Below are 71,829 nucleotides of genomic sequence, written 5' to 3'. Positions count from 1 at the left end.
AGGTGATGAGTGAGGTATCCGTATCCCGGAGGCGTAGGAGTCCCTCGGCTCGGTCGGCCTTGCCTGCTTACGTGTACTCCGTCGTTTTCAGGTTCCCACTTTCGAAGTAGTCGAAAAGCACTAAAGATGTTCTGGCAGAAAGATTTTTTCCGAGGAAAATTTTGACGCAGAGGGGGTGTCCCCCTTCTAGCCCCCGAGGGCGGGTCGGGCTTTGCCGAGGCAAGGCTGAACCTTCGTTGATGGTTAGACTTTATTTGCGTATGTAAATGAGGCGTATGAACGACTTGAAAACATCTTAAGGGTAGAAGCGACATAGATGTCGGATGTTTCAAGCGTTGTTGTAGACCTTGCCATGACCGTTGGCCAGCTTGTACGTTCCGGGCTTCAAAATCTTGGCGATGATGAATGGCCCTTCCCAGGGAGGCGTGAGCTTGTGACGCCCTCGGGCGTCTTGTCGTAGCCGAAGCACCAAGTCGCCCACCTGGAGGTCTCGGGACCGAACCCCTCGGGCGTGGTAGCGTCGCAGGGACTACTGATACCGCGCCGAGTGTAGTAAGGCCATGTCCCGAGCCTCTTCCAGCTGGTCCAGTGAGTCTTCTCGATTGGTTCGATTGCTTCGGTCGTCGTACGCCCTCGTCCTCGGGGAACCATATTCTAAGTCTGTGGGCAGGATAGCCTCGACCCCATAGACTAGAAAGAACGGCGTGAAGCCCGTGGCTCGGCTTGGCGTCGTTCTCAGACTCCAGACCACCGAGGGGAGTTCTTTCATCCATCGCCTGCCGAACTTGTTGAGGTCATTGTAGACCCGCGGCTTGAGTCCTTGCAAAATCATGCCGTTGGCACGCTCTACCTGCCCATTCGTCATGGGGTGAGCTACGGCGGCCCAGTCCACCCGGATGTGGTGATCCTCGCAGAAGTCCAGGAACTTTCTGCCGGTGAACTGGGTGCTGTTGTCGGTGATGATGGAGTTCGGGACCCCAAAGCGATGGATGATGTTGGTGAAGAATGCCACCGCATGTTCGGACCTGATGCTGTTTAGGGGTCTGACCTCGATCCACTTGGAGAATTTGTCAATGGCGACCAACAGGTGCGTGTAGCTCCCGGGTGCCTTCTGCATGGGACCGACGAGGTCTAGACCCCACACAGCAAACGGCCAGGTGATGGGTATTGTTTGCAGAGCCTGAGCGGGCAGGTGGGTCTGCTTTGCGTAGAATTGACACCCTTGGCAGGTGCGTACAATCCTAGTGGCATCAGCCACCGCGGTTGGCTAGTAGAAACCCTGTTGGAAGGCGTTTCCAACAAGGGCTCGAGGTGCTGCGTGGTGACCGCAAGCCCCCGAGTGTATTTCTTGTAATAACTCCTGACCTTCGGCGATGGATATGCATCGCTGGAGGATGCCTGAGGGGCTGCGGTGATAGAGCTCCCTTCCATCACCCATCAAGACGAACGACTTGGCGCGCCGCGCCAATCGTCGAGCTTCGGCTCTGTCGAGGGGTAGCTCTCCTCGGTGGAGATATTGCAGGTACGAGGTCTGCCAGTTTCGATTAGGCGTGACACCATTTCGCTCTTCCTCGACGCGCAGTGCCTCACCCTCGGGGGCCGAGGGTGCCTCGGGCTGAGCCGAGGGCGCCTCGGGCTCAGGCGTGTCGTCGGTCTTGACTGAGGGTTGATGTAGGTCTCGGGAGAAGACGTCCAGAGGGACCGTTGTCCGCCCCGAGGCTATCTTAGCCAGCTCGTCTGTAGTCTCGTTGTATCGTCGGGCGATGTGGTTGAGCTCGAGCCCGTAGAACTTATCCTCCAGGCGCCGAACCTCATCGCAGTAGGCTTCCATCTTCGGGTCGCGGCAGTGGGAGTTCTTCATGACTTGGTCGATGACAAGCTGCGAGTCGCCACGAGCGTCAAGGCGTCGGACCCCTAGCTCGATGGCGATGCGCAACCCGTTAACCAGAGCCTCGTACTCGGCCACGTTGTTGGACGCCGGGAAATGGAGGCGCAGCACGTAGTGGAGGTGCTTCCCGAGGGGTGAGATGAAGAGCAAGCTCGCGCCTGCTCCTGTTTTCATCAACGACCTGTCGAAAAACATGGTCCAGAGTTCCGGTTGGATCGGAGCTGCTGGAAGCTGGGTGTCGACCCATTCAGCCACAAAGTCCGCCAAGACTTGGGACTTGATGGCCTTCCGAGGGGCGAACGAGATTGTCTCGCCCATGATCTCCACCGCCCACTTTGCAATCCTACCCGAGGCCTCTCGGCACTAGATGATCTCCCCCAGGGGGAAGGATGACACCACAATCACCGGATGAGACTCGAAGTAGTGTCGCAACTTTCGCCGCGTCAGAATTACCGCGTACGGTAGCTTCTGAATTTGTGGGTAGCGGATTTTGGCCTCGGACAGTACTTCACTGATGAAGTAGACCGGCCTCTGACGGGCAATGCGTGCCCCTCTTCTCGTCTCTCGACCACAATCGCGGCGCTGACCACCTGAGTGGTAGCGGCGACATAGACCAAGAGGGCTTCTCCGGCAGCGGGGGGCACCAAGATGGGCGCGCTTGTGAGGAGCGCCTTCAGGTTCCCGAGGGCTTCCTCGGCCTCGGGGGTCCAAGTGAAGCGCTCGGTCTTCCTTAAGAGGCGGTACAGAGGTATGCCTCTTTCGCCGAGGCGCGAGATGAAATGGCTCAGAGCCGCAAGGCATCCCATGACCCTCTGTACTCCTTTTAAGTCCTTGATGGGGCCCATGTTGGTGATGGCCGCGATTTTCTCCGGGTTGGCCTCGATGCCCCGCTCAGAGACGATGAACCCTAGGAGCATGCCTCGGGGGACTCCGAAGACACACTTCTCAGGATTGAGTTTTACGCCTTTCGCCTTGAGACACCGGAATGTCGTTTCAAGGTCGGAGAGGAGGTCAGAGGCTTTCCTTGTCTTGACTACGATGTCATCGACGTAGGCCTCGACCGTTCGACCAATGTGTTCTCCGAACACGTGGTTCATGCACCTTTGGTATGTCGCACCCGCATTCCTCAAACCGAATGGCATGGTAACATAGCAGTACATGCCAAAGGGTGTGATGAAAGAAGTCGCGAGCTGGTCGGACTCGTTCATCCTGATTTTGTGATACCCTTAGTAGGCATCGAGGAAAGACAGGGTTTCGCACCCAGCAGTGGAATCCACGATTTGATCGATGCGAGGCAGAGGGTAGGGAACCTTCGGACATGCTTTGTTTAGACCAGTGTAGTCTACACACATCCGCCATTTCCCTCCTTTCTTTCTCACAAGTACGGGGTTGGCAAGCCATTCGGGATGGAATACCTCTTTGATGAACCCTGCAGCCATCAACTTGTGGATCTCCTCGCCTATGGCTCTGCGCTTTTCTTTGTTGAATCGGCGCAGAGGTTGCTTCACGGGTCGGGCTCCAACTCGGATGTCCAGCGAGTGCTCGGCGACATCCCTCGGTATGTCAGGCATGTCCGAGGGACTCCACGCAAAAACTTCGGTGTTCGCGCGGAGAAAGTCGACGAGCACTGCTTCCTATTTGGGGTCGAGCTCGGAGCCAATCCGGATCTGCTTGGAGGCGTCGTTGCTGGGGTCGAGAGGGACGGACTTAACCGTCTCAGCTGGCTCGAAGTTGCCGGTGTGGCGCTTCGCATCTGGCGCCTCCTTGGAGAGGCTCTCCAGGTCGGCGATGAGGGCCTCGGATTCGGCGAGGGCCTTGGCATACTCCACGCACTCCACGTCGCATTCGTACGCGTGTCGGTACGTGGAGCCGACGGTGATGACCCCGTTGGGGCCCGGCATCTTGAGCTTAAGGTAGGTGTAGTTGGGGACGGCCATGAACTTAGCGTAGCATGGTCTCCCCAGCACTGCGTGGTAGGTTCCTTGGAACCCGACCACCTCGAACGTGAGGGTTTCCTTTCGGAAGTTGGAGGGAGTTCCGAAGCAGACGGGCGGATCGAGTTGCCCGAGGGGTTGGACGCGTTTCCCGGGGATGATCCCGTGAAAGGGTGCCGCGCCGGCCCGGATCGAGGACAGATCGATCTGCAGCAGCCCGAGGGTCTTGGCGTAGATGATGTTGAGGCTGCTGCCTCCATCCATGAGGATCTTGGTAAGCCTGATGTTGCCGATGACGGGATCGACAACGAGCGGGTACTTTCCCGGGCTCGGCACGCGGTCGGGGTGGTCGCCCTGGGCGAAGGTGATGGGCTTGTCGGACCAGTCTAGGTAGACTGGCGCCGCCACCTTTACCGAGCAGACCTCCCGGTGCTCTTGCTTGCGGTGCCGAGCCGAGGCGTTCGCCACTTGCCCACCGTAGATCATGAAGCAATCGTGGACCTCGGGGAACTCCTCTGCCTTGTGATCCTCCTTCTTGTCGTTGTTGTGGGCTCTGCCACCTTCCGCCGGTGGCCCGGCCTTGTGGAAGTAGCGCCGAAGCATGACGCACTCCTCAAGGGTGTGCTTGACAGGACCCTGATGATAGGGGCACGACTCCTTGAGCATCTTGTCGAACAAGTTGGCGCCTCCAGGAGGCTTCTGAGGGTTCCTGTGCTCGGCGGCGGCGACAAGGTTTGCATCAACGGCGTCGCGTTTCGCTTGCGACTTCTTCTTGCCCTTCTTCCTCGCGCCGCGCTGAGCGGACGCCTCGGGGACGTCCTCTGGCTGGCGCCCCTGAGGCTGCTTGTCCTTTCGGAAGATGGCCTCGACCGCCTCCTGACCAGAGGCGAACTTGGTGGCGATGTCCATCAGCTCGCTCGCCCTGGTGGGAGTCTTGCGACCCAGCTTGCTCACCAGGTCGCGGCAAGTGGTGCCAGCGAGGAACGCACCGATGACATCCGAGTCGGTGATGTTGGGCAGCTCGGTGCACTGCTTCGAAAATCGCCGGATGTAGTCCCGGAGGGATTCTCCCGGCTGCTGGCGGCAGCTTCGGAGATTCCAGGAGTTCCCAGAGCGCACATATGTGCCCTGGAAGTTGCCGGCGAAAGCTTTGACCAGGTCGTCCCAGTTGGAGATCTGCGCAGGAGGCAGATGCTCCAGTCAGGCTCGGGCGGCGTCGGAGAGGAACAGGGGAAGGTTGCGGATGATGAGGTTGTTATCGTCCGTCCCACCTAGCTGGCAGGCCAGCCGGTAGTCTGTGAGCCACAATTCCGGCTTCGACTCCCCCGAGTATTTGGTGATGGTAGTCAGGGTTCGGAATCGGGTCGGGAACGGTGCCCGTCGTATGGCCCGGCAGAAAGCTTGCGGACCGGGTGGTTCGGGCGAGGGGCTCCAATCCTCCCCGCTGTCGTAGCGTCCCCCACGCCTGGGGTGGTAGCCTCGGCGCACCTTCTCGTCGAGGTGGGCTCGACGGTCGCGGCGGTGGTGCTCGTTGCCTAGGCGATCCGGGGCCGCAGGTGCCGTGTTCCACGTGCGCCCGGTGTGGACCGAGGCTTCCCGCGTGAATCAGGAAGTCGCGGCGCGATGCACCAGGGGGTACCCCTGCCTGCGGGAGGCAGAGCTCGCGGCCCGTCGGACCGCGGCATCTTCCAGGAGATTCTTGAGCTCTCCCTAGATACGCCGCCCCTCGGTGGTGGATGGTTCCGGCATCGCTCGGAGTAGTATCGCTGCTGCAGCCAGGTTCTGGCCAACCCCACTGGAAGCCGGGGGCAGCCTTGCCCTGGCATCTTCAGCGATGCGGTGCTGGACGTCCTGGGCCAGATGACGCGCTTCTCCGGCCAGTGCTCGGCCTGCCCATTCCTGTCAGATATTTTGCGGAAGCCACACAAGTTGTCCTGCTTCCTCGTCGAGTCTGGCCTGTACCTCGCGGATTTGCTCGAGCTGTGCGTCCTGACCCCCCACAGGGACTGGGACCACAGTTAACTCCCGAAGGATGTCAACGCGAGGCGCAGGCCTAGGGGGATCACCGTCCTCCGGCATACCAAGATGGTTGCCTTCGTCGTGACCCCCTAGATCGACGTGGAAACATTCGCGACTTGGGCCATAGTCCTCGTCGCCGAGGCTGTGGCGGCTTTCAGATCCATCGGAGAGGCAGTAGTCGCATGCGGTCATGAAGTCCCGCATGGCACTGGGGTTATCGAGCCCAGAGAAATCCCAACCAGAGTCGGGCTCGTCATCTTCCTCAGAACCCAGGGGCCCGTAGGTTGAGACGGTCGTCAGTTGGTCCCAGGTTGACCGCATATGATACCCCGGAGGGTTTGAATATGCCTTTATGAAAGCGTCCACCGAAGCGGGGTTGCTTGGTGGGTCGCAGCTGAATCTAAAAGGCATGGGATGGGAAACGAACGGTACCTCTTGATCGACGAGTGGTGACAAAGTCGCGTCAGGGACGGACAGCACCGTTGTCTCAGGTACGAGGCTAACGCCCAACAAGTCCTTCGCGAGCGTGCTGGCGTCGTCTGCCTGCTTGGGGTTGGCGTGTTGCGGGGAAACGACGCTCGTCTTCGTCTCAGACGCGAGGTCAACGCCCGACGTATCCCCCGTTGGGGCGCCGGTGCCGTCGACTCGCTCGACAGCCGACGAGGTGCCACCTCCTGCTTGGCCATGCCTGCCCCGTCTCCTCCTCCGTCGGCGGGGAAGGTGACGGGACAGACCCGAATGTCGCTCTTCCGCCACGTGGGGAAGACGTCATCGATTCCGCCGCCGGCGGGCGGGCTGACGGCCGCCATTGTCGTTGTCGCACGGCGGAGGAAGGAGTATCATGTCGTAGCTGCTGTCGAGGGACATGAACTCAAGACTCCCGAAACAGAGCATCGTCCCGGGTTGAAGAGGTTGCTGGAGACTACCCATCTGGAGCTTGACGGGAAGTTGTTCGTCAACACGCAGCAGGCCCCTACCTGGCGCGCCAACTGTCGGCGTTTTGACCCTGGGGGGTCCCTGGACCGACGAGTAAATTGTCGTTGCGTGTCCCAGCCCAGATGGGTCGGCGCAAGACGGAACACAAAGGGGGGAGAAACAGCAAAGGGGAACCCGCGGCCTCCGTGTTGTCCTGCGCCCATGTCGGGTGCGCTTGCAATAGGGGGTTACAAGCGTTCGCGTGGGAGAGAGAGAGCCTCGTGCGCCAGCCCGTTCTCCCGCGCGGCCAACCTTCTCGTACGAGAGCCCTGGACCTTCCTTTTATAGACGTAAGGAGAGGGCCCAGGTGTACAATGGGGGTATAGCAATGTGCTAACGTGTCTAGCAGAGAGGAGCCAGAGCCTTAAGTACATGCCATCGTGGCTGTCGGAGAGGTTTTGGCGCCCTGTTCATGTGGTGTCGTGGCCGTCGGAGGAGCGCTTGAGCCCCATGGAAGTACAGCTGTCGGGGCTGTCGGATCCTTGCTGACGTCTCCTTGCTTCCGTAAGGGGCTGAGAGCCGTCGTCGTCATGGAGCACGCGGGGTGCCATCATTACTTGTTTAGCGGGGCGAGCCAGATGGGACGTCGGTCTTGTTCCCCGTAGCCTGAGCTAGCTAGGGGTAGGGTAATGATGGCCCCCCTGTGACGTGGTCGGTCCGAGCCCGAGGTCGGGCGAGGCGGTGACTCCTCCGAGGTCGAGGTTGAGTCCGAGCCCGGGGATCGGGCGAGGCGGAGACCGCCGTCCGAGGTCGAGGCTGAGTCCGAGCCCTGGGGTCGGGCGAGGCGGAGTCCGTCTTCCGAGGTCGAGGCTGAGTCCGAGCCCTGGGGTCAGGCGAGGCGGAGTCCGTCTTCCGAGGTCGAGGCTGAGTCCGAGCCCTAGGGTCGGGCGCGGCGGAGTCCGTCTTCTGGCGTTGAGGTTGAGCCCGAGCCCTGGGGTCGGGCGAGGCGGAGCTTCCTATGGCGCTCGAGGCTGGACTTAGCTGCTGTCAGCCTCACTCTGTCGAGTGGCACAGCAGTCGGAGCGGGGCAGGCGACGCTGTTTTCCTGTCAGGTCGGTCAGTGGAGCGGCGAAGTGATTGCGATCACTTTGGCTCTGTCGACTGAGGAGCGCGCGTCAGGATCAGGTGTCAGGCGATCCTTGCATTGAATGCTCCTGCGATACGGTCGGTTGGCGTAGCGATCCGGCCAAGGTTGCTTCTCCGCGAAGCCTGCCCGAGCTGGGCCTCGGGCGAGTCGAGGGTGCGCCCACTGCTTGAGGAGACCCTCGGGCGAGGCGTAAATCTGCCTTGGTCTACTGTTCCTGCCCGAGGCTGGGCTCGGGCGTGACGAGATCGTGTCTCTCGGGTGGACGGAGCCTTGACCGGAATCGCGCCCATCAGGCCTTTGCAGCTTTGTGCTGATGGGGGTTACCGGCTGAGATTTAGGAGTCTTGGGGGTACCCCTAATTATGGTCCCCGACAGATTCGGACATGGGTCACTGTAGCAAAGATATTTCCCACGCAATAATCTACAAGTTTGATTCAGGGTTCTCAGCCATTTGCCAACTATATTAATAGATAATTAAGTCCAAAGTTGCTACTGTCAGAGGGTTAATTTCACCTAAAGAATGGATGTCAAACCTTGTCAAAATGGGTCGGATGAATGCCATCTTTTGATATGATGTGCCTCTTTTAGTTACTAACAACTTTTACATTTGGTGAAACTCAAGTTGTTTAACAAATTTTAGGGAACACGAGACGTCGACCCGAATGACACTGATTCCAGACTTAGAATTCGAATCCTGAAATCGGATTTTTATTCTGTCTTGATGGCACTGTTTAAGATACTTAGAGATTGAATCAAGGCTTGGTTTAAATATAAGATTTGTTGTATAACACAGGTTCTACAATTTTTATGAAAGGTCAAACCTCATATCTTGAATATAAATAAAAGTTTCACTTTGGTCAAGGTAGTATCATTATAAAGCTCTCAATTATATTTTTAAGGCAATCCGACTATTTTCTTGACTTTTTCTTGGCATGGACCCTCAATAACTTTTGTTGTAAAGTTTATATAGAGTGTTTTGGGAAGGTTGGCATAACTTGTTTGAATTTCTAAATTTGCTTCTACTTAATCGAGCAGTTTCAAGCAAGCGTATGATTTATCTTTTCATGTGAGTATTTACCTTAAACTTCTAGAAGTCTTTAGAATACACTTGATAGATAGAGAAGAATTATGATATAGAGATAACAAGTCGATTTGCATAATAACTAGAGGTTGACACAATAGAGATTTCACTGGAGTGCGGACTCAGACTACGTATTTGGACATAGACCAACTGTCGAGAAAGCGGATTCGGACATAGATCGGATAACAACCATTGAGAGTTCGAATAATGAGTTTGGACGAGATTTGCGAGATGAGATTGACTTCTGAGTTCACATCTGTTTCGAGAAATAAAAGTTTCAACATGCTCCAATTTTAGCATTTCTGCGAGACTGATAACTCCGAATTCGGCGAAATGTGTACAAATAGTCTGGATAGTCAGAGACATACACGAGCGAGAAATAGAAATTTTTACTGAGCATCCGAGATTAGGATAAATCTTCTGACATAACGCGAAACTAACACATGGGGTGTCACAGCCTTCCCCCCTTAAAAGAATCTCGTCCCGAGATTCGAATGAGGATCTTTAAGGGTGGAGAAGCATGTAACTCCCAGGCTGGAGATAGATGCAAATTCATGAGATGGGATCTGACAAGATACTGAAGATAGATTTGGATCGGATATCATGACATATTGAGATGAAATGCCACGATCACTTTGAGATAATGTTCCAAAAGATAACATATCAGTATAGTCTCGTAATGGATCACGACTATTAACCGCGATACCAGCGCGTGCCGAGCAGCTCAACCATGTGTGTGCGCCCACAGGAGGCTCTCGGTTTCGTCGCGGCACAATCAGTCGTTAGTCATAACACCATTACCAAACACAACAAATGAGAAATCCACATAGCACATATAGATGGATCCCATGAGAGTATGGCTCAGAAAATAAGAATGTGATCGGAGTTGAAGCAGAGATTGTTGGCAAAAAGAGCATCACATGAGAACTCTTCAACTCCACGAATTTGCCCTGATCACCACAAGGATTATCAAATCAAACATTGATACGATATTTTGATATGAGGAGGAACCAACAATGATATCAAGATTGATAAGCTTTTAGAGACATGAGAGAACCAGGGACAACAATGGAATCCATTGGACCCAATGGATACACCATTTAGAGATAAAAATGATAAAATAGTGTCATGATCCTCGAAGAAGGGGGTATGAGAATGACCAGAAATGAGAGATTTAAGCAAATCAATCATCCGATACTTGAGAACGGGTTATAGCAGATAACCAGATAACGGGGCAGATTCATTAAAGGATCCAGGGATTTGGATGATAAGGCCACAACACAATTCACAAAGGTAAAGATTTACTAGATCTAGGTGAAAAGAGAGGTCATCAACCTAGATGGCTTCTAGGTTGAGCAGAGGAGAATGTAATGAGGATTTTGGACAAGGTTTCCAAAAGAATTTGAGGCTAGATATGGTTTGCAGGAACATATAGTAAACCATTTTTTGACATAAACAAGTGCACAAGGAAGCTTTAGGTCGAACTAGCGGTCCAGCTACGGGGTTCTACAAACTGTTCAGGTGTAAATTCAAGGGTAAAACGCACAAGGGTTAGAAAACACCAACACAAGCATGAAATTTTTTTAAGAGGTTTCACTTGCTAACTCAAAGTTGTTTGGAGGGGTCTTTTTATGAACAGAACAAGCAACAAAATGTTTTGCAAAAAGGGTTGAACAATTACAATACTACCTACATGGCAAGGAAAGAGAAACACATAACACAACCTAGCCAAGACTATCATGACATACATGATAAGACATTTTTTGTAGTTCATAGCAATACAACACATTATTCACAATTTCTTTTTATTGGAATAAAGGTGAGAGAAGCATGTTGGTGCACAAGAGACAATGATGCGACAATCATGATGCATGCTCATTCTAGTCGTCTTCTCAGACCTAACTAATTTTCGGGTGCTTCTACAACATCCTTATTAATAGTATTAGTAGCCTTTATAGCCTATATAAATAGCCATCTAGCTACCCATCTAATTCTTAAGGCTTCACGTCCTAGGTCTATCCTTATTGTCCTGATATCTATCCAACTTTGGTTTATAAGCAAGTTTTACTTTAGAAAAGGTTAGTAATCATGACTTATTGACTTCTCTGTAATGGTATTCGCTCTGATACCAGCTGTGGCGGAACCGCCCGAATTATTCCACCTTAAGTGCCCAAGTCGCACCCTTGAAGGCAGCAACACACTTAAACCGGAATAACCCGTTAGTCCCTCGGATCTAGTCCGATAAGGCCACTTATCCAGGATCGAATACCACTAGCTCACTCGAAGGTGAGGCACAGAGAAATACAATAAAGCATAATACCACAAATTTATTAAGTATCATTAGTGATTACATTATCGGAGTTTCAGAAATAATAACCATAAATTTTAATGTAGCGGAAATAACTAACGGAGAAAACCGAGTAACATGGCGAAGCCTGGCCACGCTACTCCTCCTGGTCCTCTCCTCCGGAAGCAGTAACCCACTCGACCGTCTATCCCGGTGGCAGGGACGGAGGCCAAGTCACACCAGCAACCAATCATCCTAAGGAGTACCTGCAAAAATTATGCCACAAGCAAGACTGAGTATACTAATACTCAGCTAGACTTATCTGGTGTGAGGAGTCTACTCCTCTACCTCTAGACATGCAGTTGTTTGGCTGAGGGGTTTGGTTTGCCAAAAGCACTAGCTGAGTCTAAAACCAAGTTTTAGCTTTTCAAGTTTTAGTGTGATCCTTTTAAACTAGATGAGTACCTAGCTATTCATACATCGTATCAAACATTTTATCAATCAACATCTTTTGCCAGTCACCTCATTTCCACTTATTAATCAATGTAGGATCAAGCAGTCTCATTAGCTGCGAGAAGCAAACGATTCGAATCGAGTTTTTAAACCTTGCAAGGTAAACCTAAACACACGACGCGACAGGGCACTCCGTCCCCACACACATCAACCGTCCCCATCGATTCCCTGGCAACAGAACAGGGCTCACCGCCTTGGCGTACAATGCCTCACTGACCCCGACTGCCGTCGTGCAGTGACCGCACTTGTACCCACCATAACCGGAATGGGAGACCACTTCTTAGGTCGCGTGAGGAGTAAAGTCTGCGGGCAGGTTCACTCAAGTACTAGGCTTACCGATTTACCATATTTTTCGGCATGTGTTTAGTATGTTCAAACGCTTGACACACGGTACCACACCTTAATTCTTATTCCAATTTCCGTCTCGTAGACAACGCATCCCCATGGATCGTTGTCCACAGACCATCATCATTACGATATAAAATGGATACAACCAATTCCTGACCTCGAGCGAGTGCTATAAAAATCACTCGACTTCTACCGAGATCCCTAATTAGTAAAGCAGCTACTCGACCTAGCATACTAGTATCCATCTCAAAAGGAATCATAAGTTCATGCAACTAGGGTTTTCAGACAACTCCTACACTTAAGTGCATAGTACAAGCCTACAAATATTAAGTGCAGTAAAATAGCATATATAACAGTTATGCAAAAAACTGGGGCTTGCCTTTAATTTAACACTTAGATAGTGTTTGCAGGGGTGGGTACTCGCTTGGCGAGCATCCACTGGTTAAGTCCATTCTTCAGGTCATCCACCAACTGCATCTTGTGGTTGGCACCACATCACTTGCATGATCATCATCTCTCGGTCCTAAATGAGATGCAAGATGCATATGTATGAATATAATGAAAAGTTATCACAAGATATACAAATACACGGTAGCGACCCAACACTAAATTGTAAGACACCGTAAACAACCACATGTTAGAATTAGATATCTACACTTCATCGAGCGCACAACATCAACACCACTGGAAGGACGACGATTAATACCTATAATTAACCAACGCAACACGACATCACAAGTACAAGCATTTGTTTAATTATTACGGCTTTTCATTAGTTCTTCTATTAATCACACAAAAGCATCCCAAACACAAGTTTAACAGAGGACCTATGCATCAATGTCTATGGAACTCCTATATCACAATCAACTACAGCAAGCGAGCACATTAATCATGGAACACATGTTAATCTAAGTTTAGCCATTACAAGTCTATGTCCGTTAAGTGCTAACTACGCATTTTTTTAGCCACAAGGGTGAACTAAACATTCATTTGAGCACAAGCAGATTTTTGGACAGCAACACAGCAGTTACTTGTTTTAATCATAACTTTTCAAATAGTAATCCAAAAATAGCAAACTAGGTCTTTCTGGAAAGTTTAAAAAGTACTCTACAACTTTGGTATTGTCATCACAATATGATTCAACACTTAGCAAGGTCAAAACATGCTAATACAACAACTCTGTCCAGATTTGGACAGATTCAGACTTGCTACTTCAAAAATTTACAACTAAAGATTCAGACATCCAAACAAAGTGATCTTAGACTTTCTGAAAATCTTAAAAAGTGCTCTACAACTTTGGTATTGTCATCACAAGGTGACTAGACACTTAACAAGGTCAAATAGTGCTAGCACAACAGCTCTGTCCAGATTTGGACAGATTCATACTTGCAACTTTAAAAATTCATAACTAAAGATTCAGACATCCAAACAAATTGATCCTAGACTTTCTGGAAAGTTAATTAAATTGTCTAGATATCATTTATAAGCATCTCAAAGTGATTCAATATTTAACTAAGAATAAAAGACACTAGAAGACTTTGCTGTCCAGAACTGGACAGATTCAGTTTTCACACTTTAAACATCCATAACTTAATCTTCAGACCACCAAAAAGAGTGATCCAAAACTTTTTGGAAAGCTTGGCAAAAGCACTACATAACTTTTATAATCACCAAGAAATGATTCCAGGTTTAATCAAATCAAACATTACAGTTTTCGAAATCTGTTCTGACAGTGGACAGAACACATCAACCAGTTTGTAAAATTCATAACTCTTAAACTCTCAGGCCTATGGTTGTGAAATTTTAACACAAGCAAGATAAGAAAAGCATATACAACTTTCTTATAATCGACGAGGACTGATTCTAAAAATAACTTAAGCAAACAATGCAGTTTCTGAAATCTGTACAGAAATTGGACAGATTCAGTTACTGAATTTGTAGAAAGCACAACTTCTAAACGATCAGACTTATGGCTATCAAATTTTAACACAAGTAAGATAATATAGTTATCTATAACTTTTTTATATGGCGTTTCTACAGAAAACACAATTTAGTTCATTAAAAAAATAGCACGACGAAAACAGCGCGTGCAGTCCTAACTACGACAATATTTCACTTCATTTTCCACCTAGCCTTTACAATTACCATCCACTTGCTACTCTAGCTGTTTTTAACACTTAATTATAGTTATTTAACCGATGGCGTGATGGTTACAAAGTCATGCCATCACTTCACCTTATAAATCAAATTAACTAAACAATTCCAATCGAACTCGCCAACTAGCCAATTGCGTGCTAACCTATTTTTCATACCACCACTACACCATATACCGCATACTCAGAACAACTTATTCACATTTCACCTATATATTTACTAAAATTTTTCCCGCATCGCTTGCAATTTAAAACTAAGCTTTACTACGCAAACACATGACTTCCAGTTTCATCACGAATATCATCATCACACCACATTGACTCGATTCAAAATAACCCTACATGTCCATCTCATGAACAGAGCATTTCAACAATCATTCTAAAATGAACTAACTTCCTTACACAACTTGTATTACGAGCCTACTTGACCACTCGATGTGTCTACTCGAAATCGAGAGCACAACCAACACTGTTCACACAGGAATTTAAGTTAGCAAGCACGAGAGCACTCAACTAAATTACCAAGCAAAATCATAGAGAGGTACTACCACCAATTTCTCAAGTTTAAATCATTATGACTTAGTTATCAAGTTTCAATTTATATCAAGACACTTAATCATTTTAAGAAACATGCACGCTTTTGTTTACTTCCAATTTGTCTCTAATTCTTCTTATAATTATAAAACGTGTGTCATTTTAGCACCATATGAAACTATCTAATTTAGGGTTGGAATTTTTATGAGGCATAGTTAATAACAAATCATGACCAATGTATAAATTTCACATGCCCAGGTTTTATATTTTATTTAATACAAAATAACAAATTGTTAATGCAATAAAGCATGTGAGAGCAAGTTAAATCTAAAACTAATTATTTTCTGTGGATGCATGGCTATATTAAGTTTTTTAGGCTAAATATAATATAATGCAAGGACGGTGGAACACCATTTTCCATTTTTACACTCATACATTATTTATAAACCATTTAAAACTACTCAAGGTGCATTAAACAAGTTAAATCACTAACTTAATCATACATAGACAACAATTCATGAACTTTTTACCAGCCACTAAGCATCACACCAAGAGTCTACTGTAAAAATTTCAACCCATTTGGAGCAATAGAGCTACAGATCCAAAAATAACAAGCAAATAAATCTTCTTTTTCCTATTTATCATGATTTAATTAGCACACCAAGAAATCAGTGAACGACATATAAGTTTTATATTTTTCCTTGATAGAGTATAACAACATCTAACTAACAAAACAGGTTTCATCATTTTTGGATTTTTATAAATAAATTTATGGAGAGAAGCAAGTTCGTTTATTCTCTAAACCAGTTTTTAAATACGAATTTTTACACTAAAACTTTTCCACTAAAACCTATCAACATATAGATCCAATAGTTAGAGAATTTCATAAGAAAGGCAACAAAACAAGTTTCGCGATTTTAGGAGCTCTAAAACTCGAGATATGCATTTGTGAAGAAATAGCAAAAATCTGGAATTTTGAAACACCCTTACCCTGCCTTGGGCCCACACGTCATTGAGACAAGGCGCCTTCTTCAACCTTGCCTCCTGCACGTGAACAACAGGGAGGAGATGGGAGCTGGACGGCTCCATGGCTGGGGAAGATGGCGTCCAGGGGGGAGCTCGCAGCCATGGAAATCGTAGGGGCAGAGAGGAGCTCGCCACGCCTGGGGAGAGGCGCCATGGGAGAAACCCGAGCTCGCAGGGAGGGGCACCGTGATCTGTTGCCGTGTGCGCGTTGGAGCTTGGGGGAGTGAGATGCCATGGCGGCAACAGAGGAGGGGCGAGCTGGAGTAGGGGGGCTCGGCGGCTGGAGGATGGAGACAGCCGGCGCGCGAGGAGGCAGGCTGAGGGTAGGAGAATGGTGTGGAGGAGAAGAGAGAGGGAGGTGGGCTGCCATTTATGGAGGAGAAGCTCCAGAGCACGGCGGCCACGTTTCTCCATTGCAACAATTCGTCGAACACGTGGCGAGTGCTACAGTAGCGATATTGGGCGGCCATTTTTGGCGTCTTCTGCTTGGATTCGGACATGGGTCACTGTAGCAAAGATATTTCCCACGCAATGCTCTACAAGTTTGATTAAGGGTTTTCAGCCATTTGCCAGCTAGATTAAGAGATAATTAAGTCCAAAGTTGCTACTGTCAGAGGGTTAATTTCACCTAAAGAATTGATGTCAAACCTTGTTAAAATGGGTCGGATGAATGCCATCTTTTGATATGATGTGCCTCTTTTAGTTACTAACAACTTTTACATTTGGTGAAACTCAAGTTGTTTAACAAATTTTAGGGAACGCGAGACGTCGACCCGAATGACACTGATTCCAGACTTAGAAGAATTTGAATCCTGAAATCAGATTTTTATTCTGTCTTAATGGCACTATTTAAGATACTTAGATATTGAATCAAGGCTTGGTTTAAATATAAAATTTGTTGTATAACACAGGTTCTACAATTTTTATGAAAGGTCAAACCTCATATCTTGAATATAAATAAAAGTTTCGCTTTGGTCAAGGTAGTATCATTATAAAGCTCTCAATTATATTTTTAAGGCAATCGGACTATTTTCTTGACATTTTCTTGGCATGGACCCTCAATAACTTTTGTTGTAAAGTTTATATAGAGTGTTTTGGGAAGGTTGACATAACTTGTTTGAATTTCTAAATTTGCTTTTACTTAATCGAGCAGTTTTAAGCAAGCATATGATTTATCTTTTCATGTGAGTATTTGCCTTAAACTTCTAGAAGTCTTTAGAATACACTTGATAGATAGAGAGGAATTATGATATAGAGATAACAAGTCGATTTGCATAATAATTAGAGGTTGACACAATAGAGATTTCACTGGAGAATGCGGACTCAGACTACGTATTTGGACATAGACCAACTGTCGAGAAAGCGGATTCGGACATAGATCGAATAACAACCATCGAGAGTTCGAATAATGAGTTTGGACGGGATTTGCGAGATGAGATTGACTTCTGAGTTCACATCTGTTTCGAGAAATAAAAGTTTCAATAGGCTCCAATTTTAGCATTTCTGTGAGGCTTATAACTCCGAATTCGGCGAAATGTGTACGAATAGTCTGGATAGTTAGAGACATACACGAGCGAGAAATAGAAATTTTTACTGAGCATCCGAGATTAGGATAAATCTTCTGACATAACGCGAAACTGACACATGGGGTGTCACAGAGGACTCCTCCGACTCGTCCGAGGAGGGGAGCGGTGGTGACGGCGACGACGAGGGCGACAGTGGCGATGGTGGCGACGACGGCGGTGGCGGCGATGGCGACGACATGGGCGACGGCGGCAAGGGCGACGACGGCAGTGACAGGGCCAATGGCAAAGCGCCACTGGCTTAAATATTAGTATAGATAAGTAGTAGTAGAAGTAGTATTAGTAAAAGTGAAATAATGTAGTAGTAGTTAGTAGTATAGAGTAGTGTAAGTAGTGTAGTGATGTAGTAGTGTAATGTAGCGAAAAAAGGGAAGGAAGGCCGGCTCATAATGACTTGGTCTTTGAGTTTGTGGAAGAACTTTCCTTCTTAATATATTGAAGAAAATTTCAGCTTGTTCTGAGTATCTCCTTTGCTTTGCCATCGTTCTTTTATAGTCAATCGATAGCTTGTATTCATGCCCAGCGTTGTCGTTGTTCTTAGAGATAACACCCGAGCAACGACTGGTAATTGCTGAGTCATATTTGGTTCTGCCGGCGTTTACATGGAGAAAACGGCTGAGTTATGGCGGGCATTGCCGACATCTTTTTAGAAGTAACTGCCGAGCTACTCTGGACCATGCTAGCGTTTTAGAAGTAACAGCCGAGTTACGCTGGGCCACGTTGGCGTTCTAGAGGTAACGACCAAGTGGTGCTTGGCGATGGCAGCGTTTCAGAGGTAACAACCGAGTTATGTTAGGCCACGTCGGCGTTTTAGAGGTAACAGCCGAGTTATGTTAGGCCACGTCGGCATTTTAGAGGTAACAGCCGAGTTATGCTGGGCCACGTCGGCGCTTTAGAGGTAACTGCCGAGTTATGCTGGGCCACATCGGCGCTTTAGAGGTAACTGCCGAGTTATGCCAGGAAATCTTATTTTTCCCGAGTGATGAATTAGCACTTTTTAGAAACGGAGCCTAACCCGGGAAAACCCCATTTATATCTCATCGCTGCACACCTCTGCATTCTAAGCCCTAACTTCACCTTTCCGCCTCAAAACATTCCTCTGTTTTCCTCTAATTTCACTTCCGTTCAATCCACCGACGAGATTGCGATGGCACCCAAGCGAAAAAACCAGAATTCTGCTGCAGTAGTGATCCCTCCCATCGACCCCAACAACCAGTTGCCCTTCGCAGGTAACCATATGTCTGTTGTCTCTAAGTCGGATCTCCTCCATCTTGTAGATGTTGGAATTCTTCCTCCAAAGGAGCTTTGTTCTTGGCGGATTTGTCGTGGGGTCACTGTTCCAACAGAAGATACCCACGACTCCGTTGTTTTTGTTCCTTTTCTTATCCGCGACCTTGCTCTTCCCATTTCTCCCTTCTTCCGCGGTCTTCTTGACTTTTATAATCTGAACCTGACTCATCTGAATCCCAATTCCATTTTGCAAATCTCTATCTTTGTTCATCTGTGTGAGGCCTACCTCGGAATTCTTCCCCACTTTGGTTTATGGAGGTATCTATATCACTGTCGACCTGGGATGGCTAGGGGTCAGCACCAACTCGTGGGTGGTGCAAGTCTGGAGATGCGCCGTGGAAGGAAAACAGAATATCTTGATATTCCGCTTAAGGACAGCATTAAGGGGTGGCGTCTTGAGTGGTTCATTGTGGAAAACCATGGCAAGTCCCTCCCCCCTCGGTCGGGAAGACAGCCAGATGTGCGCACTCCAAGTTGGACTGAGTCTCCTACTGCCTTGGAAGTAACAGAAGCTAGGGTTCTGCTTGCTGAAGTCTGTCTGCTGAAGGAAAGAGGTCTGACCGCTGAGGCTGTGGTTGCTGACTTTGTTTTTAAGAACATCCAGCCCTTGAAGGACAGAGCATACCCAGCTTACTTGTACAGTGGTGTTACCGACTCAACTCGGGTTACTAATAGGAGAATTCCTGCTGAGGATTTGGTGAGCTAGCTAGACATGATCTTGAGAGGCAAAGTATCAAATGTTGGTGCTCATGTTGCCTACTCTGCTTGGAATTTTCCACCTCCTAAGTCCTTTTTCAGTTTCGTGTCCAATCCTCCTGCTGGTGATAGTGGTCTGGGTCTTAGAGTGCGACCCTCTCCTGAAGTTATTGAAGTCTTGGTTGCTTCTCTTTGTGATATTCCCAATGATGAAAGACAGGTTCATTTTGAGATGCCAACGAGCCCAGATGATGCAAAAATGAATGTTGTACTTGATATGTTGGCTAGAGAATCATCTGACTCGGCCCCTGCTGAAACAATGGCTGTTGCGATTATACCAAAGACTGTAAAAACAGTGGATACCCAAAAGCCTGAGGGTACTCACCCAAAGCGTCTTCGCCAAGTCAGCCGCCCAGCTACGCCTGCTGAGGAGAAGAAGAAAAAGAGACGGCTTCAGCGACTGTCGTGCTTGGACCAGGATGCTGGACCTTCTGCTCCTGTTTGCGAAGAAGTATCAACATAGGTATTTACTGAAGTTGACCCCACTGGTGGTGTACCTGCTGAAGTTGACCCCAATGGGTATGACCGTGCATCAACTGACCCCAACGAATGTATCCGTGCACCAGCTGACCCCAATGGGTGTGATCCTGTTGAAGCTGACCCCAATGGGTGTGATCCTATTGAAGCTGACCCCAATGGGTGTGATCCTGCACCATATTTTGTCCGCATTTTTGATGAGGACGAAGAAGAGGAAGAAGAAGTTCTGCTAATTTGCAAGAATAGCCGGTGTTACAGAGGTAGTAGAGGGGATAGTGATATTCCTTCTCCAGCTCTGTCTGCTCTTGTTAGCCTTCAAGATTTATCTATAACAGATTTTGATCGGACCCTTGAGGATGTCATTCCTGAAGATATGTTGTTGGAACCGACTGTTGATGATATGATGAATGTTTGCTCTGACGCTCTAGACGTGGGATTAGAGGTATCCCGGGCGGTATCTCGTGCATCATCGACTTTGGAAGGCAGTCTTCGGTGTCAAGAGGTTGGTCAGGATTGCCCGACTCCCATGGAGGTGACTGAGGATCCTTCAGCCTCAGAGGTGGCTGTTGCAGAAAATCCAGCCCCCAAGGGTGATGCTGGCGGTTACCCAGCCCTTGAGGGTGTCGCCGGTAATGACCCAGCTCTGGTGGGTAGCACGAGCTGTAACCTAGCCCCCGAGGGTGTTGCCGATAGTGATCTGGCTCCGTTGGGTAGTGCGAGATACAACCCAGCCCCGGAGGGTGTCCGAGCGAGCTCTCCTTCCCACACCTCCATGGATGTCCACGTCGGGTCATCTCCGCCACGATCTGATGAAGTAATAGCAATGCATACTTCTTTAGCTTCGAGCGAGGGAATCGCCTTAGAGGTCGGCGAGCCGGATGCCAGAATTCTGATATTTGCTAGTGGAGCTAAACCAACCCCCAACGATGCTCTTCAGATTATTCCAGTTGATCTTCCTTCGTCGAGCTTCAACACGGCTTCTCACGACTTGGGGTTGCCCTCATTCTTTTCTAATCTTCAGGTAACTTGACTCTTTTTGTTTCGTCATTCCTCCTGGTAAATCACTTTCTTTGTACTCATTTGTTTTTAATAATAGGCTTTGCTTGACAGGATGTCTGCTCAATTGAGATCACACGATGTCTCTATCCCAGAAAGAGCTCTGTCTCTGACGTAGTGGAATCCGTTGCTGCTTCAGAAGCAGATAGCTGATTTGAAAGTGTCAAATGCTGGTTGGTATCTTTGTTTCTTCCTTGGCTGATTGATTAATTTGTTTTTAACCGTGTATCCTTCTTCGACTGCTTTTGGTCAGATATGGCCCGGCGGTATTCTGAACTTGAGGAGAAACATCTCCAACATCAAGTCGACTCGACCCGACGGTACTCTAAGCTCGAGGAAAAGTATTCTCAAGGTCAGATCGACCTGGCTCGAGTTTCTGCTTCTTTAGATGACACACGTTCTTTGAATTCTTCTCTGAACGCTCAGCTTGACTCTGAAAGGGTGGCTAACGAGGTAAACTTACTCAGTTGGATCTGTTGTGCTTTTACTGCTTAATGGATGCTTGAGGGTTGGTCTTTGTTTGTAGGAGGAAAAACGAGCACTTGCAGCTTCTCGCGATAATTTGGATAGATTGTATCGTGACACCAGCAACTCCCTAACCATCTTAGAGAGGAGCCACCGCTTTACTATGACAGATCTGGATCATCATCGTCATGAACTGCAAGTATCCCAGGATGAGCTCCTGTGGCTCAGGCAGCTGGTGTCAAGCAAGGACTCCATCATCAAAGATCTGTGTGCCTCCAAGAGGTCAGTCACCCAGGAGCTAGAGGCTGCTCGACTGGCTACCAAGGTTGCAGAGGACAACTGCGCCATTTTGAAGGCCCAACGTGACAAGGCTATGGACAAAGCCATTCGCGCGGGGCGAATCTTGATGAGAAGGCCCAGTGTAGCTGTTCCTGATGACATTGTCGCGGACGTCAAGGCTACGCCTGATGCTTCGAGTCGCCCTTCCTCCTCGATTGCTCCTGCGAAAGACATTGCCGAGTAGAGAAGTTTTGCTGTGTTTAGAAGATACTGAATGCATTTGTGAACTATATGTGTGTGTGATCAGTGCGCTCGAATACTCGGTAGGATATTAGAATGTGTTCTTGGCGTTGAAAGCTACGACATTAGAATTCAACAGTCGCTATGAACATTTGCAGAAGTGAGCGTGGCATGCTGGTTTTTGGAATCTTTTCCTAATTTATGCCAATTGATGAGCTGGTAAGGCATAGAGATCACCCTATGACAAGTAAGCGTTAGCATGTTACACCGTCTTAAGCCTTTGCCGACTTAAGTCGATTGCTCCGTTAGTAGGGTATAGTGGTCAACCTAAGTCGAGTAAGCGCGAGCATGTTGCACCGCCTTAAGTCATTGCCGACTTAAGCCGATTACTCCGTTAGTAGGGTATAGTGGTCACCCTAAGTCGAGTAAGCGTGAGCATGTTGCACACTTGCACCGTCTTAAGTCATTGCCGACTTAAGCCGATTGCTTCGTTAGTACGGTATAGTGGTCACCCTAAGTCGAGTAAGCGCGAGCATGTTGCACCGTCTTAAGTCATTGCCGACTTAAGCCGATTGCTCCGTTAGTAGGGTACAGTGGTCACCCTAAGTCGAGTAAGCGCGAGCATGTTGCACTGTCTTAAGTCATTGCCGACTTAAGTCGATTGCTCCGTTAGTAGGGTATAGTGGTCACCCTAAGTCGAGTAAGCGCGAGCATGTTGCACCGTCTTAAGTCATTGCCGACTTAAGCTGATTGCTCCGTTGGTAGGGTATAGTGGTCAACCTAAGTCGAGTAAGCGTGAGCATGTTGCACCGTCTTAAGTCATTGCCGACTTAAGTCGATTGCCCCGTTAGTAGGGCATAGTGGTCACCCTCGGTTGAGTAAGTGATCAGGTTTAATCAAGTCGAAGTCGATGGATAGCCAATAGTTTGAATGCTTTTGAGAATGATATCTTTTATTGATGACGTACTTTCCAATTACAGAATACAACATTGCTCCAATGGTTCTCGCTAAGGGTAAAACTTCCTGAGGTGCTCTATATTCCATGAATTCTCTACTTCCGTGCCATCCATTTGAGTAAGCCGATATGATCCTGGCCGAGTAACCTCCGACACTATGAATGGCCCCTCCCATAGCGGCGATAATTTGTGTCGTCCTTCTCCTGTTAGAATTCAACGAAGGACCAAATCTCTCACTATGAAGGATCGATGTCGTATAGTCTTATCATGATAGTGCCTCAGGGTCTGCTGATATCTAGCTGACTGGATTACTGTATTCAACCGTTCTTCCTCCAGTACGTCAATATCTTCTAGCCTGGTAGCTTCCGCTTCAGCTATGTTTTCGAAGACTAGCCTTGGTGCCCCAAACTTGAGGTCGGCAGGTAGCACTGCCTCCGAACCATAGACCATGAAGAAGGGGGTGTTTCCATGCAGAGCTCGAGTAGGTTGAGTTCTTAGGCTCCAAACCACATAAGGTAATTCTCTGATCCACTTCCCTGTGAACTTTTCATTCTTGTCGAAGACTTTCTTCCTGAGTGCTTCCAGTATCATTCCATTAGCCCTTTCCACCTGACCGTTGGCTCTTGGGTGTGCTACTGACACATATTTGATCTGAATGCTCCGTTGTTCGCAGAAATCAAAGAATTCAAAGCTAGTGAAATTGGATCCCAGGTCGGTTATGATGCTATTCAGTATCCCAAACCTGAATATTATATCTTGTATGAATTCCACTGCCTTGGCTAAAGTTAGAGAAGCAATGGGTTTGTATTCTATCCATTTGGTGAATTTGTCAATGGCGACCAACACATGAGTGTAGCCTCTCTGAGCTTTCTTGAACGGTCCAATCATGTCCAGTCCCCCAGCACGCAAATGGCCACGTTACGGGTATGGTCTGTAGTTGCTGTGCTGGCAAATGTTGCTGCTTTGATAGAAATTGGCAAGCTTCACATCTCTGGACTAACTCGGCTGCATCACTCTTTGCCGTCGGCCAATAGAAACCAGACCTGAAGACCTTCCCAACCAAAGTCCTGAATGCTGTGCGTACGCCGCACTATCCGGCGTGAACCTCATCTAGAAGTTGCTTCCCAATAACCGAAGGAATGCACTTCATAAGGACTCCTGTTGCACCCCTTCTATACAGTGCGTCCCCTATGAGGGTGTAGTGGGCTGACTGCCTTGCGATGCGTTCCGCTACGGCTTTATCATCCAGTTCCTCTTCATTCTTTATATACCTGATGATGGGCTCCCTCCAGTCATTAGAGTCTGACTCTGGCTAGCTCAAAACATTGCACTCTTCTGCTTGATCTGGGGAGATGCTCGGGCATGGCACCTCCTGGACGAAAACTCCAGGTGGGACCTGAGTTCGACTGGATCCTAGTTTCGACAACGCGTCTGCTGCCGCGTTGCGATCTCTTTCCACATGATGAAATTCTAGCCCTTCAAATTTGTCTTCCAGTTTTCGGACGGCTGTACAGTACTTGCTCATAAAATCATTCGAGCAATCCCATTCTTTGTTTATCTGACTTATGACCACCAGTGAATCTCCGTATACCATCAACCTCTTAATGCCTAGTGATATGGCAATGTTCAATTCGTGGATCAGAGCTTCATATTCTGCTGCATTGTTGGATGCTGAAAATAACAACTGAAGAGCATATTTGAGTTGTTCACCTCCAGGGGCAATGAAGAGGATCCCTGCGCCTGCTCCCTGCAGTTTTAGCGAACCATCGAAGTACATCCGCCACACTTCTGCAGCCTTTGGGTTATCTGGTACTTGTTGCTCGGTCCACTCTGATACGAAGTCAACTAGTGCTTGAGTCTTTATTGCAGTGCGAGGCCGAAACTCAATGTCGTGAGCACCCAGCTTGCAAGCCCACTTGGCTATTCTTCCAATGGCTTCTTTGTTGTGGAGAATATCCCCTATTGGAAACCCGGTGACTACTATGACTTTGTGGTCGTCGAAGTAGTGACGGAGCTTGCGTGCAGTTAGAAGTATTGCGTACAATAGTTTTTGAACTTGAGGATACTTTTTCTTAGATGGTCTCAGAACTTTGCTGATGTAGTAGACGGGATGTTGTACTGGATATGCGTGTCCTTCCTCTGCCCGCTCGACTACTAACGCGGTGCTCACCACGTGAGTCGTGCAGGAGATGTACGACAACAGATCTTCTGTCGGCTCGTTTGGCATGACTCGGCGTGGCGGCTTTAGTACTGGCGGTGTGGTCAAGAACTTGTTCAGTGCATCAAGGGCTTCCTGAGCTTCTGAGGTCCACTGGAACTTGTCCATCTTCTTGAGCAATTTGTAGAATGGTAGTCCTTTTTCTCCTAACCTTGATATGAACCTGCTTAAAGCTGCCATGCATCCAGTAAGCCTCTGCACTTTCTTTTGTGATCGTGGCGCTTACATCCTCATGATAGCCTCGATTTTCTCCAGGTTAGCTTCAATTCCTCGGTGGCTGACAATGAATCCGAGCAACTTCCCAGCTGACACTCCAAAGACACATTTTTCAGGATTAAGCTTCCACCGATACCGCCTCAGGCTGTTGAAGACCAGTTGTAGATCCTCAATGAAGTTTTCCGAGTTTTCTGTCTTGATCACCAGATCATCAACATAAGCTTCTACCCGCTTGCCCCAGTGATCGGCTAAGTATGTTGGAATAGCTCTCTGGTAAGTCGCCCCAGCGTTCTTGAGGCCGAATGGCATGGAGGTATAGCAGAAGGCTCCAAACGGGGTAATGAATGCATTTTTTCCTCGTCCTCTTTCGCCAAGCTGATTTGATGGTATCCAGAGTAGCAGTCCAGGAATAACAACATAGAGCATCCGGCGGTCGAATCTACCACCTGATCTATTCTAGGAAGTCCAAAGGGATCCTTCGGACAGTGTTTGTTGAGATCTGTATAGTCGACGCACATGCGCCAATCCACTTTATTCTTTTTGAGTACAAGAATAGGATTTGCTAACCACTCAGGATGCAGTACTTCTCTAATAAAACCAGCCGCGACTAATCGAGCTAGCTCGGCACGAATAGCTTCTCTCTTGTCGGGCGTAAAACGACGCAACTTTTGTCGGATCGGCCTCGCCTGGGGATAGACCTTCAGTTTGTGCTTGGCCAGTTCTCTCGAGACTCTCGGCATATCTGCAGGCTGCCATGCAAATATGTCTCAGTTATCTTGCAGAAACTGGACGAGCGCACCTTCCTATTTGTCATCCAGGCTGGAGCTGATGATGGTAGTCTTGCGTTCGTCAGCAAACCCAAGATTGATTCTCTTCATTTCCTCAGTCGGTCGCATAGAGGTCACGGCTTGAGCTTCATTCACGGGTATCGCGAGGTCTTCCGCAGGCTTTGAGTTCGCCTGTGCGGAGGAAGTCATTGGTGGTTTGTTGGTGAGAGCCGTCTGAATGGCCACTCGGAAGCATTCTGCGGCGCCTTGGAAGTCAGCGCGCACGGTGATGATTCCTTGTGGTCCCGGCATCTTCAATATCATGTATGAATAGTGCGAAATGGCCATGAATTTCGCCAATCCCGGCCGGCCGATGATGGCGTTGTATCCGTAGTCGAAGCTTGCTACCTCGAACCTCAAGAACTCGGTTCTGTAGTTTTCCGGAGTTCTGAAGGTAGCCGGCATGTAGATATGTCCGAGTGGATATTCTCCTTCAGTCGTCGCAATGACAAAGAAAGGAGTGTCTGACTCATGGAGCTCTTTGAGTGCGACTCCCAAGCCTAAGAGTGTCCGGGGGAAGGTGACGTTGATGCTGCTTCCCCCGTCCACTAACACCTTCTTCACCCTGCTCTCTCGGATCACCGAATCGACGAGGAGCGGGTACTTGCCCAGATGATCGAAGTTGAGCCATTGATCCGCCCGTGTGAAGGTGATTGGGTGCTCGAACCATCGATATGGGGCGGGAGCGCTGGTGGCCGCCACCAGTATCTTGCGATCGTTGAGCTTCTGCTGCCTCTTATTCTCTTGCGACCCGTGTCTGCCAAAGATGACGTTGACCTCTCCGTCGACGCACGAGAATGCTCCGCCTCCTCCCCCTTCCTGCTGCAGAGGTTGTTGAGGTTCTCCAGGTCCTCCTCGTGGTGGGGGAGGTGGTAGAGGTTGGAAGGGTCGACCATTCCCGACGGAGTGCTTGAAATATCTACAGTTTCAAAGAGTATGACGCATGTCCTTGTGGTACGGGCACTGGGCGTCGAGGATGTCGTCCAATGTTTGTTCGCCTCTGCGGGGTGCCCCTCAGGCACGAGAGACGGGTGGTCCAGCGGCATGAACTTCTTCGCGAGGCCTCTTCTCCCAGCGCTTGTCGATTTGCTGGTTTGTGTCGCGCCGTGGCGCGGACGGAGCCGGCTTTGTTCCTCCGATGAGGTCCTAGGCACGTTCATCAGCGGTGATGTAGAGGTCCGCTTCCCTGAACAGTTGTTCGGAGGTGGTCGGCGCTTTTTGTAGTATGGCTCGGACGAAGGCCGAGTCATTAGATCCTCGGTAGAAGTCCTCGATCACTGCAGCTTATGCAACTTCAGGAATACGATTTCTCATGGTCTGAAATCTTTTGAGGTATGACCGAAGAGTCTCATCTCCCCGGCGCCTGATGGATTTGAGGTCCCACGGCTGTGCCGGCTTGTCAGAGAGAGATAGGAAGTTGGCGATAAAACGCCGACTGAAGTCGCTCTAGTCGTCGATACAGTGTCGGGGTAGGTGTCGTAGCCACTGCAGCACATCTTGCCCGAGGACGATGGGCAAATATGCAGTCATGACATCTTCAGTTGCCCCAGCGGCCCGGGCAGCGGTGGTATAGACAGCCAGCCAGCCTCCCGGGTCATGCTTAGGCTCGTACTTGTCGACGTTGGAGACTTTGAAGTTAGGGGCCACTGAATGGCCCTGAGACGTGGAGTGAGCGCTGACACTCCACATGTGTCCTCCTATCGACGATTGTGGTGTCGGTCCTAGGGAGGGGAGTTATCGATGTGTTGCCTCGACCGTCCCCGGGTCGTGCCGCAAGTTGAAGCCGTTGCCGACTCAATCCTGGTGGCCTGACTTCGTGCAGGGATGCCGTGATCCCGATCATACTCCTCTCAGCGCCGGATCTCGTTTTCGTGTCGTCGTTCGCGCGAAGCATTGATGGAGCTCCGCGCGTCCCATCGACTATTGATGGCGTGTCGTAGATCGCTCGGAGGATGAGCGAGAGGCAGGAGATGATTAGCTGCCCGAGTGAGCAGCCGCTGATAGCCTTCGGCGTCTGCAGTCCGGGGGAGGCCATCGGCTATCTGAGCCAATACTCCACCCCCTTGCTCGGTGTGTTCATGGCTCGGGCGAAGTCGGGGTTTAGGTTTCGTCCAAAGAGAGGGTTCTCTCGACGCTGTCTTGCTTCCTGCTCGGCTTGCTCTTGAGCTTGCCGACGATCACGTCGGTGGGAGTTCCTCCTTTCCCTGAAGACTCGTTCATCTGGAGTTTCTCCCACCTCTGAGATCTCGTCTCGTGATACAGGCTGCACCGGATCTCGTTCTCCGGCTTCATGATGTCGCCGGGCGTTACGGCGTCGGTTCATTCATCGGCGAGCTTCCCGCTGAGGAGGTTCTTCCCCTGGCACAGTCAGTTCGTCGTCGGAGATGGGGGACGATTCCACTCTCCCCCCGATGAAGAGGACGTCGGGGTAGAATGGAGTTGTCGTGGCGACAAGCTTCTTTCTGTTCTCCTTTGAGGGCGAAGGTACCAGAAGGGCAGCTTGATGGGCCTTCATTTCGTTTGTTTCTTTTTTTTCTTGTAATCCGTGTCCATTTTTCCGTGGATGAGGTGGACAACGGGGTTCTTCGGGTGAATGAACTCTCTGCTCCTGGCTTGCAGGAGGTAGTCTTCGCCCGGAGCGCTGGAGGTTGCGCTATCTCCTGCTTCGTTCCGGCTTTCCTGGAGATTTTCAAGGAAAGCTTTTTCTCCAGTGGATCCGCTATACGATGTAGAGTCCCTTCTTCGTCTCCACGAACGAGATGGTTCCGAAGCAGAACACGGATCTGGGGCGGAGAGCAACCTTGTGCTGAAAAGTGATGGCCATTGAGCTAGCTTGGATTAGTGACACACCCCCTACCTGGCGCGCCAGCTGACGGTGTTTGGGACCCGACCGCGCACCCGGGGTTACCCCTCGAGGTGCTTTTGGGTAGGACGGTGTAACCGACTGTAGCTCAATGGTTTGTGCTAGGCGCACGAGAGACGATAGACAATTTTCTACAGGTTCGGGCCGCTTAGAGAGGCGTAATACCCTACTTCCTGGTGTGGATCTTTATGTGGTGGGTTACAGGGGGATTCTCTAGTATGAAGGATACCAGAGAATAGTGTAGATGGCTAATGAGTGACCTGTCTTTTGATGGGGTGCCCCCTAGGCCTTATATACTCGACCGTGGGGCATTACATGCGGGTATGATAACTATGTGCTCCTAAGTAATAGCGAACTGACTAAACTTATATCCCTATTATCCTGCCGACTTATCCTCGTTCAGTTCCGACGTCCGAGGGCGCTGCACGGGAGAATTGGATTAAAGCTGCGGATAACGTTTAAATCCATTGAGCCGCCTGGGTTCGAGTTGATCCAATCCCGTGTCGATCCATTCTGCCAGTGATTCCTCCCCTGGCCCACGAAGGGGTGGCCTTGCGGAATAATGGGCTAGGAGTCTTTCGCGAGGCCTCCCAACCTTCTAGTGGACCCGGGGGATATCTGTCCCCCATAGTCCTGACAAGTCGGACCCACAAGCCAGCGACTCGATGACCAGGGTGCGCGAGGCGACAGAAGTTGGCCGAGCGGGCCCACGAGTCAGTGGGTCGGCCAGAGGCGCGCGGGGGAAGTAGTGGGCCGTGTGAGAGAAACAAGGAAGATGGTCCGAGGATGTGGCATTAGGCCCAAACGCAGGAAAGTGTTTTCCTTTTTTTTCTATTTCCTATTTTCAAATTCCAATTAGATTCTAAATTCAAACAAAGTTCTAATTTGCACACCAAAAATATATTTCAACATGAATGCAAGGTTCATGTATTAAGTTTATTCATTTGTTTATTACCTTACTTATTTATTTAGGCAATGTTTTCAACACAAAATATTCATTTTACGAAAGTATTTCGAATGTTTAGTCCATTAGAGGTTCATTACAAAGCTTTATTATTTATTACTTATTCTATTTTATGAAGAAATATCTTCTAGTATATAATTACTTTTACGAGAAAATACTCTTATTTAGATCTCAGGATTAGATATATGTATATATTTTATCTCTTTCTTTTATTATTTCATGATATATTATTTTTTTCTACCAAATTTTTGGGCTTCACAAATCCTTTCCCCTTAATAGAAATCTCGTCCTCGAGATTTGTAAGGACAGGGATGTAAAAAGCTTTATTTACAGTTTGGCCTTTAACTTCTAATTAGTTTATGAATAAGAAGTTTCATGTTATTTAGAAAGTGGTTATGGAAGCATGGGTATATATATATGTATAGTCACCTTATTGTGTAGGATAAAAGATAGGTTAGGGCAAGAATAGCCTAGGGTAAGCAAGTTTATGATGAGAAAGAATTCCGTGTTCAGTGGTAATGCATCTAAAGATCGAGTTTGACTTCTCTCCTTCCTTGACGAGGTTGATCTTTTCTTATCCAGTCTTGGTCTTATTGATTCGAGGTTAGTGTATTTTATCGAAGTTGGGGGAATAAGGTTAAGATAGATATGGATGAGATAGTCTACATGATGTAGGTCAAAATCTTGTTTGATGTTAGGTGAGGGTAGACAGATAATGCATTTCATCATAACTCTATTGGTTAGGTTAAACATGATCAACGATAGATGTAGAAGGTTTGCATGCATTTAATTCTTCTATCTTAGCAGTTAATTTAACATTCTCATCTCTAAGACAGGAAATAGAATCATTGCAAATATTCAATTCTTTAATCTTAGAAACTAAACTAGCATTTTCATTTCTAAGACTAGAAATTGAATCATGACAAATGCTAAGCTCCTTAGTTAAGTTTTCAAATTTTTTCTACTTTCTGAGCATAAACATTTTTCAATTTAACATGTTTTTTGTTTTCTTTAATAAGGAAGTCCTCTTGGCTATCCAAGAGTTCATCCTTCTCATGAATAGCTTCTATTAATTCATTTAATTTTTTCTTTTTGTTTTATGCTGAGGTTGGCAAAAAGAGTAAGTAAATCATCTTCATTTTCACTAGAGCTACCCTCATCACTAGATGTTGTATATTTGGGGGTGGCTCTAGAGTATACCTTCTTTTTCTTGTCGTCCTTAGCCATGAAACATTTGTGGCCGACGTTGGGGAAGAGGAGGCCCTTGTTGACGGCGATGTTGGCGGCGTCCTCGTCGGAGGAGGAGTCGGTGGAGCTCTCATTGGAGTCCCATTCCCGACACACGTGGGCATTTCCGCCCTTCTTCTTGTAGTACCTCTTCTTCTCCTTCTTGTCGTCCCTAACACTTTCACTTGAATTTGGACATTTTGCAATAAAATGACCGGGCTTACCACATTTGTAGCACACCCTTTTGGAGCGGAGTTTGTAGTCCTTCCCCCTCCTTTGCTTGAGGATTTGGCGGAAGCTCTTGATGATGAGCGCCATCTCCTCGTTGTCGAGCTTGGAGGCGTCGATTGGAAGCCTACTTGGTGTAGACTCCCTCTTCTCTTCTTCCATCGCTTTGAATGCGACAGGTTGCACCTCGGGTGTGGAGGTGGCACCTTGCTCCAAGTTGACGATGTGTTTGGAGTCTTTGATCATTAGCTCAAAGCTCACAAACTTGCCAATCACTTCCTCGGGAGACATCTGTTTATATCTAGGATCTCCACGGATTAGTTGCACTTGAGTGGGATTACGAAAAACAAGTGATCTAAGAATAACCTTGACCATTTCATGGTCATCCCACTTGGTGCTCCCGAGGTTGCGCACTTGGTTCACCATGGTTTTTAGCCGTTGTACATTTCTTGCGGCTCTTCTCCTTTGTTGAGGACGAAACGACTGAGCTTCCCCTCGATCGTCTCTCGCTTGGTGATCTTGGTCACCTCATCCCCTTCGTGCGCCATTTTGAGGACGTCCCAAATTTCCTTGGCGGTCTTTAATCCTTGCACCTTATTATACTCCTTTTGACATAGAGAGGCGAGGAGTATAGAAGTTGCTTGGGAGTTAAAGTGTTGTATTTGGGCGGCCTCGTCCGAGTTGTAATCCTTGTCCCCCACTTGTGGTACCTGCGCTCCAAATTCAACTCTGTCCCATATGCTTTCGTGGAGTGAGGTTAGGTGATGCCTCATTTTATCACTCCACATACAATAATCTTCACCATCAAAATATGGTGGTTTGCCTAAGGGAACGGAAAGTAATGGAGCGCGCTTAGAAATACGGGGATAGCGAAGGGGCATCTTACTATACTTCTTGCGCTCATGGCGCTTAGAAGCGACGGATGACTCAGAGCTTGATGTGGAGGGTCACGAAGAGTCGGTCTCGTAGTAGACGACCTTCTTCATTTTCTTCTTCTTGTCACCTCTCCGATGCGACTTGGTGGAGGAAGAGGATTCCTCCTTATGCTTGTTGCTGGACTCCCTTCAAAGGGTTCTCCCCGAGCTTGCGGGCTTGTCGCCGGTCACGATCTCCATCTTGGCGTGATCTCCCAACATTACTTCGAGTTGTTAGACTCTAATGAAGCACCAGGCTCTAATACCAATTGAAAGTCACCTAGAGGGGGGATGAATAGGCGAAATCTGAAATTTATAAACTTAAACACGCACTAAGGTCGGAGGTTAGCATTAGAGTTAAACTCAAGTCGCAAAGAGAGGGAAAACAAATCAACCAAGAAATAAGGCGAGTGAACACGGTGATTTGTTTTACCGAGGTTCGGTTCCAAAGAACCTAGTCCCCGTTGAGGAGGTCACAAAGACCGGGTCTATTCCAACCCTTTCTCTCTCTCAAACGGTCACTTAGACCGAGTGAGCCTTCTTCCTTAATCTCACGGGTCACTAAGACCCCGCAAGGATCACCACACACTTGGTGTCTCTTTCCTTGCTTACAAAGCACTTGAGAGTAAGAATGGGAAAAGAAGAAAGGCAATCCAAGAAGCAAGAGCTCAAAAGAACACAAAATCTCTCTCTCACAAGTCACTAAGTGTTTGCGATGAATTTGGGACTAGGAGAGGCTTTGATCTTTTGAATTGTGTCTAGGAATGAATGTTAGAGCTCTTGTATTGAATGTGATGTTCAGAAAACTTGGATGCTTGAAGTTGTGGTGGTTGGGTGTATTTATAGCCCCCAACCACCAAGGTAGCCGTTGGGGAGGCTGCTGTCGATGGGCGCACCGGACAGTCCGGTGCGCCACCGGACAGTCCGGTGCGCCACCGGACATGTACTGTGCGCTGTCCGGTGCGCCGCCATATCACCCAACCGTTAGGGTTCGGAGCTCGGGCGACCGTTCGAGCTTTGTCCTTGAAAGTCGCCTAGAGGGGGGGTGAATAGGGTGAAACTGAAATTTACAAAGTTAATCACAACTACAAGCCGGGTTAGCGTTAGAAATATAATCGAGTCCAAGAGAGAGGGTGCAAAACAAATCGCAAGAGAATAAAGAGTGTGACACGCGGATTTGTTTTACCGAGGTTCGGTTCTCGCAAACCTACTCCCCGTTGAGGTGGTCACAAAGACCGGGTCTCTTTCAACCCTTTCCCTCTCTCAAACGGTCCCTCGGACCGAGTGAGCTTCTTCTTCTCAATCAAACAGGAACAAACTTCCCCGCAAGGACCACCACACAATTGGTGTCTCTTGCCTTGGTTACAATTGAGTTGTTCGCAAGAAAGAATGAGAAAGAAAAGAAGTGATCCAAGCGCAAGAGCTCAAATGAACACGACAAATCACTCTCTCTAATCACTAACGCTTTGTGTGGAGTTGGGAGAGGATTTGATCTCTTTGGTGTGTCTTGTATTGAATGCTAGAGCTCTTATAAGTAGTTGGAGGGTGGAAACTTGGAGAACTTGAATGTGGGGTGGTTGGGGGTATTTATAACCCAACCACCAAACTAGCCGTTTGGTGAAGGCTGTTGTCGACGGGCGCACCGGACAGTCCGGTGCGCCACCAAACAGTGTCCGGTGCGCCAGCCACGTCACCCAGCCGTTAGGGTTCGACCGTTGGAGCTCTGTCTTGTGGGCCCGCCTGGCTGTCTGGTGGCGCACTAGACAAGTACTGTAGACTGTCCGGTGTGCCACCCGCTCGTGCTCTGACCTCTGCGCGCGCAGGCGCGCATTTAATGCGTTGCAGTCGACCGTTGCGCGCGAAGTAGCCGTTGCTCCACTGGCTCACCGGACAGTCCGGTGTGCACCGGACATGTCCGGTGAATTTTAGCGGAGCGGAAATCCGAAGGTGGCGAGTTCAGAGTTGCTCTCCCTTGGGGCACCGGACACTGTCCGGTGGTACACCGGACAGTCCGGTGAATTATAGCGAAGCGCCTTTGAGAATTTCCCGAAGGTGCGAAGTTTAGCTTGGAGTCCCCTGGTGCACCGAACACTGTCCGGTGGCCCACCGGACAGTCCGGTGCGCCAGACCAGGGCACACTTCAGTTATCCCTTTCTCTTTTTGTTGAACCCTTTTCTTTGTCTTTTTATTGGCTTGTTGTAAACCTTTGGCACCTGTAGAACTTATAGACTAGAGCAAACTAGTTAGTCCAATTATTTGTGTTGGGCAATTCAACCACCAAAATCAATTAGGAAAATAGGTGTAAGCCTAATTCCCTTTCAGTCCTCTTGCGGCACTGGACAGTCCGGTGCCACACCGGACAGTCCGGTGCCCCTCTGACTTGCTGCTCCGACTTCTACCGCGGTACTTTGTTGCACTATTCATCCGTCAGAGTCGACCATTGCACGCTGGATAGCCGTTGCCTGCTGGCACATCGGACAGTCCGGTGGCACACCGGACAATACGGTGAATTATACACTACATGAAACCGGTTAAAGAACGTGGGTGAAAAACCGTCGAACTTAATGTAATAAGCCGTCGAACTTACCGTAAGAACGTGGGTTTACCGACGAATATAGCCGACGGCGATTTTTGGACGAACTTAGAGAAGTAAGTTCGACGGCCCCGTCGAACTTAAGGTTAAGAACGTGGGTACCATCGAACTTAAGATTAAGAACGTGGGTACCGTCGACCTTAAGATTAAGAACGTGCGTTTTTAAGTTCAACGGGGGCCGTCGAATTTTTCCCCATAAGTTCGACGGCACTCACGTTCTTAACCTTAAGTTCGACGGGACATGTGGCCATCGAACTTATGTGTCCTGCGGACGTCTACGCGGACTGCACAATAAGTTCGACGGTACCCACGTTCTTAACCCTGCGTGGGTCTGCGAGGACTGCACAATAAGTTCGACGGTACCCACGTCCTTAACCTTAAGAACGTGGGTACCCACGTTTTTAACCCTTTTCCAGAAAAAAAATAAAAAATACAAAAATGAAAAATTAGACACACATAATATCACATGCAACACAATATATCACATACAATATAGATTTCAAACACATTGATATATGTTCATATCACAAATTCACACAAGTCCAAATATATAAGTTCGCAAATTCACATAAGTCCAAATACATAAGTTCACAAATTCACACAAGTTCACATCCATAGTTCACAAGTTCAAACATTAGCTCCATCGCTCTCGATCAGGACATCGGATTGTTGTTCGTAGCTCCACCACTAGAATTGAGACATCTGTCCGCAAAGTCAACGTGACGGGGAGGAGTCACTTGATGAGAGCCGAAATCCTACAAAATAAACCAAAATTCTCATAAATATACAACTGGCATTAAATCACATGTACACAAAGATATAGGAAAGTATGATAAACACAAAATGTGGCTTCCAAGAAGATCACAAAATGCTGGCATTAAATCACATGTACACGAAGATATAGGAAAGCATGATAAACACAAAATGTGGCTTTCAAGAAGATCACAAAATGACATGTACACCAAGATATAGGAAAGCATGATAAATATCTATCCTAGCCTAAAGTGTTGGCATCACAAGAAACAAGCAGCAGTGTAGTCCCAAAAAAAGAAGGCCAATTTGCAGCCACTGGATTTGTGTGAGCGCTCTTCTAATGGTTGTTTTTAATAATAGTTCCTATTGAGATCATCGCATCATTTAGGAGAATGAAGAAACTCGTTCAAGACCCTAAACTAACTAAACAGGGCTGCAGTTACCTACACCTCACATGTTGGACAATTCATCATAGGTTACTGTGAAGGTAAAAAATGGACGCATTTGATTCATAAGCTTCCAAATATAACAGTGAAAGATAAGATCGAGCTGAACATAACATAGGCAAACATTTAAACCTCAGAAAGTGCCCATAGAACTCATTTGAATGTAGGACTCCAAGTAGGTTCTCCCTAGCAAGCAGGAACTTGGAGTTGTCTACACCTCACAATTAGGCAAATCATCATCGAAAGCAAGAAATTTATAAGCACATTGCTCCATCTATGTTCTACCAACAAATAAATATTGACATTTTCATTCAACAATAGCCACCGGAAAAACACATGCATTGCTCAAAGTAATGTTCAGAAAGCTCAGTTAAAGCCCATATATATATCATTCCAATGTAGGACCCCAAGTAGGTTCTCCCTGAAACGCAGGGACATGGAGTGATCTACATCTAATTCAAAGGGCGATTCATCATTGCTTAGTAAAATAATTTCAAATCAATATAATAAACAAAAGTCAGATGCCAATACAATGGAAGGAATGGAAAGCTGCTGCAAACATTAAACAAGCTGAGAACATGCTGCTCGCACCTTTGATTCCATGTTTTGAACTTTATTAGAACATTGCAAGTCAGCCTCCAGAAAAGCATTCCTTTTGTAGTCCTGCATTCATGTGCTTCACCGTTAGCCTACTCACTCATATATTGTAATTTACTTCAGCAATTGGCATGCATTAATCAATGGTCCATGTGAAAATAAAATAATAAGAAGGCATGCTGACTCAAAAGCAGCTGATGAGTAATGATAAGATCACCTCAAAGGCCTTTTTGAGAGAACTGTTTCCAGGTATGCGTAGCATTAAGCAAGGCTACCTAACCAATATCCTTCATAAATTCTTCACTTATTAACAAATCTTGCTATAGTTAATCATCAGCTAAACTACTACTTATCATCAATATTTGTTGCTAGAAATGAAGTGCAATATTTCAGTTTAGTTGTGTGCACTAATGAATTCAGTGGAAGCGTGGTACCCAATATTTAGAGTAGACGTCGAATCTGGAACCATTGGTCGTGACAGTGATGAGGAGCTTGTTCATGCTTCGTTTTACTGCTCCCGAGGGTGTGCGTTCACTAAAGCATTGTTTTTCTCCTTATCTGCCTCCATGAGCTGCTTTCAAAAAATACAATTAGCACCAGGGTCTGACCTCCAGACCAACATTGTCACTATGCCATGAACGACAAAGGAAGCTTTACCTTTTGCAGGGCACCATTTTGATTTGTAAGTGCTTTCTCCTGCACACAGGAAGACGATTGATTGTAAAGGTGCACCACAAATCTTATCAGTAATCAACATTTCATGATTTTTACTGGTTTGTTGCTAGATGAGATATAGTTACCACAACTAGTCTGCTCAAACACTTCGACATGAGTGCTTTCTTTCTCATTATCCTTTTCACTATTTCATGGTAAAATGCCACTCATAGTGAGCCATTTCCATGTTTAGTGCATCCACGTCCACCAGAGATCAGTTTCACAGTCTTGTCTAGTTGCTTTGCGATTTTGTTTGGTCCCACTTAAATTTTTGTCCTGCTTTCGCCACTGACAAAGGCTTTGTTGTTGCTGCATGATGAATAGTGGCAGCAGATTGCGATTGTTAAACTACAGTGAAAATACATTAATGATTAATCTCAATGAAACATGTGTATAATTATGCCATAACGAGACTGAAACGTTTTTGCTCTCATTCCCCCAAATTCTGGGTGTCCTCGCAACAATAATTTTTACTAGTGAGTAGTGACTCATGTAACATATGCAGAATGCGAAGTACAAGGGAACCTATATTGTAGCTGACCTTTTTCTGAAGCTCGGAAATTGAATTGAACATGAGCTGATTATGTGCCAAAAAATAAATAAAGCTATAATATAATAATAGACTATGACGTTAGTAAATAACCAAAATAGCTGTGCACCGAACAACAAATTTGACCCCAACTAATTCACCTTTCTTGATCTAATATGCTTCAAAGAACTGTCCAATTGTTGCTCCAGTTGCTGAAGTTCTTTTATGGTCAGTGAATCCAATTGTTCCCCTAACAGTTGCCTTCCATTGGGACCAGGCAGGTAATAAAATAAAAAAGTTATCAGTAAACATTATCATAACCAGAATAAGAGTCCTCTTGAGCAAGTCGGTGGTACCATTATTAATAGCATCAAGAAACAATTGTCAGTGTGTGGTCAGCGAACTGACGTCAACGATAGGGGAGGGGAGACGGCGCAGACATTTATCAGTTTCTTGTAGTGGAGATCCCATATGAGCATTATACATCTGCAAATACAATAAGCTTGAGTTTTATTTTAAACTAATGTATATATAGAGTTTATACTAAACAACTGGAAAACATATTTTAAATAGGAGAACCACTTTTCTCGGAAAATCGGCTCCCATAGAGAATCTAGAGCCGTAGGAACTCTAGAAAATAAGCCCACAAGTTAACTTCCTCCAATCATAGATCCTTTGTATTTTCCAGATAAGTTTTAAACTAGCCCTCCTCTTTAGTTTTGAATAGAAGGGCAATAGTTAAAAGTTCCCAGATATATCTGACTATGGCAATAGAATAAACCTTGTTGGTATACCGATCAAGTGAAGCTCCTTGAGTTTGACATCATGTCGGTTAAAGTAGTGGAGGGCATCATGGGGGATGGGGGATTTGGCCCCTGCCATTAATAATTTAAACACAACGCGGAAACCTTGGTACTGCAGGAATTATAGTTTAACTGCCTTTATCCAAATCAATTACAATGTGCATCGGACAGTTGAAAAAAGAGAGATAAAGAACTCATGTTTGCTTTAAAAACATAGACCTGGCGAATCAAACTAAGCACACAAAACAACAGAATTTTGGTGCCTTCTGCAGAGGTCTATCAATATTAAAAAATAAAGATGGAGACTGATATAGTTCTCTAGATACTGTCTACCTAATAATCCTGAAGATGTTCATTAAATTGGTACTTCTTGCAACCTGAAGGTAATAAAGTGTGACATCTTACAGCAGGAGCGATTCTTGTGCTTGTGAGAGGGGAAAATAAATTTTGTATTGTTGTATTCTAAGTGACTGATATGGAATATAATTGAATATTGAGTCCACACTCTTGTTATTAAAATAAAAAACATATGGATATATCATGAGTACTTTTCTATGGGAATATAGTTGAGCAATCTTTTTCCAAGAATATAATGAGTGTTTGCGTAGAAGTATATACGATGAAGTCAAAATCCTATGAAGCTCTTATTAAACATATAGAGAAGTGGCATGATGATCCATACATTATAAAAAGAAAATGGTGAGGCCTACATTATTGGTGGCACTTTTGACAACAAAACAACCATAGAATAATATACTTGCAGTAAGAATATACATGCATGCTCCCCTAGATTCAATACTGGGGAGATTCATTAGTAAACTCTTGCTACAAAAGTTTGTTTATGATTGTTTTTTTAGATTGCTTTCTCGTAGACCTTTTGCTTCCATAAGGTTTAACAAAACATGAAGCTAAACTGAATTTAGTTCATACACCATACAGTGAGATAGCAACAATCCAGATTATACCAATTAGACAAATAACAATCCAGATTATACCAATTATAACAATCCAGAATACTGGTAGCTGAATGTCAGTAACATATCCACGAACGGAGTAGTTCCCCAAGGCAGACACACGCACATGCAGCTCGTCAAATTTGTTCGGATCTCGATCGATCGGGAAATGCGGCATGAAGCAGGAGACGAGCGAGAGGAGGGGAGAGATCGATGCAAGTGAAGTGAAATGAATGGAGCCGGAGAGGAGAGGTTTCTACCTGGTAGCTAAACTGAATCCTTAGCGAACGAAAGAAAGGAATGGAATCGGAGTCGGAGGTGAGGGGAAGTAATCTCACCTGAAGTAAAGCAAGCTCCGGAGCCTGGAGCCTGAAGGGGACAGATTGATTTGGCCAGCAAGGGGAGGGGAGCGCGCGTGCAGTGCTGAGCTCTCCTCCTCTCCTAGTCTCCTGCTTGCTTGCCTGCTGGGCTTATCCGCCTGCCGGTGCCGGAGCAGCACGTAGCTGGGCCGGAGTGGAATGGGAGCGGACAACGGAGTACTCGAGCCGCCGCGCGGGGGGGGGGGCACGCGGGGTGGCGGCGGGGCGCTGGCGGCGGGCGCGCGACTGGCAGGTAGCGGTGGGCGCGCGCGGTAGACAGAGGGAAAGAAGAGAGACACACGGGGTTAGGGATTTAGGTTTTGGGTTAAGTTCGACGGTGTCCACGTGGCCCACGAATTTAACTTAAGAACGTGGGTACCCACGTTCCTAATACGGTAAGTTCGACGGTTTTAGCACGGGTCCACGAATTTAATTTTAGAACGTGGGTACCCACGTTCTTAAATTAACCCACGAACATAACTCAATTAAGAACGTCGGTACCCACGTTCTTAAATTAACCCATGAACATTTATTAGTTTCTTGTAGTGATAGCAGAGCATGCTTGTGTTTTCCCGAGAGTGGCTGGTTGGACTCTGTACGGTCCTAGGGCACCGGACACAGTCCGGTGCGCCAGACCGCACAACACTCAAGTCCTTTTTGCTCCTTTTGAATTGGGTCCCTAACTTGAATATTTATTGGTTTGTGTTGAACCTTGTGCACCTGTAATACATGAATTATAGAGCAAACTAGTTAGTCCATATGTTTGTGTTGGACATTCAACCACCAAAATTAATTGTAGGAAAAAGGTTAACCCAATTTCCCTTTCACCCTTGTGCACATGAAAACACTGCAACAATTGGGGAAACACAAAGCCAACGATCAGCAGGTACAATCTCTTTTGCTCCCCTTTGCATCTGAAGACTCTGCAACTTTGGGTGATCAAAGAGCTGATGACCAGCAGAAAACACATGTATAATCACCTATTTCTTTGATGCCTTTTTTGTTCATCTATGGTCTAATCATTTTCTATATGTGCACATTTTTAACACTTGTACACAAAAACAGACACCCCACATGGCATTGTTGGCTATTAGTGAAAATGGTCAAGGCGATGACAACACAATTCCTAAATCAAAGCATGGACCAACTGTGAAAGTTCCTGAAGTTGGAATGTCTTTTGAATTCGGAGAAAATGCATATCAGATGTACAACACAAATACAAGTCATCGTCTTTGTTTGTGGCGTATTTATCTTAATGCTACAAAACATCTTAGTCATGTAATTCATAAGCACCCTAAGAAGTTTTTACCTGCTTTTAAAAGTTGTGTCTATGAAGATAGGTCAGAGGAGTGTTTCAAAAAAAAGTGGAACGAATTGTTGATTGAATATAGCCTAGAAGAGAATTCATGGATCCTAAATCTATATGATTTAAGAGAAAAGTGGGTTGCAGTTTATCGTGACTCTTTTACTACTGATATGACAACAACCTAAAGGAGTGAAGGTATGAACAATGTATTTAAGAAAAGATTCCATAGGAAACTTTGTCTTTCTGAACTCATTATGGAGTGTGAAAAGGTTTCTGCTTCTCTTTGTGAAAATGAGTTGTATGAAGATTTTAAATCACGTACGAAGAATCCAGTTAATTACATACCAAATCTTCCTTTGTTGAAGACTATTGTTGAATCTTATACAAAGAGAATGTATAAAGAGTTCGAGGAAGAATTTAAAAGCCAGTTTCCATTTTCCTGTAAATTAGTACAGACTAAGGGGTCAATATCAAGATTTATGGTCACACATATGAACTCAAATTATGGAGCAATAGTCGTATTCAACATTGCAGATAGGACTATTACATGTTCTTGCAGGAAGTTTGAATCCATAGGTATGTATCCACAATTTGAATTACACCTTTTCGTTCCAATACAAATTGCTTAACGCTAGCTTTTATACGGTGTCAAAACCACTTCTTGATGATTTGGAGAGAGCCTTCCAGAAGTTGGAATTGGAGGCTGATCATTCACTAAACAAGATGGAAGAAAATGAGTTTCCTGTAATCTCAAATGACTGCAATATCGATACTGTAAATAGTAAAATATCATTTAGAGTTCCTCCGGTGGTGCAAGGTGCAAAAAGTAAACAAGCAAAGAATGCAATTGAAAAGAATACAGGGAAGAAAAGGAAAAGTTCTTTTGATAAAGGTTCTTATCGTCTCCATATCATTTCTTTCAATCATAGAGCAAGTATTGTTGGTAATATTTTTACTCCATACATGATACAGGAAAAAGTTCAAGAAACATATACCAAAATACTGAACATGATCAGGATCCAAAACAGTTGATTGCAAGGCATACTAAACTATACCATTGTCCTTTTTTATTAATTCTTTTATCTAAATATCCGTAAAAAGGTTTATTGTTTACACATTCATCTTTTGATGAAAGCATTGATGCTAATATGACATTACACGATGTTGTAACCAATGATATGTGTGCGCATTTTCCAGCCATGGTTACTCCATTGATGCTAGGAGGATATACAAGCCTTTTACTTGGAGTTGATCAAGAGCCATTAGCTGCTCGAAAATTACATTTTGATGAAGCACATAATCACACCACATAAGCATAAGGCACTCTTTTATAAACTTCGATGTGATTGAAAGTGTAATAGTCCATTTGAATTGTTTTGATGAAAATAGAAATCAGAACTGGCCACTACAATCACTAGTATAGAAGAACACACATGAATAGACCAACAAACTCTGATCTGTACTAGCATACATATAACACATGGTTATCTTTCATTCTCTTCTTGCTTGAAAATCTCATGGGATGTTTTCTTCATTGTGTAGAAATCTTGAACTCAATCATTTGCTACTAGGACTAATAGTTTCAATAATTTGTTGCCCTGGTCTTGACAGTAGTGTGCATCAGTGCATGACGCTGTTGTACATCATACTAAGGTGTGGTGCAGCGGCAGTCAAAACCTCCACCGATTTCCAAATCCTAGCAGCAAAAATGAAAAATGATTAAATGAACTAGACTTGCAAGTCTATAACCCCAATCCCAAATCCAACGAGTTCATAAAATTTATAAAACTCCAACGCAATGCTTAAACAAAGCAGGTTAAGTCTAACTAGAATTCACTGCACCAAAGAGGAGCAAACAGTGCCTTCAAGCAGGTGTATGAGTTGTGCGTCTCGCTCCTAGCCAATGACGGATTGGAGGCGCAATGTATCAGCCGTCCTCCCCTGGCAAATTAAGGGGCTGTTTAGTTTGCTGCCTAACTTGTCATAGTTTGCCACGCCTAAGGTTAGACAAGTTTGACCAAGTTATGCATGTGCTTGGTTTGAAGCCATAGTTATGGCAAGATTTTTCTCCTGCTACGTAGGTCCCACTCGTCAATGACTAATAAAAGTGTGGCAAGATTCTCTTAGGCGTGGCAAACTGTGGCGCAAAATTTGAGTGCCTAACCTTAGGCACCTTAGGCAAGTGTGGCATAAAATTATGTGGTAATTTTTGGCACCATAGGTATAGAACCAAACAACCCCAAATCCCTCTTGAGCATTTGATCGAAAACCTCACGCGCATGGCCCACACCAGCACCGCTTGAGCTGAGCACACAGAGGAGAAAAAAAAAGGAGCCGACGAGCCGTCCGTAAGCAAGCCAGAGCAAAAGGAGCGATTACAGATAAGTGTGGATAACGAGCCGACTCGACTCAGCTCGTCCGAGTTCGAGCTGGCTCATTAAGCTAACGAGCTAGCTCGGCTCGGCTCATTAAGTTAACGAGCCATAGAGTCAGCTCGGCTCGGCTCGTTTACGAGCTCGAGCTGGCTCGTTTAGCTCGCGAGCTAGAACAGAAAAAAAATATGTATATAATAATTAATTTTTAGTTAATTTTATACTAATTTAACAATAGAAAACAGTAATTATACTCCTAGTTTCACAAACCACGTCAATGTAACACCAAATTAGCACAATTCATCACTCATCAATTCACATACATGTTTATCAGTTTAACCCACAATTATATTTGCATAGACCAAATTAACACATAGACATAGTTCATTAATCATTAGTTTAACTCATAGACCATAGACACCTCACACACATATATATATATATATATATATATATATATATAATATGTTCATCAATTATTCTGTAAATGATATGTATATAGTTTTGTTTTGCTGAAATGTGATAGCTCGTTTAGCTCGCGAGCTGGCTCGTTAACGAACCGAGCTAGGATGTCAGTTTAGCTCGTGAAAAAATTTAAACGAGCCGATCTGAACCGATCCGAGCTGACCATAAACGGAACGAGCCAATAAGTCACGAGCATTTCGTCCGGCCCTAATTACAGATGAGAAAAGAAAGAAGCCGGAGAAGTTCATAAGCCGAGCCAGTTCCGTTTCTTTAAGATTTGTGGGCGGACGCGTGTCGTCGATCCAAAGGCAGCTGAAGAGATGCTTTCTACAGTGACAGTAGTCAATTTTTTTTCCTCCTCCAGTGGAGATGGTCTATCAAAGGTAAAAAGCGAGGTAAAGTAATTTGCTGCTATAAGTACAGCCTTAGCGCCTCCCAAAAGATTCCTTCTCGTCCCCGCTCCAGTGGATGCCCCATCCCTCCATTCAAGGTTGGTGGCGGGTGCGCCGGTGTCTCTCTCAGCCCCTCGTCAACCGGATGGTCACACTGCCACGCCATCGCTACACGCAGTAGTAACTGCACTGGCATAGCGACACGGCAGGCACACGCTTCTTCCCCGTGCTTGCAGTCGCAGTGCAGCTGTTCCCACACTACACCCCGTCAGTCTCGGCCACTGCATAGTCTCAAGAAGCAGAAATGGAGTTGCCAAGATCCATGGCCGTTCTTGTGCTCGTGTTCGTCGTCTTGTGCCGAGGTAATGATCTCTCGGCAAATCGACCGAATGTTTCCTTCTTTAACGAGATCTTGCGTGGTCACCAGCAATGGCGGGTGACCAAGCTGAAGCATTCTCGTTTGTCGCAGTGGGGGAGGCGGCGACGTTCACGTTCGTGAACCGGTGCACGGACACGGTGTGGCCGGGCGTCCTGTCCAACGCCGGGAGCCCAAGGCTGGAGCCCACGGGGTTCGAGCTCCCGCCGGGCGCGGCGCGCGCGGTGCCGGCGCCGGCGGGCTGGTCAGGCCGAATGTGGGCGCGCACGGGCTGCTCCCAGGATGGCGGCACGGGGCGGCTCGTCTGTGCCACGGGCGACTGCGGCTCCGGCTCAGCCGAGTGCTCGGGCGCGGGCGCGGCGCCGCCGGCCACACTGGCCGAGTTCACGCTCGACGGCAGTGGCGGGCTGGACTTCTACGACGTCAGCCTCGTGGACGGCTACAACCTCCCCGTGCTGGTGGAGACCTCCGGCGGCGGAGGCTCCACGGGGCCAGCCTCGTGCGCCGCGGCCGGGTGCGCGGCGGACCTGAACGCGATGTGCCCCGCCGAGCTCCGAGCCGGGGGCGGCGGCGCGTGCCGGAGCGCGTGCGACGCGTTTGCGCGGCCCGAGTACTGCTGCAGCGGCGCCTTCGCGTCCCCGGCGGCGTGCCGGCCGACGGCCTACTCGCAGGTGTTCAAGACCGCGTGCCCGCGCTCTTACAGCTACGCATTCGACGATCCCACCTCCACATTCACCTGCGGCGGCGGCCCGGACTACACCGTGACATTCTGCCCCGGCGCCACCCCAAGGTCCGGCCTTTGATTTCACTCGCCCTTCTTTTCTCGCACCATTGCCTGATTTATTGGTCACTCCCATCGTACACTTGCAATTTCTCGCTCTCTCTAGAGAGAGGGAGAGAAAGAGACTATGAAACAAGATTTGGCACTGCGTTTCTGCCAAGTTTGTCTGGATCTGTGGATGGGTTCTTGGCTTGTGAATGTGGGGTTGATCTGCCGCAGCTCTTTTTTACCGTGCCTGCCAGCTAGTCTACACTATACTACACAGCCTTCTGTCGTCCTTTAGCTCCTCTTGTCACTAAAACAGTCAGAGGTTTCTGACTCACCGCAAGATTTCCAGCTATTAATTACCTACTAAACCAGTACTTAGCTAATTGTTGTTAACAAGATTGACATTGTCAGAGATTTCTGGCTTCTCTGCGAGAAGTTGAAGACTTGAAATAGTTTAAGGCATTATCTAGTAATGCAATCTACTACTAATCTTATTTGTATTCCTAGAAAGCCGAAAGACAAGGAAGTAGGAACATGCATGGTTTACTTGCAAGATCTGGCATACTCTTTTGTTTTTATTTTTTTGGGGCTATTTTCCATTTGCGTGAATTGCTTTTGTCCGTACTACTGAGCATGTGAACACTGATCGGTTGGCGCTGCTATTGTGTGTATCCGTAACGTGAGCGCAGCCAGAAGTCGACGACCATGCCGAGCGCGACGCCGACGATGGTGCCGGGGGGGACAACGACGACAGTGCCAGGGGCGACGCCCACGACGGTGCCGGGGACGATGCCAATGCCGGGCGCGACCCCAGCGTTGCCGACAGGGACCATGATGCCGGGCACTACGTTCACGGACGCCACCCCGGACAGCGGGATGCCGATGGGTGGTGGTGGTGGCCTGGGCATCGAGGGCGGGGAACAAGGCAGCGTGCTACTCGGAGCCAGCAGCGGCGAAGGCGGCGTCTCTTGGCTCGCCAACATGGCCACCGGCGACGCGTCCGCCGCGGGCGCCCCGCTGGTGGCTTCGGCTCGGTTCGTGGTGGCGACATTGCTCTGCGGCCTCCATTTGCGGCGGCTTCTGCTGTAGTGGTGATGGAGAGGGTAGAGGAAACCCACTCGTACGTAGTAGCACTGTACTGTACCTTACCTTACATTGTAGCAGTGTCTGTAGATGATTACTATCAATTGATGATGTTGAGTTAGTCGCAGGATTAGACACTTGTGTCTGCTAGTACTGGTTCTGGTTCTAGTTCTAGTTCTAGAGAAGAAATTAATGCATGCTTGCGGGTGGGCATTGATTGATTAAGTTAATCGCCGTCGTGCTATGTTGTTTGTTGCCACTGTTTGTTCATGCGTGGCTCGAGGTTGGCGGGGAACACGGGCCTGGCATGGTCTCAGAGAAGACTGCCTGGAATAAAAAACATACTGGTGTCCTGTGTTCACTCTACCACACAAGTAGTGTACCCAACTACCCGTTGTTTTATACGTATAACGTACTGAGTACGTACTTGTATACCACATTGCGTGTATAGTGTGCTGTACTATTGTGTAGTAGTGGCAGCGCCAGCTGCCAGAGGAGGGCGCGTACCGCCGTACCGGTGTACTAGTGAAGGTGTGGTCCGCAACATGCGCGGGCGCGGGTGCCGAGGCCGCAAACACGTAGGCCCGCCCACCCGCCTACTGCTGCTTTCGAGTGAGGCGAAAGGAGATTTGTTGTGACCTGCTACGATGTGGTGCACCGGTGGTGCCTGCTGGGCATCCCCGCATGGCATGGGCCTCTCCTCTGCCAGGCTGGTCCCTTTTCCCAGTCCCCCTCCCTTTTCCCAGGCTTTATCTCCTCCTACGGTCTCGCCCTCGGGCATAGGCGCATAGCCCGTGTGTTCCAGTGTAAGCTAGCTACCCGTATACTCTTAAAAGATCTAAGAAATAATTAAAAATATATAAGAACATGACTCTCTATATATATTGTCTTTTAATTATAATTATATATATTATCTGTAATTATGATTCAAAAGTTTAAAATTTTATAATACAGTTTCTTAGCCGTTTCTTGTATTTAGAAAACCGATTTAGGGTCTCTAGTTTGTATATTTCTTTACATCACTTACAAGAGTTTGTTTAGCTTGGAGGTGTTTGGTTTCAACCAATTAAAGTTTTAGTCGCTGTCACATTGAATATTTAAATGATAATTATGAATATTAAATACACTCTAATATAAAACTAGTTACACATATGAAAGCTAAAAGAGTCATGTTCTTATTGGAAGCACGACTTTGATTGGGAGCCGATGCCGGAGTGTGACCCGGTGGCTGCCTACGAGGCCCTCGCTCCTCTGCATTGGGATGCAGAGGAGTGGGACTTCTCAGTGGAGTCCAAGGACGAGACCTCCCTCACCAAAGTTGAGGACATTGAACTCCTCAGTGAGAACTGTGAGGAGAACGACAATGATCTCTTCTCCTGGGACGGAGCCGACGAGTCCTCGGAGGGCGAGGAGGATGACATGTCTTTCGAGGATGAGCTGACAGCGGAGGAGCCCTTCTTCGTCAGGTTCTTTGACGACGGCGACGACAACAATGTTGGCAAGGGGTTTGGCGACGCCGGTGGCTCCATCAACATCGATGACGACGAGGAAGATGACGACATCATCATCAATGGTGACAATGGTGAGGCTGATGCACCCCCCCGTCTAAACACTGCAAGGTTGACTAGTTTGTATGAGTAGTTAGTAGTAGTACCACTTCTGGCAGTGCCCTGAGCCGACAGATCGACTGGTAAGAACATCTTTGATGTTTAATTACCGTCTGCTTAATTAATGACATTATGTGTTCTTGATCCTCTGAGAGGCAATGGCAACGAATCAACTTCTCCCCTCTTCACTGTCGATAGGTTTAGATTCGATAGCCATTTAGTGCAACTAAAGGACTTGGATTCTCACCCCAAATTTCCGTTCAAAATTGATCCTGTTGCACTTTCCTGAACTCGAGAGAAGACTTGGCGTAACTGCCTTATAACTTCAATTACATCCCAAAATCCTTTCCAAAGCGTGAATGTGAAGTGTAAAGCTTACCAAATAGAATGGTTAAAGCTGAGCATTGCTTTTAACAATTTGGTCAAAATTTTATTAGTAGTTACTAAGTATAAGTAGATACCATCCCAATAAAATAAGAGATCACAATTAATAATAAATCCCATAATGCAATGCAAATGACAGATTAAGTTTAATTCAATAAGTTAATCATGTGAGGGTCAGAGCCGCTCATGACTGTGAGCACGACTGATATACCAGTTTTACACTATACAGAGATTGCACATCTTTACTCACAAGACGTATTTCCCATTTAGCCAGGGTTTGCAAGACCCTTAGACACTCACAAGGTGAATGTCTAGGGATCCACCGCGAGGCCTTTATAAAGTTCCACTAGAGGAGAGAACCCACTATGGATTCCTGGCCGAAGGCGATGTAGGAATCCCTCATCCGAAAAGTTAAAAAGTCAGTCTGCCCTGAGGACCGCCCTACACCTGCACTCCTCCACCCCACTTGCCCCTTTCGGGAAAGGATTAACTCACACTATCTTTCCTAATTATTTAGCTAAGGGCATCCCATTCCACCCTTGTGGTAGCACTATTTTCCCGGGTGGTCGCTCCATGTTCCAATTAACACAATAATCTTATCATGAATAATAAATAAACCAACAATAATAATGGAACATGATCATAATTCAGTATAACATTAGTCCCACAACCAGGTAGAGCAATAGCAAGTCTACCAAATAGTTCATTTATTTGCAAGGTGTGGGGTGAACAAAACTAGGGTAACCTATTAGGTCCCATCAAATTAACTTGAGCATGTCACAGCGATTAACAAGAACATTATTAGGTAAAGAAGAGTGATCAAGGGCACAACTTGCCTTTTTGGTGCAACTCCAGATACTTCTCCAATTGCTTGAGGTGTCTCGCAACCTTGCTTCTATCGTAGCAATATATATATATATATATATATATATATATATATATATATATATATATATATATATATATATATATATATATATATCAAACATAGAAAAACAACTGTGTAATAATATTCTACGCGCCTCTACGAGATCGTTGGTTCAAGAATCACTAAAATCAGAGTTACGGTGAAAAAGATATGATTTTCTGAAGTTCTTAGGTGATTACATAGTAAAGATATATTCTATGTTAATTAATATAAATCATGTGACAAAAGCTTATAAGGAAATATCTAATTCAACCTTAATCTAAGTCATAACTTACTTAGGGATCACATTTTAGTCAAATTATAGAGGAACCAAATTAAAATACTTCTTTTAGCTTGGGCTAGAAAAGTTAACCTAATAAACATAGGTATTTAATTATTTTGAAAACTCCCAACATGTAAAATACTGTTATTAATGCGTAGAGAATATTATTACGAAGCTAATGCAATTTGAACGGACTAAAACAGAGTTAAATGTGCAAGATATGAATTTCACAAGTTTTGGTTATACTTTTATACTAATTTTATGCTTCGAAATATGCTTCAGGGGCTGTTTTGGAAAATCTAGTGGCCCATTAGTGAAATATAAGGGCACAACTGTTATTGCTACTGAACTAGGTGGATGACAGGTTACATCCTAAAAACCTGAGGGTCTATTTTGCATTAATTCTCGATCGAAGGGGTATCAGGGAATTTCAGTCGCACGATCACGATCTAGCGGCCCAAATCAGATCGACTGGGTTATGAAACGGTATCCACTCAGTGCCCTAGTATCAAAGATTGATGGCTCAAAATCATCCATGCTCCGATCTAATCGCATTCATCTACATTTAAATCAATGGCGCAGATCCATCCTCCAAAGGTTATACCCCTAGCCTAATCTTGGCTGCCCAATGCTGGACCAACGGCCAGGGTCGTTTCTCCCCCAATGCGACGCCAGCCAACGGTGGCGCAACAGGGCCACGACGGCGATGCTCGTCGGCGTAGAGCGTGCCAGGCGCCCGGAGCACTATCATCTAATCAAAGCGGTGCAACGTGTAGAGGAGCAATTAGCAGACTTATCCAAAGTTACTCACCGATGGTGAAGGCGTCGAAGGAGCTCGACCATGGTAGGAAGCGGACGACGGTGTAGGAAGAGGTCCAATGAGTGATTCAGGTGGCCCGGAGTACAATCCCGCCCAGGTGTTGCCACGACGAGCTCCTACACGCCCCAGCGACCGTGTAAGGAAAATAGACCTTGGGCCATTTGGCTCAAAAGGTTTTGATGTTTGATGATCAACATAACCAGTGGACTAATGTGTTTGCTAGTGTTTGTATTTATAGTTCATAGGATGCGGAGAGGATTGAACTAAGACACTGAGGATGCAACACCTCAAAAGAAGACATAAAAAGAGCTTAGAAGTCCAAGACTCAAGAACAAAAGAAGCCCAAGGAAATAGCGAAGAAATCCATGAAGTGGGCAGTCAGCCAGCGCCCTGGTGGCGCAACGGACAGTGAACAGTACCATGTCCGGTGTGCACCGGAATGTCTGGTGGAACAACAGACAATCTGTGCAGAGGGGCCCACAGCGGGGCACCCTCGGGCTGTAGCACCGGACTGTCTGGTGTGCCCCGGACAGTCTATGGTCGGATCCAACGGTCGACTACTGCAGACCCCAACGATCGGCTAACGTGGCTAGGGCACCCCGACAGTGAATAGTGCATATCCGATGTGCCCGACGATAGAAAGCTGCTACTTCTATCCAACAACTATAATTGTGGGGGAATGTCACACCCGGTTTTAGAAGGCAAACCGAATGCGAACCATGTACGTGCCAGGATCAGCAATTCACGTACACAGCAGTTACATAACTGGACATCATCACACGGTGCTCAAATAATGACATAAAAGTGGGTATAATAGTCGATTACATCATGATGTCCGAGACATCCACATAGTCTTTAACAATAATCAAAGTGCGTAAAAGAAACGTAGATACACACGTCCTACACAGGCAGCCGACTGGGGGTTTGCCGCTAACCCATGCCTAGAACTCATCATACTCTTAGAAACTCCTGGAAGTCCTCCTCCACGACTTCATCTTCACCTGATCAGTGGTTGCAACACGGACAACCTGGGGGGCGGGGGGTTTGGTGTGTAAAGCAAGGGTGAGTACACATCAACATACTCAACAATATGTCCCGTTTGGCTGTAGTGGACTAGCTTTATGTGGAGTTAAGTCAAGCAGTTGCTTTTAGTTGGTCAGGTTATTATTTACTAGTAGAAAGCCAGGTTTTAGTATTAACCCAAGTTATTAACCCGATGTACCCTTTCCAAACAGAAAGAATACCACTTACCGTTACCATAGTCATAACCAAAATCATCATCCTCATCACCACCTGTAAACCATACATCTCTGATCAAGTATCTGTAATCAATGGAGCTCCCTTGGCCGCTCATAACCGCAAGCATGGCTGATATATCAGTTTCATAACACTCTGCAGAGGTTGCGCACTTTACCCACAAGCCGTGATTCCCTCTTGCCTCGGGCCGATCAAACCCTTAAACACTACCAAGGTGAATAGGCAGGGTCTCACTACGTAGCCTTTACAAAGATTCCCTGGGGCTGTAGCCGCCCGTTAAGTTTCCTAAATGCACCGCACTCCTTCCCAAGGGGCGAACCAACCTTGGCAGAGCGAGCCGCATACACCGAGCCCCATTAACGGCACGACGGCAATGCGAACTACACCCCAGTTCCTCTAATTACCCAGCTAAGGGCGTCCCACTCCACCCTCATGGTTGCACTGTTTTCCTAGGCGGTCATCCAACGAACAGGTCCTTACAGAGAGGCACTCGAGAAACAGCTTGAGTCCCCTTAAGGGCCACAAGTACCATCATCATAATCAAAAGGGAAAACAGCGTATCATAGATAATCTCGTCATGTTCATTGATTAATGTGAAGCGCTAGCATAAAGGCATAAAGCTAAACTGAAATAACCCAACCAGAATAGGTAAACAAGGACAAGATAGACAAAAGCTAGTCAATCCTTAGGTATAAACTGTGTAAATGCGGGGAATGAATTATAAGAATGAGTAGGACATAGATGGGTCAAGGGACACTTGCCTTCACCAACCGACTGCTGCTCAGGGTCTTCACCTGCAACTCCTTCGGACTCCGCCAACTGACTGTTATCTATACGAGTTCAAACATACATTCCACACATTTAATACAAAGAACAGTACACCATACAATAGAATGCAATAAATAAACGGACGTTCGACGCAGGGCTCACACTTACGACCAAGCGAGAAAGAGAAAGTAACGGTCGAGGCTACGGTCGAGAAGCGATCACGTCACACGATTATAAATTAAAACACTCGTCTAAACAGAACGGTATTAATTTAGCCATTGCGTTAAGCATAAGGTAAAGTCATGTTCCATATTTAATTATTATGAACAAATTAAGATGGATTAAAAGGATTGTCGCGCGGCGAGACGCGCGACACAACACTTAAATTGAATTAAGAAATAAACGACCCGTTGCGCGACGGGGCGTGCAACGAGACTCTTGCACTTAATTATAAAGAGACGTTAAGCGTCGCGCGACGAAATGCACGACGGCTTACGTCAACTGACTTGAATTTTAAACGAAACGTCACGCGACGAAGCGCGCGACACAGATCATTAATAAAGATGAATTTAAAATGAATCGTCGCACGACGAAGCGTGCGACACAGCACATCGACTAAACTAAAATTGAAAAAGGAATTAAGCTAAAAGTCGAATGCCGCGCAACTACAGTCGCGCGCGCGAACACGCTGCGCTTGCCGGGGGCACGCGAGGCCACACCAGGACACGGGGCAGGGCCGCCAGGTCGCGGGCGAGCCACCGGGGAAGCGGGCGCGGGGCCGCGGGACGCGAGGCGCGGGGGCGCGCGGGGCCGAATCGCCGCTGGGGCATGGAGGTGCGCAGGGCCACCGGCCGCGGGGCGAGCCGATGGGGCGCGCGGGGCCGGGCGCGCGGGACACGGCGCGGGGCCACCGGGGCGAGAGCCGCCGGGGCTCTGGGCCGCTAGAGCACGGGCGCGCAGGGCCGCCGACCAGGGGCGCGGGGCTGCGGTGAGCCGCCGGGGCGCGAGCCGCGTAGGGCTGTCGGGGCACGGGGCGCGGGCGCGCAGGGCCGCCAGGATGCGCAGGGAGCGCGCACGGGGGAAGGAAGGAAGGGGAGGGGAGGGAGAGAAAGAGAGAGAGAGAGGGAAGGGGAGGGGAGCTCAGCTCGGGGATCCAAATTTCGGCGATCACTGTCTCCAAGACCTAGGGCACCATGGGGAGAGAGAGAGAGAGAGGTGGGAGAGGAGGTTGCCGCGGCTCGAGTGCGAGGCAATCCGACTATGAAATCCATTCCGATTTCATCCCATTTCCACTGAGGAATTCACAACGGTTGCAACAATCCAGCTGGCCTCTGATGCTCTGCCTTGATCCTTTGACAACTGTCACATATAGCCACATGTTCTGCGATCTCCCTTTTCATTCCGTACCACCAGAATTTCTTCTTCAGATCTTGATACATCTTCTCACTTCTAGGGTGTATAGAATAAGCGGTCTCATGAGCTTCCTTGAGGATCAACTCCCGAATAGACTAGACATTGGGAACACACAAGCTGTCCTTGAACCATATCACACCTTCTGCATCTTCCCGAAAATCTTTACCTCTGCCTTCTAGAATCAACTGCCGGATTTCACTGATCTTCTCATCATCCTTTTGTGCTTCTTTGATTTCCCGCTCTAGGGTTGGCTCTAACTCAACTGTCACTCCTCGCATATTGTTCAGAAATCTGAGGTCAACCTGTCAAACTCTTTGGCCAACTCATAAGGCATATGATAAGCGACCATCAGGTTGACTTGACTTTTCCTGCTCAAAGCATCTGCCACTACGTTCGCTTTGCCTGGATGGTAATGAATCTCCAATTCATAGTCTTTGATCAACTCTAACCATCTTCGTTGCCTCATATTCAGCTCCGACTAAGTGAATATGTACTTCAGACTCTTGTGGTCTATGTAAACATCACATTTCTGCCCATACAGATAGTGCCTCCATGTCTTCAGTGCATGAACCACTGCTGCCAATTCTAGGTCATGGATTGGATAATTCTTCTCATGAACCTTCAGCTGTCGGGACGAGTAAGCCACAACTCTTCCCTCTTGCATCAACACGCATCCCAAACCAGTGTAACAAGCGTCGCAATACACCAAGAAGGGCTTGTGCACATCAGGTAAGACTAAGACATGTGTTGTAGTCAACTTCTCTTTCAGCGCATCAAAGGCTTCTTGGCATTTCTGGGTCCACCTGAACTCAGCCTTGTTGCCTAGCAAAGCTGTCATTGGTTTCGCAATCTTCGAAAACCCTTCAATGAATGTCGTCTTCGGAATGTCTGAGGGTCGAATCCTAAGCTGATGATAACCTGACCTCAGATCTATCTTTGAGAACATGCTGGCTCCTCTCAACTGGTCGAACATATCTTCTATTCGGGGCAAGGGGTACTTGTTCTTAATCGTGACCTCATTCAGAGCTTGATAATCGATGCACATCCTTCTAGTGCCATCCTTCTTCTCCACGAACAGGACAGGGGCGGCCCAAGGTGAGGTGCTTGGCCTTATATAACCTTTCTCTGACAGCTCATCGATCTGCTTCTTGAGTTCAACCAACTCTGGTCCAGATACCTTGTAAGCTCTCTTAAAGATGGGGGCGGTTCCAGGAAGAAGCTCTATGACAAACTCAACTTTTCGTTTGGGTGGCATGCCTGGTAAGTCCTTTGGGAACACATCTGGGAACTCGGACACAACCTTGATAATCTCGAGTGGATCTGCTTCACTACTATCAATAGCCATCTGATAACAACTTCCTTTCTTTGGCTCAGGCGGGACTAACTCGGTCACCACTTCCTCTCCTAGTGGGGACATCAACTTGATTGTCCTCTTATCACAACTGATAACTGCCTGATACTTATCTAGCCAATTCATCCCTAGGATGACATCTATTCCCTGAGTACCCGTTACTATGAGGTTAGCGGGAAACACTATCCCCCTTATTTCCACACTTACATTCAAACAAATGCTATCGGCTCGAATTCTACCACCGGCTGAGTCAATTTGAATGGGTGTTGATATGGTAGTGATTGGAAGATTATGTGCTTCTACCCATGATGCATTAATGAATGAATGTGTTGCCCCAGTATCAAATAACACTTCTGCAATATGGGAGTCGACTGGAAACGTACCTACTATCATGTGGGGGGTCTCCTGAACTGCTTCAGCCTCCAAGTGGTTCAGTCTCCCATGGTTATAGCGTGGCTGAGAGCGGTTGCCTGGTCCAGGCTGAGACACATTCTGCTTTGCTGGGGTACCAGGGCCGGACTGCTGCTGGGCTGCCTTCTTCAGACATTGTATCACCTAATGGCCTTGCTCTCCACAATGGAAACATGCTCTGCTTCCACCCTGATCTGGTGCTGCTTGACTGTTCTGCTAGTTTGCTGGGGCAGGAAGACGAGGTGCCTGCTGATTCTACCTCTGGAACTGACCTCCTCCTGACTGATTGTTCTGGCGATTCTGCTGCTGATGTTGAGGATACTGCCTTTGAAACTACTGATGCTGAGGTGGGCGCTGGTTCTGCCTGAACTGCTGAGGTGGATTGCCCGAGAAACGAGGGCGATTGCTGCTTCTAGGCTGGGGTCCACTGATCTTACGCTTGCGATCCTCCATTTCTTTGCGCTTCCTCTCTATCATGATCGCTCTGTCAATCAGGTGCTGAAATGTCGGGAAGGTATGATTCATCAGCTGATACTGCAGAGGGTCGACCAAGCCTCTCAGGAAACGATACTGCCGCTTGGCGTCGGTGTTGACATCTTCAGGAGCATAGCGAGACAGCTGCAGAAACCTGTCTCGATACTCACTGGCGGACATTGACCCTTGCTTGAGTGCCAGGAACTCCTCCTTCTTCACTATCATCAGACCTGCTGGAACATGGTACTGACGGAAGCTATCTCTGAATTCTTCCCAGGTGATGGTGTCGGGGTTGGCATGGGTGGCGAGATAAGACTCCCACCAAGACTGAGCTGCTCCTCTCAACAGACGGGGACCATACAGGACTTTCTCCTTGTGCAGCCAGTCTTCAGCATCCATGGGGTCAGAAGAATGAGCGAACACTGGGGGATGACCTCTCATGAATTCAACATGCTTGTCCCTGGGCATCTGAGGCATCTAAGGCTGAGGTGGTGGTTGCTGCTGCTGCTGCTGAATGGCGGCCAGAGTCTGACCGATGGCTTGAACTGCCTGAGTCTGCATTAGGAACATCTTCTCGATGGACATTGGGGGTGGGGGTGCCAGTTGCTGTTGCTGGGGTGCCTCATCCTGCGGTGCTACTTGCTCCTGCTGAGCACGCCTTCCTCCTCTACGCCTGTTGTCTGACATCTGTAGAATGCAATCACATATCAGAACTGATCTTGCAAACCTTGCAGCATGAGAAAAGAGTATAGAATCCTTCCACAACACTGAACAGATGAACATCTTCACTGACTTCCAACACAGGCAAACACAGGTTCTCAGATAAAGAGGAAAGTAGAACAAAAGGGCTTCCCAACTAGGTAACTAATTTTATTAACATTTCATAGGTAAACCAAAGTGCAGGGGATACCCACACCCTGGCGACAGTCATTACAAAGATCAAAATCCAACATAGTTCATCATGGCAAACATAAAGGCACAGGATAAGCAAACTACCCTGTCTAACTAAGACTAACTAAGAGTAAGACTGATGCTAAGACTATAGCTTCTATATATATTTTTTCGTATTAATTACAAGATCTGACGCTGACGATCTATGGTTCTAAATTTATCTTGGTCCTGCAGTCGGGGTTACCATAAGCATGGTGTCCAGGCTGAGGTGAGCGGTACGGGTGCTGAGTCTCGACAGGAGCGGGAGATCCATCCTCCAGGTGACGATGCTCCGCACGCTCACCCCGCAGCTAGGTGATCTCAGCATGAGCCCTACTCAGCTCATCCAATGCATGGTCCAGCTCTGTGTTTAGCACGACAGCTAGGTTGACTGTTGTAACGTCCTGAATTTGGAGGTAGAATTTTTTCTTCTTTTCTCTCACCAAATTCGGGCGTTACTCTCTTTTCTCTTCTTGTTTCGCTCCTTCTTCCTAATTTCAAACCAGTATAGTGTCAGGTGTCCGTGTCGTGTACAAATCAAAACCTAAGTGTCATGGGTGTTGCATCATGCCGAAGCGTACTTCTTTGTCCGATGTCGCGTGTTCGTCTCGTTCCGTTTCGGATTTCGGTTCGCAATTTAATTCCGTTTAATGGTTGTGCGTGTCGCGGGTTTCGATCCGCGAAGTGGCCCAACCCAGCCCAGCCCGACCCGGTCTGGCCCGGCCCAGCCCTGCGCGCTCCTGGCGCCCCACATCCCCCATGCGCCCCCTCCTCATCCTCTCCCTCTCTCATTTGGATTTCCCGCGCAGCAACCTCTCCTTCTTCCACCTCTCTCTCTCCCTCCCCGTGGTGCCCTAGGGTTTGGAGTCGAGATCGCCGGAATTGGAGTCCCGGAGGTGAGTTTTTCCCTCCCCTTCCCTTTTCTCTCTCCCTCCCCCCTTTCTTTTTTTCTCTTTCTCTTTCTTTTCCTGGTCGCTCGCGCCCACCCGAGCCCTAGCGCCGCGCCGCCCTGGCCCCCGCGCCGCCGCGTCACGCGCCCGGCGAGCCGCGCCGCCACCCCGCCCCCGCCGCCTCGGCCCGCGCCCCGGCGAGCTCCCTCGGCCGCGCCCTGGCGAGCCCCCCCCCCCGCGTCCGGCCGAGCCTCTGCCCCGGCGAGCCCCCCCGCGTCCGGTCGAGCCCCTGCCCCGGTGAGCCCCCCCCCCCCCCCCCCCCCCCGTGTTCGGCCGAGCCCCTGCCCCGGCGAACCCCGTGCCCTGGCTGCGCGCCGACGGCCGCGTCGCGCGCCCTCGGCCGAGCCCCTGCCCGCGCCCGTGTCCCGGTGACTCGCGTCCCGCGCGCCTGCGCAGTTCGCGTGCCCTCGGCACGCGTAGCGCGCCCTCGCGCGTGCGACCGTAGTCGCACTGCGCTTAACCCCGTTTTAATCGATGCTAAATTGTGTAGTCGACGTGTTGTGTCGCGCGCTTCGTCGCGCGACGATTCGATTTAGGTTCATATTTATCGATGTGTTGCGTTGCGCGCTTCGTCGCGCGACGACTCAATTTAAATTTATGTTTATTAATATGCTTTGTCGCGCGACGATTCGTTTAGTTTATATTTATTAAAGTATCGTGTCGCGCGCTTCGTCGCGCGACGATCTATTTTAATTTCAGGTTGTTTAAGGTGCGATGTCGCGCGTCCAGACGCGCGACGTTCCACTTTAAACTCAGCTCTATTGGCATATGTCGTCGTGCGCTTCGTCGCGCGATGCTTAACGTCTCTTTATAATTAGTGCAAGTGTCTCGTGGTGCACTCTGTCGCGCGACGAGTCGTTTACTTCTTAATTCAATCTAAATGTCGTGTCATACGTCTCGACGTGCGACCACTCCCTTTCATTCGTCTTCAATTGTTTATAATAATTAAATGTGGAACTTGACTTTACTTTATGCTAAAATGTAGTATCCAAATTAATTCCTTTCCATTAAGCGAGTAGTTTGATTTATAATCTTGTAACGTGATCGTTTCTCAACTGTCTTTTTCTCTTTCTCTCTTAGCCTTAATTGCGAACCCGCGTGGAACGTCTGTTTATTTACTGCATTCTATTGTATGGCGTATTGTTCTTTTGTATTAAATGTGTGGATGTATGTGTGTTTGCGCTCGCATAGAGAACGATCCGATTGAAGAACCCGAAGAACTCGCAGGAGAAGCCCCTGAGCAGAAGTCGGTTGGTGGAGGCAAGTGTCCCTTGACCTATCTCTGTCCTATTCATTCTTTGATTCACCTCCCGCATTACACATTTATGCCTAAGGATTGACAAGTTTTGGTATCCATGTCCTTGTTTACCTATTTGGGTTGGATTATTATTGCTTAGTCTTATGCTATTGCTCAACTCTAATCAATGAACATGATGAGAATTATCAATGATACACTGTTTTCCCTTCTTTTATTATGATGTTATACTTGTGGTCTTCAAGGGGGCTCGTGCGGTTTCTCGAGTGCCTCTCCGTAAGGACCTGTTCGTTGGATGACCGCCCGGAAAAACAGTGCAACCATGAGGGTGGAATGGGGTGCCCTTAGCTGAATAATTAGAGGATCCGGGGTGTAGTTCGCTTAGCCGTCGTGCCGTCAATGGGGCTCGGTGTATGCGGCTCGCTCTGCCAAGTTTGGTTTGCCCCTTGGGGAGGAGTGCGGTACATTTAGGAAACTAAACGGGCAGCTACAGCCTCGGGGAATCTTTGTAAAGGCTACATAGTGATGCCCTGCTGGGCCACCTAGGTAGTGGTCAATGGAGAGTCATGATCTCCGGGCAGAAAGGGAAATCACGGCTTGTGGGTAAAGTGCACAACCTCTGCAGAGTGTTTGAAAACTGATATATCAGCCGTGCTCGCGGTTATGAGCGGCCAAGGGAGCTCCAGTGATTAGTGGTACTTGATCAGAGATGTTCAGATTACAGGTGGCAATGAGACTGATGGTTCTTGGTTTTGACTCTGGTAATGGTAAGTGGTATGCTTTCCGTTTGGAAAGGATACACCTGGGTAAATAATGTGGGTAAATTCTAAAACTTGGCTTTCTCTACTAGTAATAATAATCTGACCAACTAAAAGCAACTGCTTGACTTATCCCCACATAAAGCTAGTCCACTACAGCCAAACAGGATACTTGCTGAGTATGTTGATGTGTACTCACCCTTGCTCTACACACCAACCCCCCCAGGTTGTCCGCATTGCAGCCACTGCTCAGGAGAAGATGAAGCCGTGGAAGGAGACTTCTAGGAGTTCCAAGACTACGACGAGTTCTAGGCGTGGGTTAGCGGCAACCCCCAGTCGGCTGCCTGTGAAGGCCACGTTTATCTACGTTTCTGTTGGGGACTTGTTCTCAAATGCTTCGAATTAAGAACAAGGCAACATAAAATGTTAAGTATTAATGCCCTTCGTCCGCTGAAGCATTATTTCCCCAAGGATTTAATGCACTTCGGACGAAGACCATTAGTAGAATATCACGAAGGTCGCACCTTCGTGATCAAAATTACAAAATAATATGAAATAAAATATAAAACATGAAACATTAAAGAAAGATGTATCAAAAATAGATAACAATATTCATATATTTTATTACATGAATTTAAACAATAAAACATAATGTTTAGGTACATTTATACCTTCGCCTTGGCAAAGAGTAATAATTCCCGAGCAATGCGTTTGCAAATTACCAGATTCCGTGAACAGTAAAGGAATACTGTTCACTATTTATAGGCACAGGACACAGCCTGTAAGGAATTACAATCATACCCCTTATAAAAGTTTACAACAATGACTCGGACCCTTATGGACTAAAAGGTCATTCCATCTTTAAGTCGGTTCGATCCTTCATCTTTGGACACGCTATAACACCGAAGCCTCATAAGTGGTAGCTTCGGCATCACGTATGAGCAGCTTTTGCCGAAGCTGTTTCTTCCTCCAGGACCTTCGGCGATGAAGCATGGTCCCAACAGTAGCCCCTTCGCGGTGCTAGATCGTTTTTCGTAACGAGCTTGATCCATGAAAAAAGTCTCTTAGGCTTCGGGAAGCCGAAGGTCCGAAAAACACCTTCCCTTAGCTCGTTGCCGAGAAACGATACAGTTTCCGAGCACGGAGCGGTCCCACCATGCAGGTTCACTTTCTCGGTTTTTGTGGCCCACCGTTCAGTGGGTGCGAGCGACTGTTTGTCCCGTGTAAAAATCTTGACGATTCACCTTCTTACCTGTAGCACTATATAAACAGACATGTAGGTGTGAAGTTACCACAACATTCATTGCTATTGCACTGTTTTGCTGCCAAAAATTTAACCATAGCCGAACCTTGACTTTTGCATTCAAACGAAGCTCCAGTTTGGATTTTGCTTCGTCACGAGAAGAGCTTCGGAAAAAAGGTTATTAATTTCCAAGGAATTTTCAAGAAATTTAAAATCAAATGGCCAGAGTACGCTCCACTGCTAGGGTTGAGCGTGATGGAGATGAGACCGAAGCCGCTGACACTGTTCCGATTTCTGAAGCAATGAGGCGTTCTGGGCTAGTTTCATCAGAGGACACACCTGCTGCCGAAGCAGCACAAGCTGATGTTGAAGAAGTTGGTTCCGAAGATGAGTACAGCTGTGGGATGCCAAGTAAACCTAGTCATCTGGACTTTGGAAAGTCCACCATTTCTGAAGCTGATTTTCCTAAAATGGTGAAGATGGGTTATTTTAGTGAGGCCAAGAAGGAATTAATTCGTTTTGGTGGAGAGGAAACTATCCCAAAGCCATGAAAGGACGAGGTAGTAGTCTTCAAAAGTTTTCTTAAAGCTGGTCTAAGGTTCCCCCTAAACAAGATGATTGCTATTGTACTGAAGAAGTTCGGGATCTACCTTCATCAGCTGACCCCAATGCTATTGTTAGATTAAGTGTTTACATTTGGGCTCTTTGTAGCCAGGGGGTGGAACCGTTCGGTGAGAGTTTTTGCCGAGTTCATGAATTACACTACCAGACTAAAGCCAGAGGAGATGGTCTGCACGAGAATTTTGGCTGTTACAACTTCGCTTATCGTAAGACTTTGAAGTTTCCAGTACTAAGCTACCGAAGCAAATGGCCAGCCGGATGGAAGTCTGAATGGTTTTATGTTAAGGTTGATGAAGATGAAGATAAACTGGTTCAAAGCCCGCTAGAACTAACCTTCGGAGAAACGAGGCCCCGATGCAACATGATAATGGGGAGCCCGAGTTAGTCTGCTTTGGCTGAATTTCGAGTGATTTCAGATCATATTGGCACTAGAGACCTGGTGCAAGAATTTTTGGCTTTTAAGGTGTTCCCAACACTGAGGGAGTGGGAGATGCCGAAGCTAGAAGGAGAAAAGAAGAAGGGGGAACTTGTTCGATTGCCTTATCACTACAAGTTTAAGAAACATTTTAAAGCACCCTGCCAAGAGTGGTTGACCACCATTGAAATTATGTGCAACAAGATCCTCGGTAATTACTCTAAGAAAGAAGATCAATTAATGACTGCAGCCTTCGGCACACGCCCGAAACGAAGATTGAATCGTGTGCTGGATGCCTTGAATATTGATTACCCTGATTACGAGCAACTGGGCGGAGATGCCGAAGGCCCGAAAAGAAAGAGGATTGCAAGCGCCCTTGACAAAGAAGGCACCAAATTGGCTAAAAAGGACAAGAAAATTTCTGAAAAACTGAGCCCTGAGCCGAAGATAGTTGCTTCGAAGAAAAGGAAGGTTGCATCCCCAAAACCAAAGACGTCGGCCGAAGAGATTCTGAAGGTAATGACTCAACCTTTGCCTACCAGGCTAAGTCCGCTGGCGCCAGAACTGACGAAGTTTTTTCAGAAGGACAAAGAAGCTTCGGCAACAAAAAGTCCCGCAAAGCCGAAAAAACGAAGAATCATCCAAGTGGCCGATGTCATTCATCAGACACCGCCACCGACATCGGCGTCAAAAATTGTCACTGCCGAAACCACAGCTACCGGAGCCGAAAGCCACCGGAGCCGAAGCTACCAGAGCTGAAGCAACCACTGAAGCCGAAACCGCCGGAGCCGAAACCGGGATCACCGAAGATCCTAATCTAGAAACCACACTTGGCGATATTGACAATATACTTCTGAGAATGGCTGAAGAAGAAGCTACTGCGGTTGCGGTGAACATGACAACTGAAAAAGGAAAAGAGCAGATTGAAGACACTTTGGAAGAAGAAAATTTTAATTTTCAAGATATACTTGGACAAGAGTTAACAGACGCTGAAAAAGAAGAGCTAAAGAAATATGCTATATCCTGTGGATACAAACCAGGGTCTCTGCTATTTGGTGGAGTCAATGAAGGGAAGCTAAGATGCCTTCGGAACCGAACCGAAGCCAAGGTTGTTAAGACCTTCTCAAAAAGTGTTGGCCTGCCGAAGATAGAAGCAGACCTATGCAGGTACCAGCGACAGCATATTGCCGGTAGCCTGCTCTATGCTAATTTCAAGGTAAGAACTCGACTTTATATTGTTTTCTGAATTAATATGTTTTCTAACGAAGGTTGTTTTGGCAGAGTATACTACTAAGTAAAGTGCTGAGAATGCAACAAGATCTTGAAGAGGAGAAAAACAAAGCTATCATCAAAGATCTAGAAGACAAAGTCGAAAATTACGAAGCTGCTCTGAAGAAAAAGGACTTCGTCATTCAAGACCTTGAAATCATAGTTAAAGAACACGAAGCTGCCTTAGAAAAGAAAGACTTCGTTATTCATTCTATGGAAGGTTCACTGGCTGAGGCCCAAGCCAAAAATGATAGATTAAACAATGAATTACTCAAAGAGTCAGAAAAATCTAAGCAGGAAAAGAAGAATCTCGAAACAAGTCTCAAGACCGAAATCGAGAAGAATTCAAATTTGCAAAAATCATTGAAGGAGCTTCAGGAGAAATGCTTAAATTTCGGCAGCCGATGCGTGCAGCGGCTGAAGGATGTGTTTCACTCAATTGGAGCTAGCTCTGATAAGTTTACACCTTCAGCTGAAAACCTGCCCAGCACCTTGGAATACATTGAAGGCGAGGTTGATGCACTTGACGAAGTTATTGCTGGGCATGCTGATTTCTGCGCCCTGCTAGCTTCTCGAGGCACGGCTACCGCTTTCCTGAAGGCTGGCTGCACGCACGAAAAGATTGTAAATAGGCCAAACTTCAGTTTGTCACCGACAGATTTGGTTGACATCCCAAGCCTAGCCCGAAGCATAGGAAATAGGTTCATGACCCAGATTTGGATAAACGGCGGGCGAAAAATGGCTGGTGACGAAGCTCGGAGCCACCTTAAGCCAGTGAGAAACTTATACTTGTTACTTTTACCTTCTCCTTGAATTCTGCACCTTTCTCATTCCGTTTTAATATGTGCAGGATGATGAAGCTGAAGAATGACAAGCTGAAGCTTAACAGATGCTCCGAAGGACTTTTCTGCAAAAGATTCTAGAGAAATTTTTGTAATATAATTGTAAAGAAACTTATGTAAATTTGTGCATACCTTGTAATATATCTTTTTTCTTTTATCCGTGTACGATCTGCTTTGCTGTGGACGAAATTTTATTTTTGAGCCGAAGGCGAAAAAACACTTTCCCTTCTTTTCGTACACAACGAAGCATGAGAATTTCCTCTTTCTCCGAAGTTTTTTCCTCATAGCCGAAGCATCTGCCTTTTCTGTATGATATGATGATAATGATCCTATATATGTCTAAATGAATGTTTATGAATGCAAATGTCATGATGTAATGTATCGTGCAAATGAATATCCAAATGTATATTCGAAACCATAATCATAACCTTCATTCCCTTGGGAATGACTCAAATCTTTTTGCCGTTTATTTTTCGGCTTCACCGTTTACTTTTCGGTGTATCAGCGCTGACTTTTCGCTGTAAGCCTCCCTTAGGAGCTTCTTCGCCTATTACTTTCGGCGGAATCAGCGTTTATTTTTCACTGCAAGCCTCCCTTAGGAGCTTCTTCGCCTTTTACTTTCAGCGGAATCAGCGTTTATTTTTCGCTGCAAGCTCTGCATTCCCTTAGGAACGACTTTTGAGCTTCTCCCTATTTTCTTTTCTTTTTCCTTTGCACTCGATGGTGCGTTCTCAGCTTTTACATTTACATCTTTGGGGGATATCACTCTTATAGAATTGAAATAAGAGAAAGGAAAATTACATGTTGTGGCCCCATTAAAAACCTTTCTCCCCCTTTGGAAAGGAAAAGGGTACCACAAAAAAGAATAGAAAAAATTACATCACACTAGATATAATATCGCCGAAGCTCATCCGCATTCCATGATCTAGGAATGTCGTTGCCGTCCATATCCTTCAATCTGTAGGAACCGGGTCTTGACGAAGATACTACTAGAAAAGGTCCTTCCCATTTCAGCTGTAACTTGCCTACTGTCTCTGGGTTGGCTACTCTTCGAAGCACCAAATGCCCTGGTTCAATGTTCTTTAGCCGAACCTTTCTATCACGCCATTTTATTGTTTCAGCTTGGTATTTGCTGATGTTTTCCACAGCTTGAAGCCTGATCCCCTCTATAGCATCTTTCTCCATAGAGTAATCAGCTTCAGCTTCGTCTTCTGCCGAAGCTACTATTCTTATTGATCCTACTTTGGCTTCTTCCGGAGTTATTGCTTCGTCACCAAACAATTGTTTGAATGGTGTAAAACCTATTGATCTTGATATTGTTGTGTTGTGGCTCCATACCACTTTGATTAATTCGTCCGACCACTTTCCCCTAGGCTGATTGAAGATTAACTTCATTATTCCTGTCATTATGATGCCATTAGCCCTTTCAACAAGTCCATTTGACTCTGGATGCCGAACAGATGCAAAATGGATCTTCGTGCCAATTTGATCACAAAATTTTCTGAAAGCTTCGGAATCAAACTGCGTCCCATTATCCACAGTAATAGCCTTCGGCACTCCGAAGCGACAAACAATATTTTGCCAGAAAAACTTTTGAATAGTGACCGAAGTTATTGTGGCTAAAGGCTTTGCCTCAATCCATTTAGAAAAATATTCCACTGCCACTACAACATATCTTAATTTCCCTTGTGCTGGTGGTAATGGACCTAACAAATCAAGACCCCAACTTTGCAATGGCCAAGTGGGTTGTATTAACTGGGTTAAAGACGAAGGTTGTTTTTGATCTCTTGCACATTTCTGACAACCTTCGCACTTTTGGACTAATTCCGCTGCATCCGAAGCTGCCTTTGGCCAATAAAATCCTTGGCGAAAAACTTTTCCCAGCAAAGGCCTAGATCCAATATGAGATCCACACAGGCCTGTGTATTTCCTTCATCAATTCTATACCTTCGGTTCTGGATAAACATTTGAGTAATGGAGAACAGACCCCACGCTTGTACAGTTCCCCTTCTATTATAACATATGGTCGAGCTCTTGCCTCTATCCTCTTATTATAAGCTTCGTCATCTGAAAGAAAGTTACCCTGAAGGAAAGAGATGATCTCAGTTCTCCAGTCTTCACTATAGACAGGAGATATGTTGAGGACTGCTCTTTCAAGAAGCTCAACCGAAGGTGCTTTTATTGTTTCGAAAAATACTTCCGAAGGGAAGGGCAGCCCCTGTGCTGCTGCCTTGGCTAACAAATCAGCATGTTCATTTTCTCCTCGAGGAATATTTTTAACAGAAAACCCCTCAAAGGAAGCCTCAATCCTTCGGACCGTGTCTAAATATTTTTCAAGCTTCGGATCTCTTGCTTTATAATTCTTGTCAATATGACCAGAAATAACATGAGAATCAGTTTTAAGAACCGCCCTTCTAATTCCCATTGCCTTTAATTTCCGAAGACCCAAGAGCAAAGCTTCATACTCAGCAATGTTATTTGTGCAATTGAAATCGAGTCTTGTTGCGTAGCAAGTTTTAACTTTGGAAGGTGCGACCAACACAGTAGCTGCTCATGCTCCGAAGGTTCCCCAAGAACCATCACAAAACACTGTCCAGACTTCGACATCTTTATTCGTTTCTTCTTCCTGAGCCCTTGGCGTCCAGTCAGCAATGAAGTCTGCCAACGCTTGGGACTGAATCGAAGATTGAAAGGGAAATGTGCCCTTGGGCCATTTCTAAGTATTTTGGTGATTGAGTGCCAACACAAGTGCTTAAATGTGAATCTATGCCCATGGATGAACAAAGTGCAAATCAAGAGTAAAGGTATGTTTCTAAGCCTTAGTACATTGGTTTTGTGTACTAATATACTTGTCTAAGTGTTAGAAACAGAAAGAAGAAGAAAAGAAAAGAGGTGAAAAAGGCTTGGCTGTGTACAGCCAAGACTCAGCTCTGTCTGGCACACCGGACTGTCCGGTGGTGCACCGGACAGTGTCCGGTGCGCCAGGCTGGCTCGAGCGAAGTGGCCGCTCTCGGGAATTCGCCGACGACGTACGACTAAAATTCACCGGACTGTCCGGTGTGCACCGGACTGTCCGGTGAGCCAACGGTCGGCCGGGCCAACGGTCGGCCGCGGAATCTGCGCGCGACACGTGGCCAAGCCAACGGCTAGAAGGGGGCACCGGACTGTCCGGTGTGCACCGGACATGTCCGGTGCGCCAACGGCTCCCAGATCAGCAACGGTCGGCTGCGCCATTTTAGGAAGGAAATCGGGCACCGGACAGTGTCCGGTGTGCACCGGACTGTCCGGTGCACCCGACGACAGAAGGCAAGATTGGCCTTCTAGATTTGCTCTCAACAGCTCCTAGCTGCCTTGGGGCTATAAAAGGGACCCCTAGGCGCATGGAGGAGCACACCAAGCAACCTTAGAGCATCCTTGATCATCCACACTCAGTCTTTGCGCATTCGTTTGTCATTCTCAGTGATTCGAGCTCCGTTCTAGTGAGAACTTTGAGATAGTCTTTTGAGCTCGATTCTTGGCCGTGTGTGTGCGCATTTTGCTGTGGATTTGTGTGTGTTGCTCCCCTCCCTTACTTCGTGCTTCTTTGTGAACTTTAAGTGTAAGGGCGAGAGACTCCAATTTGTGGAGATTCCTCGCAAGTGGGATAAAGATAAGCAAAGCAAAACACCGTGGTATTCAAGTGGGTCTGTGGACCGCTTGAGAGGGGTTGATTGCAACCCTCGTCCGTTGGGACGCCACAACGTGGAGTAGGCAAGCGTTGGTCTTGGCCGAACCACGGGATAACCACCGTGTCATCTCTGTGATTGATCTTTGTTGGTTATTGTATTTTGTTGAGGATTCCTATCTAGCCACTTGGCAATTATTGTGCTAACGATTAACCAAGTTTTGTGGCTTAAGTTTTCAAGTTTCACAGGATCACCTATTCACCCCCCCCTCTAGGTGCTCTCAAAGATCTATGCACATAATCAATGCAAAATTCATTGAGTTCCGCAGCCCATTTTCCAACCCTTCCAGTAGCTTCTCTATTTCTCATAATGTTCTTCAATGGTTGTGAAGAAGGAACAATTATATTGTATGCTTGAAAATAATGCCGATGCTTCCTGGAAGCCATCAAAACAGCATATAGCACCTTCTCCAATTCTGTATAATTTTTCTTTGATAAACTAAGGACTTCAGAGACGAAGTAGATTGGGGCTTGCTTTTTGACTTGCCCTTCAAGCTTCTCTTGGACAAGTGCCGCACTTACCGCTGAGTGCGAAGCTGCCACATATAACAACAGAGGAGCCCCTGGCGTTGGTGGAGTTAACGTTGTTAGGTCTATCAAATATTGCTTCAGCTCTTTGAAGGCTCTCTGCTGATCTGGTCCCCACTGAAAAACTTCGGCTGACTTTAGCACTTCAAAGAATGGTAAATTTCTCTCTGCTGATCTAGATATGAATCTGTTGAGAGATGCTAGTCTTCCTGTCAATCGTTGAGCCCCCTTCTTTGTACTTGGTGGTTCCATTCGAAGGATAGCTTCAATTTATTTGGATTAGCCTCAATCCCTTTTGTTGAAACTAGGTAGCCAAGAAATTTCCCTTTCTTCACTCCGAAGACACATTTTTCTGGATTCAACTTTAAACCGGCCTGTCTAAAATTAGTGAAGGTCTCCTGCAGATCAGCAATGTGATTTTCTTGCTTCGTGCTTTTTACAATGATATCATCAACATAAGTTAGCACATTTCTGCCTATCTGAGAATGAAGAACCTTCGCTGTCATTCTGCTGAAGCTTCCTCCAGCATTCTTGAGCCCCTCAGGCATCCGAAGGTAACAATATGTTCCACTGGGGGTTATGAAGCTGGTTTTTGGCTCATCCTCCTTCTTCATCCAAATTTGATGATAGCCTGAATAACAATCCAGCAGACTCATAAGCTCTGATGAAGCTGCTGCATCAACTAGGGAATCTATCCTTGACAATGGAAACTCGTCCTTCGGACAGGCCTTGTTGAGCTCAGTAAAATCAATACACATCCTCCATTTACCATTGGCCTTTTTTACCATAACAGTGTTAGCTAGCCATTCTGGGTATTTTACCTCTCTGATAACTTCGGCACTGAGGAGTCTTTTCACTTCATTCCGAGCACCTTCGGCCTTATCATTAGACATCTTCCGAAGCCTCTGCTTTCTGGGTCTGAAGGATGGATCAACATTGAGCGAGTGTTCAATAACATCCCTGTTGACTCCGCAAAGATCATTAGCTGACCATGCAAAAACATCTTTGTTGTTGAACAGAAACCTTATCAAGGTTTTCTCCTGTTCTTCGGACAGTTGGGATCCCAATAGCACCTTCTGCTCTGCTATGTCATCGCATAAGAGCATGGGCTTCGGCTGATCGGCCGAAGCAGCTTTCTCCCTTCTGAACTTGTGCTGCTCACAAGCTTCAGCTCCATCTATGTTATGGATTGCTTTTGAGTCTGTCCAGTTTCCTTCGGCCCTTCTAGCTGCTTCCTGACTTCCATGAATAGCAATGGGCTCTTGGTCCGAAGGTATCTTCATGCAAAGATATGCTGGATGAAGAATTGCTTCGAAGGCATTGAGAGTACCACGACCAATGATTGCATTGTAAGGGTATTCCATGTCAACAATATCAAACACAACTTGTTCAGTCCTTGTGTTGTTAATAAATCCAAAGGTTACTGGCATTGTGATTTTGCCAAGTGCTGCAATCTGCCTTCCTCCGAAGCCACAAAGGGGATGTGTGGCATCATGGATCTTGTCTTCGGGCTCTTGCATTTGTCTGAAGGCCTTGGCAAATATGATATCAGTCGCACTACCTGTATCAACCAGAACATTGTGGACCAGGAATCCTTTGATCACACAAGAGATAACCATAGCATCATTGTGCGGGTAGTCCTTGAGCAGACGATCCTCTCGAGAGAAGGTAATTGGGATGTGAGACCATCTTGACTTGATGAAGGATCCTTGTACCCCTACATGTTGTACTCTTCTCTGTGCCTCCTTCTGTTTCTTGTTGGCCGGCTCTGAGCATGAACCGCCTGTTATCGGGAGAATCAGCTTCGGAGCCGAAGCAGTTCCAGCTTGGTTCTTGAACGAAGCCATCAACTCAAAAAGTGGAAGTGAGTTCACCGGAGGTGGGCGCCAATGTTGGGGAATTGTTCTCAAATGCTTCGAATTAAGAACAAGGCAACATAAAATGTTAAATATTAATGCCCTTCGTCCGCTGAAGCATTATTTCCCCAAGGATTTAATGCACTTCAGACGAAGACCATGAGTAGAATATCACGAAGGTCGCACCTTCGTGATCAAAATTACAAAATAATATGAAATAAAATATAAAACATGAAACATTAAAGAAAGATGTAACAAAAATAGATAACAATATTCATATATTTTATTACATGAATTTAAACAATAAAACATAATGTTTAGGTACATTTATACCTTCGCCTTGGCAAAGAGTAATAATTCCCGAGCAATGCGTTTGCAAATTACCAGATTCCGTGAACAGTAAAGGAATACTGTTCACTATTTATAGGCATAGGACACAGCCTGTAAGAAATTACAATCATACCCCTTATAAAAGTTTACAACAATGACTCGGACCCTTATGGACTAAAAGGTCATTCCATCTTTAAGTCGGTTCGATCCTTCATCTTCGGACACGCTATAACACCGAAGCCTCATAAGTGGTAGCTTCGGCATCACGTATGAGCAGCTTTTGCCGAAGCTGTTTCTTCCTGCAGGACCTTCGGCGACGAAGCATGGTCCCAACAGTTTTGTTTTCGCACTTTGATTTATTGTAAAGACTATGTGGATGTCTCAGACATATGATGTAATCGACTACTATTCCCTTTTTAATACTATTTGAGCACTGTGTGATGATGTCCATGTTATGTAACTGCTGTGTACGTGAATTGCTGATCCTGGCACGTACATGGTTCGCATTCGGTTTGCCTT

At 46.9% G+C, this 71,829-nt stretch overlaps 1 protein-coding gene, 1 long non-coding RNA gene and 2 other non-coding genes across 5 annotated transcripts; 1 reads left to right on the top strand and 3 right to left on the bottom strand.

Moving 5' to 3' along the window:
• Positions 1–36,326: 36,326 nt before the first annotated feature.
• On the bottom strand, positions 36,327–36,440 carry LOC111590698 (small nucleolar RNA Z278). Its single transcript, XR_004855739.1, has one exon. It is a non-coding gene; the product is annotated as a small nucleolar RNA Z278 (small nucleolar RNA).
• Positions 36,441–36,559: 119 nt separating this feature from the next.
• LOC111590699 (small nucleolar RNA Z278) lies at positions 36,560–36,676 on the bottom strand. Its single transcript, XR_004855740.1, has one exon. It is a non-coding gene; the product is annotated as a small nucleolar RNA Z278 (small nucleolar RNA).
• Positions 36,677–36,786: 110 nt separating this feature from the next.
• On the bottom strand, positions 36,787–37,836 carry LOC103638264 (uncharacterized). Its single transcript, XR_002749735.1, has 4 exons — positions 37,594–37,836; positions 37,451–37,489; positions 37,228–37,364; positions 36,787–36,859 (listed from the first exon to the last, which is right to left on the bottom strand). It is a non-coding gene; the product is annotated as an uncharacterized lncRNA (long non-coding RNA).
• A 6,886-nt stretch (positions 37,837–44,722) lies between these two features.
• Positions 44,723–47,282, top strand: LOC100284037 (thaumatin-like protein 1). Of its 2 annotated transcripts, none has more exons than XM_008679871.4 (3): positions 44,723–45,048; positions 45,114–45,852; positions 46,521–47,173. In XM_008679871.4, exons 1-3 carry the CDS (start codon positions 44,991–44,993, stop codon positions 46,918–46,920), a joined length of 1,197 nt encoding a protein of 398 aa, XP_008678093.1. In that variant the 5' UTR covers positions 44,723–44,990; the 3' UTR covers positions 46,921–47,173. The 2 variants fall into 2 exon arrangements, with proteins under 2 accessions (XP_008678093.1, NP_001150407.1); NM_001156935.1 differs by having other exon boundaries at positions 44,759–45,048; positions 45,156–45,852; positions 46,521–47,282.
• The last annotated feature ends 24,547 nt before the right edge of the window (positions 47,283–71,829 follow it).

Source organism: Zea mays, chromosome 1 (assembly GCF_902167145.1).
Source record: "Zea mays cultivar B73 chromosome 1, Zm-B73-REFERENCE-NAM-5.0, whole genome shotgun sequence".
Taxonomy (NCBI): domain Eukaryota; kingdom Viridiplantae; phylum Streptophyta; class Magnoliopsida; order Poales; family Poaceae; genus Zea; species Zea mays.
The sequence above is the reverse complement of the archived record's forward strand: the minus strand, read 5'-3'. Positions and strand labels throughout refer to the sequence as shown.

Coding starts and splice junctions, on each gene's coding strand:
- LOC100284037 (XM_008679871.4), top strand. CDS start 44,991: ATGGAGTTGCCAAGATCCATGGCCGTTCTTGTGCTCGTGTTCGTCGTC. Junction 45,049..45,113: donor GTTCGTCGTCTTGTGCCGAG/GTAATGATCTCT, acceptor CGTGGTCACCAG/CAATGGCGGGTGACCAAGCT. Junction 45,853..46,520: donor TGCCCCGGCGCCACCCCAAG/GTCCGGCCTTTG, acceptor ACGTGAGCGCAG/CCAGAAGTCGACGACCATGC.